General features: G+C 40.7%; 2 protein-coding genes and 3 long non-coding RNA genes across 5 annotated transcripts; 3 read left to right on the forward strand and 2 right to left on the reverse strand.

Annotated features, from left to right (window-relative positions):
* Nucleotides 1–13,595: 13,595 nt before the first annotated feature.
* LOC104227109 (phenylcoumaran benzylic ether reductase TP7-like) lies at nucleotides 13,596–16,138 on the forward strand. Its single transcript, XM_070172350.1, has 3 exons — nucleotides 13,596–13,622; nucleotides 15,033–15,270; nucleotides 15,910–16,138. The coding sequence occupies exons 1-3, from the start codon at nucleotides 13,611–13,613 to the stop codon at nucleotides 16,119–16,121; spliced, it is 462 nt and encodes a 153-aa protein (XP_070028451.1). The 5' UTR covers nucleotides 13,596–13,610; the 3' UTR covers nucleotides 16,122–16,138.
* A 10,495-nt stretch (nucleotides 16,139–26,633) lies between these two features.
* Nucleotides 26,634–29,783, reverse strand: LOC138889183 (uncharacterized). Its single transcript, XR_011406997.1, has 2 exons — nucleotides 29,308–29,783; nucleotides 26,634–26,901 (listed from the first exon to the last, which is right to left on the reverse strand). It is a non-coding gene; the product is annotated as an uncharacterized lncRNA (long non-coding RNA).
* Nucleotides 28,217–29,551, forward strand: LOC138889182 (uncharacterized). The gene is made up of 2 exons (XR_011406996.1): nucleotides 28,217–28,623; nucleotides 29,155–29,551. It is a non-coding gene; the product is annotated as an uncharacterized lncRNA (long non-coding RNA).
* A 6,154-nt stretch (nucleotides 29,784–35,937) lies between the features above and the next one.
* LOC138889184 (phenylcoumaran benzylic ether reductase TP7-like) lies at nucleotides 35,938–38,340 on the forward strand. Its single transcript, XM_070172351.1, has 5 exons — nucleotides 35,938–36,291; nucleotides 36,516–36,650; nucleotides 36,839–37,076; nucleotides 37,715–37,918; nucleotides 38,007–38,340. Exons 1-5 carry the CDS (start codon nucleotides 36,109–36,111, stop codon nucleotides 38,171–38,173), a joined length of 927 nt encoding a protein of 308 aa, XP_070028452.1. The 5' UTR covers nucleotides 35,938–36,108; the 3' UTR covers nucleotides 38,174–38,340.
* Nucleotides 38,341–40,854: 2,514 nt separating this feature from the next.
* Nucleotides 40,855–48,373, reverse strand: LOC138889085 (uncharacterized). Its single transcript, XR_011406649.1, has 2 exons — nucleotides 47,975–48,373; nucleotides 40,855–41,035 (listed from the first exon to the last, which is right to left on the reverse strand). It is a non-coding gene; the product is annotated as an uncharacterized lncRNA (long non-coding RNA).
* Nucleotides 48,374–72,089: the final 23,716 nt, after the last annotated feature.

The following is a 72,089-nucleotide window of genomic DNA, read 5'->3' on the forward strand; positions in this document are numbered from 1 at the left end:
CGCCAAAATAATGGGCTAGGCCAGCCCGTCTAACGTTAAAGCCCGCATGAACTGGGCTGGGCTAGCCCATATTGACAGCTCTAATTAATTAGATAGAAATGAACTAGTATTGTCTTTAACAAAATGTTTCCATTTTAGACTTCAATCACATTAATCCCATTCTTTAGATTTTTTCACACTGTCCCTTCAACTTAATGATACTAGCATGACGACCTCGATTTTGGAAGTTTGGCTAATAGCCACAGCATTTTGCCATCTATTACAAATATAGATTATATGTGAGTAACACAAAATTCCGATTAAAAAGCATGTTATTAAAGCACAATGTCATCAAATAGCACATGAGGATTACCGTAGTTATTTTCACACTAATTTTATGACTTCAAAGGAATCTAGAAGTTAATAAATTAGTGTAATATGTAATAATTTAGATACTATACGCACACACATATATCTTATATCGAATGTAGCTTATACTATACTATACTATACTATACTATACTATACTATACTATACTATATATAGTGTAAATGTAATAATTTAGAAATCAGTTCCGACCGAATTTGGTCGGTGATGTCCAGTCAAACGGTCAAATTATAATTAATAGTACCGACCAAAAAATTTCGATCGACTTTGATCGGAAATTTCTAATTAAGAACAGTCGCAGCGTGGTTCTTCCCCATTTTTCTCTTTACTCTTTCTCTCTTCCTTCTTCCACATCCGAAAATCCTCCCCCAAATCACCTCACCACTCTCTTCTCACCCAAAATCAAATCCCCACTTCGTCTCTCCCGCGCCACCACTATTTTTCCGCTGCCATTGCACCTCCGCCATAGAAGGCCGCCCCACCACTGCTTCAAAATCATACTCCTCTCCTCTCTTTCAAGGTTAGTTATCTATATTTGTTAATTTTAGTTATTTAAGTTCTTTCGATTGTATAAATTAGGATTTACAATTTTGGATTTTGGGATTATTTCAATTGTATGATTACATGGTCATGATTTTTGGGGTAGTACTATATGAAAGTCCAAAATTTTATCAGATTCTTTCTTACATATTTTCAAATGAGTTTAATTTTTATATTCTAACAATGTGAAAAAAATTACAATTCAATGTCACTTTAAATGTAATTCAAAAAGGTAACTTCACATAATCAGTGAAGTTGCTAATGTTAGGTAATTTTTTTTATTAGTGTGTATATCTGTCACGACCCGGATTTCCCACCATCGGGTGTCGTGATGGCGCCTACTATCGGAGCTAGGCAAGCCAAATGTTTAAAACACCTTTCCTTCTTTCTTTCAACAATATAATAAGCGAGAAAAAATCTTAGCGGAAGACTTTAAATTTAAAACAACTGCAAACCAAAAGTGCGGAAGTTTGAACCAAAATGCTACCCAGAGTTTGGTGTCACTAGCTCACGGACTACTACAAAATGCTACAAACAATGTCTAAAAGGAAAATACATCATGTTTGTCTGATACAAGATGTCACGACCCGGATTTCCCAACATCGGGTGTCGTGATGGCGCCTACTATCGGAGCTAGGCAAGCCAAATATATAAAATATTTTTCCTGCTTTCTTCCAAACAATATAATAAACGAGACAAAATTTAAGCGGAAGACTTTAAATCTAAAGAAACTGAGAACCAAAAGTGCGGAAGTTTGAACCAAAATGCTACCCAGAGTCTGGTATCACTAGCTCACGGACTACTATAGAATACTATAATCAATGTCTGAAAGGAAAATACATCATGTTTGTCTAATACAAGATAAACAAACGAAAAACATGGAAAGGGACTTCGGCTTTCGAACGCCAGCTAGGCTACCTCGAGAGTCCCTGGACTGAAGATAGCTCCCAGAAGTCCTACTGCTGCGGTCCGTAAGCTGCTCCCTGATCTATGCACAAAAATGCACAGAGTGTAGCATCAGCACAACCGACCCCATGTGCTGGTAAGTGCCTGGCCTAACCCATGCGAAGTAGTGACGAGGTTAGACAGTACCTACCACAATTAACCTGTACAGATATATATACCACAAGTGCAAGAAAAACAATAACAAGATAATACAAAGAAAAACTGGGAGGAGACACGCTATCGGGGAGTAACAGATAAAAATGAAATATCGGAAATAAACAGAAGAAACTCCGATTTCCATGATATATATATATATAGTGGTCGGCGTGCCACACGATCCCATAATATCATATATAAGTGGACGGCATGCCACACGGTCCCATAATATCATATATAAGTGGACGGCGTGCCACACGATCCCATAATATCATATATAAGTGGATGGCATGCCACACGATCTCATAATATCATATATAAGTGGACGGCATGCCACACGATCCCATAATATCATATATAAGTGGACGGCGTGCCACACGATCCCATAATATCATATATAAGTGGACGGCGTGCCACACGATCCCATAATATCATATATAAGTGGACGGCATGCCACACGATCCCATAATATCATATATAAGTGGACGGCGTGCCACACGATCCCATAATATCATATATAAGTGGACGGCGTGCCACACGATCCCATAATATAGTTCATAATATCTGACTTCATATAGTAGACCCCTTCAGGGGAGAATAACAACTCAATACCTTTAACCCGGCAAGGGTACAACTAACAGCCCAAAATATCCCGACAAGGGAGAATATATATATCAGTCTACACATCCCGGCAAGGGAGTATTCACAACACATTCTCCTTTTAAATCATTCTTCCTCAACCGTTCACATTATATGAAACTTATCAAATAAACAAGGAGCTTGTGTCACATTATTCGAATTAAAAGCAATCAAGACTCACGGTCATGCTAGACTCCGGTGCATAGATAACCGTCACCATGCCTATACACCGTACTCCACATTAGCAAGTAGCAAATATCATCCTAATCCTATTCCCTCAAGCCAAAGTTAGAACAAACACTTACCTCGAATGCTCCAAACTCAACTCACGCTTCTAGTATAGCTTTACCTCTTGATTCCACCACCAATCCGCTCGAATCTAGTCATAAGTTACTTAATCACATTAATAATTACTAAATGAATCATCCCTAATGCATGAAAATAGATTTTTCAAGGTTTTTTCCAAAAAGGTCAAAAATACCTCGGGACCCACGTGGTCGAAACTCGAGGTTCGGACCAAAACCCAGTTACCCATTCTCCCATGAATCCAAATATATGATTTATTTTTAAATCGGACCCCAAATTGAGGTCCAACTTCTCAATTTGTAGAAAACCTAGGTTCTACCCAAAACACCTAATTTTCCCCATGAAAATCTTTGATTTGAAGTTGAAATTATGTTAAAAGATGTTAAGGAATAAAGAAATTAAGTTAGAAATCACTTACCAATCGTTTTGGATAAGAAAAGTTGTTTGGAAAATCGCCTCTTAGGTTTTGGGTTTTTGAAAAGTGAAAAATGACTAAGATTTTCCGAACTTGTATACCTTTCTGAGGACCTGGCACGGACCGCACAAAAATGTGTTGCGGTCGCGCCGAGTGGGAGAAAAATTGGGGCTTCTCTGAACCCTTCCAGCGCGGACCGCACTGTTTTGGTGCGCGGCCGCGCTGGTTAACCTGAAACCCTAGCCCTCAGACTCAGCCACGCGGACCGCACAGAAAGGCATCGCGGCCGCGCGGCTCCAGCGCGGACCGCGCGGAAATGACCGCGGCCGTGCTGGTGTCTGCAACACCTGAACCTGCATTTTCTTAAGTCCAAGACCTTCCGGGACCCATTCAAAACTCACCCGAGCCTTCGGGGCTCCAAACCAAACTTGCACACAACCTTAAAAACATCTTACGGACTTACTCGTGCGATCAAATCGCCAAAATAACATCATATACATAGGATCAAGCTTCAAACACATGATTTTCTTTCTTCAACTTTCATAACTCAAATTCTTCATTTTTAGTCTGAAACACGTCATATGACGTCCGTTTTTAGCCAAACTTTACAGATAGTGCTTAACACATATTTAAGACTTGTACCGGGCGTCAGAACCAAAATACGAGCCCGATACCTATATTTTCTAACTCCTTTTCATTTCAAATTTTCATATCAAATTTCAGAAAAACAATTTCTTTCAAAAATTCATTTCTCGGGCTTGGGACCTCAGAATTTGATTCCGGGCACACGCCCAAGTCCCATATTTTTCCTACGGACCCTCAGGGACCGTCGAATCACAGTTCCGGGTCCGTTTACCCAAAATTTTGACCGAAGTCAACATTATGCATATTAATACCAAAATTCTTCAAAATTTTCACAAAATCCACATATTCTAACATAAAAACTTTCCGGGTACGCGCCCGAACTGCGCATGCAAATCGAGGCGACTAAAAGCGAGGTTTTCAAGGCCTCGGGAGCACGGAACAAGGAAGAATTACGGTAATGACCCCTTGGGTCGTCACATTCTCCACCTCTAAAACAACCGTTCATCCTCGAACGGACAAAAGAAAGAAGTACCTAAGTCGGGAAATAAATGAGGATAACGACTCCGCATATCGGACTCGGACTCCCAGGTCGATGCCTCAGGAGGCTGACCTCTCCACTGAACACGCACCGAAGGAAAACTCTTCGACCTCAACTGTCGAACCTGCCGGTCTATAATAACCATCGGCTCCTCCTCATATGACAGATCCTTGTCCAATTGGACAGTGCTGAAATCTAACACGTGCGATGGATCTCCGCGATACTTTCGGAGCATAGATATATGAAACACGGGATGCACAGCTGACAAGCTAGGTGGCAAGGCCAGTCTATAAGCTACCTCTCCCACACGATCAAGAATCTCAAATGGACCGATGAACCTAGGGCTGAGCTTGCCCTTCTTCCCAAATCTCATCACGCCCTTCATAGGCGATACACGGAGCAATACCCGCTCACCAACCATGAAGGCAACATCTCTGACCTTGCGGTCTGCATAACTCTTCTGTCTGGACTGAGCTGTACGAAGTCTATCCTGAATAATCCTGACCTTGTCCAAGGCCTCCTGAACCAGATCCTTACCCAATAATCGAGCCTCTCCCGGCTCAAACCATCCAATTGGAGACCGATCTCGCCTACCAGACAATGCCTCATACGGAGCCATCTGAATGCTGTACTGGTAGCTGTTGTTGTAGGCGAACTCTGCTAAAGGCAAAAACTGGTCCCACGAGCCTCCAAAATCAATGACACAGGCTCGGAGCATGTCCTCAAGAATCTGAATAGTCCTCTCGGACTGACCGTCCGTCTAGGGATGAAATGTTGTACTCAACTCAACCTGGGTGCCCAACTCTCACTAAACGGCTCTTCAGAAATGCGAGGTAAACTGCGTACACCCGATCCGAAATGATAGATAGCGGCACCCCATGAAGGCGAACAATCTCCCTGATATAGATCTCGGCTAACCTTTCGGACGAATAGGTGGCTGCAACAGGAACAAAATGCGCTGACTTGGTCAGCCTATCAACAATGACCCATATTGCATCAAACTTTTTCCGAGTCATCGGAAGTCCAGTAACGAAATCCATTGTAATCCTCTCCCACTTCCACTCGGGAAGCGCAATCCTCTGAAATAGACCACCGGGTCTTTGATGCTCGTACTTAACCTGCTGACAATTCAAACACCGAGCCACATACGCAACGATGTCTTTCTTTATCTTACACCACCAGTAGTGTTGCCTCAGATCCTGATATATCTTCGCGGTGCCCGGGTGAATAGAATACCGAGAACTTTGTTCCTCCGCTAAGATCAACTCTCGAATCACATCAACATTGGGCACACAAACTCGCCCCTGCAATCTCAATACACCATCATCATCTAAGGTTACTTTTTTGGCACCTCCACGCTGCATCGTGTCTCTCAAGACACACAAATGGGGATCCTCAAACTGCCGCTTGCGGATACGCTCTAATAGTGAGGAACGAGCAACCGTGCAAGCTAACACTCTGCTAGGATCAGAAATATCCAACCTCACAAGACGATTGGCCAAGGCCTGAACATCCAAAGCAAGCGATCTCTGGCTGACTGGAATATAAGCAAGACTACCCATGCTGGCGGACTTCCTGCTCAATGCATCGGCCACCACATTGGCCTTCCCCGGGTGGTATAAGATAGTAACATCATAATCCTTTAGCAACTCTAACCACCTCCTCTGCCTCAAATTCAACTCTTTCTGCTTGAACAGATACTGAAGACTCTTGTGATTAGTGTAAACCTCACACGTCACGCCATATAAGTAATGCCTCCATATCTTCAGGGCATGAACAATGGCTGCCAACTCGAGATCATGAACCAGATAATTCTTCTCGTGGATCTTCAACTGCCTCGAAGCATAAGCAATGACCTTGCCTTCCTGCATCAACACTGCACCAAGCCCAATACGAGACGCATCACAATAGACCGTATATGGCCCTGAACTAGTGGGCAGAACCAATACCGGTGCTGTAGTCAGAGCCGTCTTGAGCTTCTGGAAGCTCGCCTCACACTCGTCCGACCACCTGAACTGGACACCCTTCTTGGTCAATCTGGTCATAGGGACTGCAATGGATGAAAACCCCTCCACGAACCGACGGTAGTAACCTGCTAACCCAGGAAACTCCGAATATCCATAGCTGAAGCTGGTCGAGGCCAGTTCTTGACTGCCTCTATCTTCTTCGGGTCTACCTGAATACCTGCTGCTGATACGACATGACCCAAGAATGCGATCGAACTCAATCAAAACTCGCACTTTGAGAACTTAGCATACAACTGACTATCCTTTACGGTCTAAAGGACCACTCTGAGGTGCTGCTCATCCTCCTCCTGACTGCGGGAGTATATAAGAATATCGTCAATGAAGACTATCACGAACAAGTCCAAATAAGATCTAAACACTCGGTTCATCAACTCCATGAACGCTGCTGGGGCATTAATCAATCCAAATGACATGACCAAAAACTCATAGTGCCCATACCGAGTGCGAAATGTTGTCTCAATTATAGCTTTACATCTTGATTCCACCACCAATCCGCTCGAATCTAGTCATAAGTTACTTAATCACATTAATAATTACTAAATGGATCAATCCCAATGCATGAAAATAATTTTTACAAGGTTTTTTTCAAAAAGGTCAAAAATACCCCCGGACCCACGTGGTCGAAACTCGAGGATCGGACCAAAACCTGGTTATCCATTCTCCCACGAATCCAAATATATGCTTTGTTTTGATTCGGACCCCAAATTGAGGTCCAACTCCTCAATTTGTAGAAAATCTAGGTTCTACCCAAAACACCCAATTTCCCCCATGAAAATCTTTGTTTTGAAGTTGAAATCATGTTAAAAGATGTTAAGAAGTGAAGAAAATGACTTAGAAATCACTTACCAATCGTTTTAAAGAAGAAAAGTTGTTTGGAAAATCGCCTCTTAGGTTTTGGGTTTTTGAAAAGTGGAAAAATGACTGAAAATCCCATATATATATATTTTTGCTGGGGGCTGGCGCGGACCGCGTAGAAATGCACCGCGGCCGCGTGACTGCCAGCGCGAACCGCGCGGAAATGTACCGCGGCCGCGCCGAGGGAGGGAAGAAGTGGGCTCTCTCTGAAACCACGCAGCACGGATCGCACTGATTTGGTGCGCGGTCGTGCTGGTCGACCTGGCTACCCCCTCTGAACCCACCACGCGGACCGCACAGAGAAGTGCCGCGGCCGTGTGGCTGCCAGTGCGGACCGCGCGGAAATGGCCGCGGCCGCGCCGAACCTGCAACACCGGAACCTGCATTTTTTTAAGTTTAAGACCCCCCCGGGCCACACTCGAAACTCACCCGAGCCCTCGGGGCTCCAAACCAAACATGCACACAACCTTAAAACATCTTACGGACTTACTCGTGCGATCAAATCGCCAAGATAACATCATATACATAGAATCAAACCTCAAAACACATGATTTTCTCTCAACTTTCATAAAACTCAAATTCCCCATTTTAAGTCCGAAACACGTCATATGATGTCCGTTTTTAGCCAAACTTTATAGATAGTGCTTAAAACATATTGAAGACTCGTACCGAGCGTCGGAACCAAAATACGAGCCCGATACCACAGCTTTCCGATCAATTTTCTTCTTCATTTTCCTTAATATATTTCAGAAAACAATTTCACACAAAAATTCATTTCTCAGGCTTGGGACCTCGGAATTTAATTCCGGGCACACGCCCAAGTCCCATATTTTCCTACGGACCCTCCGGGATCATCGAATCACAGGTCCGTGTCTGTTTACCCAACATATTGACCGAAGTCAATATTATGCATATTAATATCAAAATCCATTAAAATTTTCACATAATTCACATATTCTAACATAAAAACTTTTCGACTACGCCCCCGAACTGTGCACGCAAAATAATACAATTAAAAGCGAGGTTTTCAAGGCCTCGAAAGCGCGGAACAAGGAAGAACTACGGTGATGACCCTTTGGGTCGTCACAATATTGTAGTTGGATGTATAATAGGGTTTTTGTCTAATTTATTATTTTAGATTTTAATTTATTATTATATTAGTGTTTATTGCTTTAGAAAATTAGGCTTAACTAATTATGCTAGATTAATTGAGTGTGCTAATAAATTATAATTTATTATGTAACTTAATTCTATAAATTAATTTGAATTATGATTAATAAGACATGTAATTTATTTGTTCTTTATGTAGATGGAATATCGTAGTTGGATGTATAATGGAAATATCCTAATCGTCATTTTTTTAGGGAGGAATTTATAGAAGGGGTTAAGAAATTTATTAGGAATATAAAGAGAGATGAACAATTTGGTACTCTTCAAGTTCAGCTAGAAAAGAGGGACGAACAATTTAATCTCCTTCAAGGTCAGCTGGTCAATCTTCTTGCTAGTGGTGCTTTCCCCATTCTCCGGTCTCGTAAGCCTTCCCAAGTGCTAATCCTTCTCGTCGTGATCCTTCGAACCATGCCGACGATGAAAGTTCTAGTAGTGAAGATGGAGATGATGCAATAAAAAACACTCATTGAATGGTGTGTATTGCTAAACATAATATTGAACTTGTCAATATTTAGTTGGGACTAGTTTTGAATGATGATTGTATTATTGACATTATTTTGTTATTGAACATTTGTATAGTTGTTGTTGTGGTTGGCGTTGTTGTTGTTGTTATTAGTGTTATTGTTGTGGTTGTTATTAGCGTTGTTGGTTAATTGTTGTTGTTGTTAGTTAGTTAATTGTTGTTGTTGTTGTTAGTTAATTGTTGTTATTGGTGTTAGTTAATTGTTGTTGTTAGTTAATTGTTGTTATTGGTGTTAGTTAATTGTTCTTGTTGTTAGTTAATTGTTATTGTTATTATTAGTTAATTATTGTTAGCAATGTAATGCTGTGTCACGACCCAAAATACGACCCGTCGTGATGGCGCCTATCGATGATACTAGGCCAGCCGACATTATCAAAATGCTTTCAACAATGACCAGAAATAAAACAAGACTTTCAAAATAAATGAAATCTTTGACATAAAACGGGGTGAACCGCAAAACATAAGCGCGGAAATAAAGCCCGACATTGGGGTATCACTAGTCATGAGTATCTAACATAACCGATTCAAAAGTAACAAGACTAACATAGTCTATAATCCAAATACAGTAAATAAGGAAAGATAGGGAAGAAGAAAGCAGGGCTTCGGACGCCGACAACTACGTCGCAATCTCCAATGACCAGCTATGGGTACTATCAACAATCACCGCATCCAACAACTCCTAGATTTGCTCACGAGGTGCATGGAGTAACGTGAGTACGCCAACTCAGTAAGTAACAATAATAAATAAGGAACTGAAGATAGTGACGAGTTACACAGTTTTAGTTCATTTCAATAATTTTAGAAAGGAAAATAGTCATGCTTCCCAAGTTCCGATAAATTAAATCAAATCAGTTTATTTCAGGCAAGTTCAAGTAAAATCAGATAAAAATATCTTTCAATAGTTTTCAAAATAAAGTTAAAACTTGAATTAAAAAAATAGAAAATAAATTTAAAAATGGTGGGCTGGCCGAGGAGGCCCGTAGCCCGCTGGGTTGGACTGACCATTTTAAAGCCCATCAAAATAGTGGGCCAGGCCAACCCGTCCAACGTCAAAGCCCGCATGGGTTGGGCTAGGCTGGGCTGGGCTAGCCCATATTGACAGCTCTAATTAATTAGATAGAAATGAACTAGCATTGTCTTTAACAAAATGTTTCCATTTTAGACTTCAATCCCACTAATCCCATTCTTTAGATTTTTTCACACTGCCCCTTCAACTTAATGATACTAGCATGACGACCTCGATTTTGGAAGTTTGCCTAATAGCCACAGCATTTTGCCATGTATTACAAATATAGATTATATGTGAGTAACACAAAATTCCGATTAAAAAGCATGTTATTAAAGCACAATGTCATCAAATAGCACATGAGGATTATCGTAGTTATTTTCACACTAATTCTATGACCTCACGGGAATCTAGAAGTTAATAAATTGCTAACGGTAAAAATTTACCCATATTGGAGTAAAAAGAGGGTTTTCTACTAAAGCTTTACGAAGCATTAGGTGAAAGCGGATGGCAACCTTAAAACTTTATAATGTTAGTTATTATAACTATAATATCTTTATATATTTTTTATTTATTAAAAATAAGATTCTTAATTAGTAGACTTTAGTTTGTCATGTCACTACTTGAAAACTGGCAAAATTCTTCCAAACAATACCCACCGAAGTCGATCAATTTTTGTAAACCTTTATATAAATAGTTTTTAAATAAATAATATTTAATACTTAATTGATATATATACATACACGCACACACACATATGTGTGTATGCGTGTGTGAGTGTGTGTGTGTGTGTGTTTTTAAATTATTTTTATATGGACATATATCCTATCTATGTATGTATATATAATATTTAATTTATTTAACATTCAAAATTTTAATATTCAATATTTAATATCGAATATAGATTGCTTATATATATATATATATATAGACACACACACATATATTTTATATCGAATGTAGCTTATATATACTATACTATACTATACTATATATAGTGTAATATGTAATAATTTATACTGATTTCGGTCGGTGATGTCTAGTCAAACGGTCAAATTATAATTAATAGTACCGACCAAAAAATTTTGACCGACTTCGATCGGAAATTTCTAATTAAGAACAGCCGCAGTCGGGTTTTCACCATTTTTCTCTTTACTCTTTCTCTCTTCCTTCTTCCACATCTGAAAATCCTCCCCTAAATCACTTCACCACTCTCTTCTCACCCAAAATCAAATCCCCCACTTCGTCTTTCCTGCGCCACCACTATTTTTCCGCTGCCATAGAAGGCCGCCCCACAACTGCTCCAAAATCATACTCCTCTCTTCTCTTTCAAGGTTAGTTATCTATATTTGTTAATTTTAATTATTTAAGTTCTTTCAATTGTATAAATTAGGATTTACTATTTTGGATTTTGGGATTATTTCAATAGTATGATTACATGGTCATGATTTTTGGAGTAGTACTATATGAAACTCCAAAAATTTATCAGATTCTTTCTTACATATTTTCAAATGAGTTTAATTATTATATTCTAACAATGTGAAAAAAATTACAATTCAATGTCACTTTAAATGTAATTCCAAAAGGTAACTTCACATAATCAGTGAAGTTGCTAATGTTAAGTAATATTTTTTATTAGTGTGTATATCGTAGTTGGATGTATAATAGGGTTTTTGTCAAATTTATTATTTTAGATTTTAATTTATTATTATATTAGTGTTTATTGCTTTAGAAAATTTGGCTTAACTAATTATGCTAGACTAATTGAGTGTGATAATAAATTATAATTTATTATGTAACTTAATTCTATAAATTAATTTGAATTATGATTAATATGACATGTAATTTATTTGTTCTTTATGTAGATGGAATATCGTAGTTGGATGTATAATAGGAATTATCCTAATCGTCTGTTTTTTACGGAGGAATTTATAGAAGGGGTTAAGAAATTTATTAGGAATTTAAAGATAGATGAACAATTTGGTACTCTTCAATTTCAGCTAGAAAAGGGGGACGAACAATTTAATCTCCTTCAAGGTCAGCTGGTCAATCTTCTTGCTAGTGGAGCTTTCCCCATTCTCCGGTCTCGTAAGCCTTCCCCATGTGCTAATCCTTCTCGTCGTGATCCTTCGAACCATGCCGACGATGAAAGCTCTAGTAGTGAAGATGGAGATAATGCAATAAAAACCACTCATTAAATGGTGTGTATTGCTAAACATAATATTGAACTTGTCAATATTTAGTTGGGACTAGTTTTGAATGATGATTGTATTGTTGATATTATTTTGTTATTGAACATTTGTATAGTTGTTGTTGTGGTTAGTGTTGTTGTTGTTGTTGTTGTTGTTATTAGTGTTATTGTTGTGGTTGTTATTAGCATTGTTGGTTAATTGTTGTTGTTGTTAGTTAGTTAATTGTTGTTGTTGTTGTTAGTTAATTGTTGTTATTGGTGTTAGTTAATTGTTGTTGTTAGTTAATTGTTGTTATTGGTGTTAGTTAATTGTTGTTGTTGTTAGTTAATTGTTATTGTTATTATTAGTTAATTATTGTTAGCAATGTAATGCTGTGTCACGACCCAAAATACGACCCGTCATGATGGCGCCTATCGATGATACTAGGTCAGCCGACATTACCAAAACGCTTTCAACAATGACCAGAAATAAAATAAGACTTTCAAAATAAATGAAATCTTTGACATAAAACGGGGTGAACCCCAAAACATAAGCGCAGAAATAAAGCCCGACATTGGGGTATCACTAGTCATGAATATCTAACATAACCGATTCAAAAGTAACAAGACTAACATAGTCTAGAATCCAAATACAGTAAATAAGGAAAGATAGGGAAGAAGAAAGCAGGGTTGCGAACGCCGGCAGCTATGCCGCAATCTCCAATGACCAGCTACGGGTACTATCAACAATCACCGTGTCCAACAAATCCTAGATTTGCACACGAGGTGCGTGGAGTAACGTCAGTACGCCAACTCAGTAAGTAACAATAATAAATAAGGAACTGAAGATAGTGACGAGTTACACAGTTTTAGTTCATTTCAATAATTTTAGAAAGGAAAATAGTCATGCTTCCCAAGTTCCGATAAATTAAATCAAATCAGTTTATTTCAGGCAAGTTCAAGTAAAATCAGATAAAAATATCTTTCAATAGTCTTCAAAATATGGATATAAGGCAATTGTGTACATCAATAATATAAGTATCTCTCAGTCCTCCCAATCACTCCAACCTCACAATCACTCATTCCTCACAATCATTCGACACTTGCACTTAGTAGGTACCTGCGCTCACTGGGGGTGTGCAGACTCCGAAGGGACTCCTTCAGCCCAAGCGCTATAACAAACCAATCATGGTATAAATCAATCAGGCACACAGCCTCACTCAGTCATAAATCAATAAAACATGTTGCGGTGTTCAGACTGATCCCATAAATATCCTCACAATCAGGCCCTCGGCCTCACTCAGTTATTAATCTCTCCAGCCGCTCGGGCTCTCAGAAATCAGAAAAATCAGCCCAAACAACAATAACATGAAGTATCAGGTAGAATATAGAGACTGAGAAATGATATACGAGTAAAAACTATGATTGAGTACAAATAACATTTAATAGACAATTCAACATGTAACGTGACCCCTACGGGACCCAACATTGCCAACATATAGCCTAAACATAGTTTTTAACATGATTTACAGTCAATCTTTCATAACACATAGGCAGCATAGAGCTAACAGCATGTTGTTCAACTTTACAGTTTCTACGGGACGTACCAAGTGACAATCCCTTCGGTGCACGCCCACACGCCCGTCACCTAGAATGTGTGTCACCTCCAAAAATAGTCACACAATGTTCGGGGTTTCATACCCTCAAGATCAGATTTACAACTATTACTTACCTCAATTTGAGCAAACTCCTATTCCGCAATGTCTTTGCCTCTCGAATCAGCCTCCAAACGTCCCGAATCTAGCCAAAAAGTAATACAATACAATTAATATACGCCAAGGAACCAATTTCACAAGAAAAATTACTTAATTAGACACAAATCCCGAAATCGATTCAAACCTGGCATCCGGACCCACGTCTCAAAATCCGACAAAAATTACAAAATAGAAAGCTCATTCACTCACGAGTCTACCCATACCAATTTCATCAAAATCCGACATTATTTGGTCCCTCAATTCTCCAAATTACTCTCTCCAAAATCCCAAGTCTTAACCCCTTATTTCACTTCAAAAATCCTACTAATTAAGTGGGAAATCAATGGAAAAATACCGTAGCTAATGATAATAGAGCTCAAGCAACTTACCTCAGTGAAAACTCTTTAATCCCCTTCAAAAATCACCCCAAAAGCTCCAAGATCTAACTTGAAAATGGTGGAAATGAGCAACAATTCGCGAGGCCTCCTTTTTATACTTTCTACCCAGTGAACTCGCACCTGCGTCCAGATCCCTGCTTCTGCGACGCCGCACCTCCAGAATTCCCATCACGGGTGCGAAAGTCACTTAAAAATCCAGACTCCGCATCCGCGGCAAAATCTCGCACTTGCGATTGCGCACCTGCGCATCTTTGTCCGCTTCTGGGGAACCAACCAACTTCCTTACTTTCGCATCTGCGCCCCAGGTCTCGCAGATGCGCCCGCCTTCTCGCACCTGCGGTTCCAGCTAAAGTCCCATATGGCCGTATCTGCAACTCCTATGTCGCTCATGTGGTCTTGCACCTGTGTCTCCTACTTCGCAGGTGCGGACGACACCAGAAACAGCAGTTGATCAGCTGTATTTCCAAGTTCCAAACTCCCCGTTAGCCATTCAGAATCACCCCGAGCCCCTTGAATTCACTAATTTTTGGATTTATGGGTTCAGAATTTAATACTTGTTGAAAGTTTAGTAGTTCTTTACATTTATATTTAATTACATAATGTTCATGGGGCTAAATAATCTTATTTAAAATTTTCAGAGATCTTTCCCTTCAGAGTTTGGTATGGATGTTGATAAGGCCAATACAGTGGAACCAGTAAAGTCTTTAGTTGATGCAAAAGCCCAAATTCGTAGAGCTACCGAGGCTGAAGGAATTCCTTATACTTATGTCTCCAGCGACTGTTTAGATGGTTTTTTCTTAGCAAATTTGGTCCAACCAGAAGCCACTGCTCCCCCTAGAGACAAAATCATCATTCCTGGAGATGGAAACGTTAAGGGTATGTGGAAAAAAATTCCTTATCCACTATGTTTTGCGGACTCTTTAAATACCGTCGTACTCGTGTCAGATCCTTCAAAAATACATTAATTTTGAAGGATCCCTCACGCGCAGAACCGGATCCAGGATTTAAACTTTATGGGTTTAACTTTTAAGATTTTTAGCATTAAACCTGTTATATTTTTAAGTTATGGGTTCATGTCTACTATTTATTATAATTTCAGTAAGGTTTTACACATAAACTTATGATCTGCACTGAAAGTTATGGGTTCAGTTGAACCCGTACCTGCAATCAGTGGCGTAGCAATATAGAGTGAAGGGTGTTCAACTTCCTTCATCGGAAAATTACACCAAGTATATAAAAAATTATACTATGTATAAAGGTCAAAAATTACTTTTCATAGATATATATATATATTAAACTTTGAACATCCTTTGTAAAAATTCTGGCTTCGCCATTGCCTGCGATTGTACATCCGCCCGTGGTCACGTACTGACTAATATTTTTAGAGAGTTCGAGTAACATAACTTATTCGTGCCCACTACTATTAGGTGGCGACTCTATTGATTTGAAAGAAAACAAGTTCATGGCAAAATGTCTCATTTTTGCATACTTTTCCTTTTTTTTCTTTCTTTGCAGCTGTGTTCAATGAGGAACATGACATTGGCACCTACACTATTAAAGCTGTTGATGACCCGAGAACGTTGAACAAAACCCTCTATATTAAGCCTCCCAAAAACACACTATCGTTCAATGAGTTAGTGGCTATGTGGGAGAAAATGATTGGTAAAACTCTGGAGAAAATCTATATTCCAGAGGAGCAAATTCTCAAAGACATCAATAGTCAGTAATCTTATTCTTTAATCAAGATTTTTTTCCTACTTTTTAAAACACCTTTCCTACTTTTTTTTGAACAATATAATAAGCGAGACAAAATCTAAGCGGAAGACTTTAAATTTAAAATAACTGCAAACCAAAAATGCGGAAGTTTGAACCAAAATGCTACTCAGAGTTTGGTGTCACTAGCTCAGGGACTACTACAGAATGCTACAAACAATGTCTGAAAGGAAAATACATCATGTTTGTCTGATACAAGATAAACAAACGAAAAACATGGAAAGGGACTTCGGCCTACGAACGCCAGCTAGGCTACCTCGAGAGTCCCCGGGCTGAAGATAGCTCCTAAAAGTCCTACTGCTGCGGTCCGAAAGCTTCTCCCTGATCTGTGCACAGAAAAATGCACAGAGTGTAGCATCAGCACAACCGACCCCATGTGTTGGTAAGTGCCTGGCCTAACCCCGGCGAAGTAGTGACGAGGCTAGACAGGACCTACCACAATTAACTTGTACAAATATATATAACGAGTGCAAGAAAACAATAACAAGATAATGTACCGCGACCGCGCCGAGGGAGGGAAGAAGTGGGCTCTCTCAGAACCCACCCAGCGCGGACTGCACTGATTTGGCGCGCGGCCGCGCTGGTCGACCTGGCTACCCCCTCTGAATCCCACCATGCGGGCCCCACTCGAAACTCACCCGAGCCCTCGGGACTCCAACCCAAACATGCACACAACCTTAAAACATCTTACGAACTTTCTCGTGCGATCAAATCGCCAAGATAACATTATATACATAGAATCAAGCCTCAAAACACATAATTTTCTCTCAACTTTCATAAAACTCAAATTCCCATTTTAATTCCGAAACACGTCATATGACGTCCATTTTTAGCCAAACTTTACAGATAGTGCTTAAAACATATTTAAGACTCGTACCGGGCGTCGGAACCAAAATATGAGCCCGATACCATAGTTTTCCGATCAATTTTCTTCTTCATTTTCCTTAATAAATTTCAGAAAACAATTTCACACAAAAATTCATTTCTCAGGCTTGGGACCTCGGAATTTAATTCCGGGCACACGCCCAAATCCCATATTTTCCTATGGACCCTCCGGGACCGTCGAATCACAAGTCCGTGTCCGTTTACCCAACATATTGACCGAAGTCAATATTATGCATATTAATATCAAAATCCATCAAATTTTTCACATAATTCACATATTGTAACATAAAAACTATCCGACTACGCGTCCGAATTGCGCACGCAAAACGAGGCAACTAAAAGCGAGGTTTTCAAGGCCTTAGAAGCACGGAACAAGGAAGAACTACGGTGATGACCATTTGGGCCGTCACATTCTCCACCTCTAAAACAACTGTTCGTCCTTGAACGGACAAAAGAAAGAAGTACCTGAGTCGAAAAATAAATGAGGATAACGGCTCCGCATATTTGACTCGGACTCCCAGGTTGATACCTCAGGAGGCTGACCTCTCCACTGAACACGCACCGAAGGAAAACTCTTCGACCTCAACTGTCGAACCTGCCGGTCTAGAATAGCCACCGGCTCCTCTTCATATGACAGATCTTTGTCCAATTGGACAGTGCTGAAATTTAACACGTGCGATGGATCTTCGCGATACTTCCAGAGCAAAGATACATGAAACACGGGATGTACAACTGACAAGCTAGGTGGCAAGGCAAGTCTATAAGCCACTTCTCCCACAAGATCAAGAATCTCAAATGGACCGATGAACCTAGGGCTGAGCTTGCCCTTCTTCCCAAATCTCATCGCGCCCTTCATATGCGATACACGGAGCAATACCTGCTCCCCAACCATGAAAGCAACATCTCTGACCTTGCGGTCTGCATAACTCTTTTGTCTGGACTGAGCTGTACGAAGTCTATCCTGAATAATCCTGACCTTGTCCAAGGCCTCCTGAACCAGATCCGTACCCAATAATCGAGCCTCTCCCGGCTCAAACCATCCAACTGGAGACCGACATCGCCTACCATACAACGCCTCATAGAGAGCCATCTAAATGCTGGACTAGTAGCTGTTGTTGTAGGAGAACTCTGCTAAAGGCAAAAACTGGTCCCACGAGCCTCCAAAATCAATGACACAGGCTCGGAGCATGTCCTCAAGGATCTGAATAGTCATCTCGGACTGACCGTCCGTCTGGGGATGAAATGTTGTACTCAACTCAACCTGGGTGCCCAACTCTCGCTGAACCTCTCTCTAGAAATGCGAGGTAAACTGCGTACCCCGATCCGAAATGATAGATAGCGGCACCCCATGAAGGTGAACAATCTCCCTGATATAAATCTCGGTTAACCTTTCAGACGAATAGGTGGCTGCAACAGGAACAAAATGCGCTGACTTGGTTAGCCTATCAACAATAACCCAAACCGCATCAAACTTCTTCCGAGTCATCGGAAGTCCAGTAACAAAATCCATAGTAATCATCTCCCACTTCCACTTGGGAAGCTCAATCCTCTGAAATAAACCACTGGGCCTCTGATGCTCGTACTTACAGTTCAAACAACGATCCACATATGCAACAATGTCTTTCTTCATTCTACGCCACAAATAGTGCTGCCTCAAATTCTGATACATCTTCGCGGTGCCCGGGTGAATATAATACCGAGAACTGTGGGCCTCTACTAAGATCAACTCTCGAATCCATCAACATTGGGCACACAAACTCGCCCCTGCAATCTCAATACACCATCATCATCTAAGATCACTTTCTTGGCACCTCCACGCTGCACCGTCTCCCTCAAGACACACAAATGGGGATCATCGAACTGCCGATCACGGATATGCTCCAATAACAAAGAACGAGCGACCATGCAAGCTAATACTCGACTAGGCTCAGAAATGTCCAACCTCACAAACTGATTGGTCAAAGCCTGCACATCCAAAGCAAGCGGTCTCTCACCGACCGGAATATAAGCAAGACTGCCCATACTGGCTGACTTCCTACTCAAGGCATCGACCACCACATTGGCCTTTCCCGGGTGATATAAGATAGTGATGTCATAATCTTTCAACAATTCCAACCACCTCTTCTGCCTCAAATTCAACTCCTTTTGCTTGAACAAATACTGAAGACTCTTATGATCCGTGAACACCTCACACACCACACCATACAGATAGTGTCTCCAAATCTTTAATGCGTGAACAATGGCTGCCAACTCCAAATCATGCACTGGATAGTTCTTCTCATGAACCTTCAACTGCCTCGAAGCATAGGCAATGACCTTGCCATCCTGCATCAACACTGCGCCAAGTCCAATATGAGATGCATCACAATAGACTATATAGGGCCCTGAACCTGTGGGCAAAACCAACACTGGTGCAGTGGTCAGAGCTCTCTTGAGCCTCTGAAAGCTCGCCTCACACTCGTCTAACCATCTAAACTGAGCACCTTTCTGGGTCAATCTAATCATAGGGGCTACAATGGATGAAAACCTTTCCACGAACCGACGGTAGTAACCTGCTAACCCCAGGAAACTCCGAATCTCCGTAGCTAAAGCTGGTCGAGGCCAGTTCTTGACTGCCTCTATCTTCTTCGGGTCTACCTGAATACCTGCTGCTGATACGATATGACCCAGGAAGGCGACCGAACTCAACCAAAACTCGCACTTCGAGAACTTAACATACAACTGACTATCCTTCAGGGTCTGAAGAACCGCTCTGAGGTGCTGCTCATGCTCCTCTTGACTGCGGGAGTATATAAGAATATTGTCAATGAAGACTATCACGAACAAGTCCAAATAAGCTCTGAACACTCGGTTCATCAACTCCATGAGCGCTGCTGGGGCATTAGACAATCCGAATGACATGACCAAAAACTCATAGTGCCTATACCGAGTACGAAATGTTGTCTTAGGGACATCAGACGCCCTAATCCTCAGCTGGTGGTAGCCAAATCTCAAATCTATCTTTGAAAACACCCTCGCACCATGAAGCTGGTCGAATAAGTCGTCGATCCTCGGCAGTGGGTACTTGTTCTTAATCGTCACCTTGTTCAATTGCCGGTAATCAATACACATCCTCATCGAACCATCTTTTTTCTTCACAAATAGCATCGGTGCGCCCCAAGGCGAAACACTGGGTCTAATGAAACCCTTCTCAAGTAAATCCTGAAGCTTATCCTTTAACTCTTTCAATTCTGGCGGCGCCATACGATACGACGGAACGGAAATGGGCTGAGTTCCTGGAGCCAGATCAATACAAAAATAAATATCCCTATCGGGCGGCATTCCCGACAGGTCCGAAGGGAAGTCCTCGGGAAACTCCCGAACAATAGGAACAAAATCAATAGATGGGACCTCAGCGCTGGAGTCGCGAACATAGGCCAGATAAGCTAGGCACCCCTTTTCGACCATGCGTTGAGCCTTCACATAAGAAATAATGTTGTGAGTAGAATGACCAGGAGTCCCTCTCCACTCTAGTCGGGGCAAATCTGGCAACGCCAAGGTCACGGTCTTGGCATGGCAATCCAAGATCGCATGATACGGGGCAATCCATCCCTAATATGACGTCGAAATCCACCATATCTAAGAGCAACAAGTCAACATGGGTTTCAAGACCCCCGAATACCAAAACACAGGAACGATGAACCCGGTCCACCACTATAGAATCCCCCACTGGTGCAGACACGTATACAGTAATACTCAAGGCCTCACTAGGCATAACCAAATAGGGTGCAAAATAGGACGACACATATGAATACGTAGATCCGGGATCAAATAGAACAGAAGCATCCCTATCACAAACCAGAATAGTACTTGTAATCACAGCATCTGATGACTCAACCTCTGGCCTGGCTGGCAACGCATAACAATGGGGATGGGCCCCACCTCCCTGAATCATATCCCTGGGACGATCTGTTGCTGGCTGACCCCTACCTCTAGAGGTCTGAGCTCCACCTCTAAGGCTTCTGCCTCCACCTCTATGTCCTCTACCCCCGCCTCTAGCTGGCTGGGCAGGCTGTGGGGCAACCGGTGCCTGAATCATCGGGTGAGGACCCTGCTGCTGCGAGCTGATGGAAGCTCGAGGGCAATATCTAGCAATGTGACTCACATCGCCGCAAGTATAACAAGCCCTCGGCTGCTGAGAATAATGAAGTGGTGGTGCACTAATAGGTGCTGATGGTGAGCTAAAGAGCTGTTAGTCAGAATACTGCAGCTGAGAACCACGACCACCTGGTGTACCATGAGAAACCTGGAGAGCTGACTAAAAGTGCCTCGAAGGGTGGCCTCTACCATAAGAATCCCTACCTCCAGACGAGGTACCACTGAATCTACCCGAATGATGAGGCCTCTTATCTGACCCATGACCACCTCCCTGAGAAAGTGCCAGCTCTATCCGACGGGCACCATCTGCCGCCTCCTGAAATGTAATCTCACTCCCGGCACTCATGGCCATCTGAACACGGATCGGCTAAACCAACCCATCGACAAACCTCTGCACCCTCTCTCTCTCTCTCTGTGGGGAGTATCACAATGGCATGACGAGCGAGATCAATGAACTGGGTCTCATACTGGGTAATCGTCATAGGACCCTACTAGAGACGCTCAAACTGCCTGCGAAGAGCATCTCGCTGAGTAACTGGAAGAAACTTCCCAGAAATAACTCTGAAAACTGATCCCAGGTCAATGATGGAGACCCTGCTGGCCTGGCTAAACAGAAATCCCTCCACCAAGTCTTGGCGGATCCTGCCAGGAGAAAAATGGCAAAGTCGACCCCATTGGTCTCTACAATGCCTATAGTCCGTAGAACCTCATGACAGCTGAAGATGAAATCGTGAGCATCATCTGAGGGAGTGCCACTATATGTAGTAGTGAAAAGCTTGGTGAAACGATCAAGCCTCCACAAAGCATCCGCGGACATAGTTTCACCATCACTGGACTGATCCGCAATACCTTGCTGGGCTGCCATAGCTGGCTGAACTGCCACGGCTGGCTGAACTGCTAGAACTTGAACCTGAGGAGCTACCGGCTCTGGAGTACGAGTATCGGGAGTCTGAACTCCTCCCCCAGCCTGAGATGTGGCTGGAGATACGGGAAGCAAACCAGCTCTAGAAATGCCCTCCATAAAGCCTACCAGTCGGACCAAAGCGTCCTGAAGCACTGGAGTGGCTATGAAACCCTCTGGGACCTAAGCTGGGCCCACTGGAACAGCAGGAGTTGGAACCCCTTCGTCGTAGTCAACATGAGGCTCCACCTCTAGGACTGCCGCTCGGGGCTGAGCTCTGCCCCGGCCTCGGCCTCGCCCCTGCCCCTGATAGGAGCTGCTGCGCGGTAGAAGAGGAAGCACGTGTCCTCACCATCTGTGAAAGAATAGAGTGGAAAGAAAATCAGTACTTGAGAAACAGAATCGCACGACAAGAATGAACAAGGTGAAGTTTTCCTAACTCAGTAGTCTCTGCGGGATAAATACAGACGTCTCTGTACCGATCCCTCAGACTCTACTGAGCTTGTCCGTGAGTTGTAAGACCTAAGTAACCTAGTGCTCTGATACCAGCTTGTCACGACCCGGATTTCCCACCATCGGGTGTCGTGATGACGCCTACTATCGGAGCTAGGCAAGCCAAATGTTTAAAACACCTTTCCTGCTTTCTTTCAACAATATAATAAGCGAGACAAAATCTAAGCGAAAGACTTTAAATTTATAACAACTGCAAACCAAAAGTGCAGAAGTTTGAACCAAAATGCTACCCAAAGCTTGGTGTCACTAGCTCACGGACTACTACAGAATGCTACAAACAATGTCTGAAAGGAAAATACATCATGTTTGTCTGATACAAAATAAACAAACGAAAAACATGGAAAGGGACTTCGGCCTGCGAACGCCATCTAGGCTACCTCGAGAGTCCCTGGGCTGAAGATAGCTCCCAAAAGTGCTACTGCTACGGTCCGAAAGCTGCTCCCTGATCTGTGCACAAATAAATGCACAGAGTGTAGCATCAGCACAACCGACCCCATGTGCTGGTAAGTGCCTGGCCTAACCCCGGCAAAGTAGTGACGAGGCTAGACAGGACCTACCACAATTAACTTGTACAAATATATATAACGAGTGCAAGAAAACAATAACAAGATAATACAAAGTAAAGTTGGGAGGGGACATGCTATCGGGGAGTAACAGATAAAAATGATATATCGGAAATAAACAGAAGAAACTCCGGTTTCCATAATATATGTATACATTTATATATATAGTGGACGGCGTCCCACACGATCCCATAATATCATATATAAGTGGACGGCGTGCCACACGATCCCATAATATAATATATAAGTAGACGGCATGCCACACGATCCCATAATATCATATATAAGTGGACGGCGTGCCACACGATCCCATAATATCATATATAAGTGGACGGCGTGCCACACGATCCCATAATATCATATATAAGTGGATGGCGTGCCACACGATCCCATAATATCATATATAAGTGGACGGCGTGCCACACGATCCCATAATATAGTTCATAATATCTGACTTCATATAGTAGACCCCTTCAGGGGAGAATAACAACTCAATACCTTTAACCCGGCAAGGGTACAGCTAACAGCCCCCATAATATAGTATGTAATATCTGACTTCATATAGTAAACCCCTTCAGAGGAGGATAACATCTCAATACCTTTAACCCAGCAAGGGTACAGCTAACAACCCAAAATATCCCGACAAGGGAGAGTATATATCAGTCTACACATCCTGGCAAAGGAGTACTCACAACACATTCTCTTTTTAAATCACTTCTTCCTCAACTAACACATTCATGTTTGAGCTAACGCTCCAAAGTACACCAATCACAATTATACCTCAATCGTTCACATTATATGAAACTCATCCAGTAAACCAGGAGATTGTGTCACATTATTCGAATTAAAAGCAATTAAAACTCACGGTCATGCTAGACTCTGGTGCATAGATAACCGTCACCATGCCTATACACCATACTCCACATTAGCAAGTAGCAAATAACATCCTAATCCTATTCCCTCAAGCCAAAGTTAGAACAAACACTTACCTCGATGCCTTGAACATCACTCAAGTCTCAATTATAGCTTTACCTCTTGATTCCACCACCAATCCGCTCGAATCTAGTCATAAGTTACTTAATCACATTAATAATTACTAAATGGATCAATCCCAATGCATGAAAATAATTTTTACAAGGTTTTTCCCAAAAATGTCAAAAATACCCCCGGACCCACGTGGTCGAAACTCGAGGATCGGACCAAAACCCGGTTACCCATTCTCCCACGAATCCAAATATATGCTTTGTTTTGAATCGGACTCCAAATTGAGGTCCAACTCCTCAATTTGTAGAAAACCTAGTTTCTACCCAAAACACCCAATTTCCCCCATGAAAATCTTTGTTTTGAAGTTGAAATCATGTTAAAAGATGTTAAGAAGTGAAGAAAATGACTTAGAAATCACTTACCAATCGTTTTGAAGAAGAAAAGTTGTTTGGAAAATCGCCTCTTAGGTTTTGGGTTTTTGAAAAGTGGAAAAACGACTGAAAATCCCGGATATATATATTTTTGCTGGGGGCTGGAGCGAACCGCGCAGAAATACACCGCGGCCGCGTGACTGGCAGCGCGGACCGCGCGGAAATGTACCACGGTCGCGCGAGGGAGGGAAGAAGTGGGTTCTCTCTGAACCCACCTAGCGCAGACCGCACTGATTTGGTGCGCGGCCACGCTGGTCGACCTGGCTACCCCCTCTGAACCCCACCACGCGGACCGCACAGAGAAGTGCCACGGCCGCGTGGCTGCCAGCGTGGACTGCGCGGAAATGGCCGCGCCGAACCTGCAACACCGGAACCTGCATTTTTTTAAGTTTAAGACCCCCCCCCCCCCCCGGGCCCAACTCGAAACTCACCCGAGCCCTCGAGGCTCCAAACCAAACATGCACACAACCTTAAAACATCTTACGGACTTACTCGTGCGATCAAATCGCTAAGATAATATCATATACATAGAATCAAGCCTCAAAACACATGATTTTCTCCCAACTTTCATAAAACTCAAATTCCCCATTTTAAGTCTGAAACACGTCATATGACGTCTGTTTTTAGCCAAACTTTACAGATAGTGCTTAAAACATATTTAAGACTCGTACTGAGCGTCAGAACCAAAATACGAGCCTGATACCACAGCTTTCCGATCAATTTTCTTCTTCATTTTCCTTAATATATTTCAGAAAACAATTTCACACAAAAATTCATTTCTCAGGCTTGGGACCTCGGAATTTAATTCCAGGCACACGCCCAAGTCCCATATTTTCCTACGGACCCTCCGGGATCGTCGAATCACAGGTCCGTGTCCGTTTACCCAACATGTTGACCGAAGTCAATATTATGCATATTAATATCAAAATCCATCAAAATTTTCACGTAATTCACATATTCTAACATAAAAACTTTCCGACTACGCGCCCGAACTACGCACGCAAAACGAGGTAACTTAATGCGAGGTTTTAAAGGTCTCGGAAGCGTGGAACAAGGAAGAACTACAGTGATGACCCTTTGGGTCGTCACAATATTGTAGTTGGATGTATAATAGGGTTTTTGTCTAATTTATTATTTTAGATTTTAATTTATTATTATATTAGTGTTTATTGCTTTAGAAAATTAGGCTTAACTAATTATTCTAGATTAATTGAGTATGCTAATAAATTATAATTTATTGTGTACCTTAATTCTATAAATTAATTTGAATTATGATTAATAAGACATGTAATTTATTTGTTCTTTATGTAGATGGAATATCGTAGTTGGATGTATAATAGGAATTGTCCTAATCGTCAGTTTTGAGGGAAGAATTTATAGAAGGGGTTAAGGAATTTATTAGGAATTTAAAGAGAGGCGAACAATTTGGTAACCTTCAAGTTCAGCTAGAAAAGAGGGACGAACAATTTAATCTCCTACAAGGTCAGCTGGCCAATCTTCTTGCTAGTGGTGCTTTCCCCATTATCTGGTCTCGTAAGCCTTCCCCATGTGCTAATCCTTCTCATCGTGATCGTTCGAACCATGCCGACGATGAAAGCTCTAGTAGTGAAGATGGAGATGATGAAATAAAAAACACTCATTGAATGGTGTGTAATGCTAAAAATAATATTGAACTTGTCAATATTTAGTTGGGACTAGTTTTGAATGATGATTGTATTGTTGATATTATTTTGTTATTGAACATTTGTATAGTTGTTGTTGTTGTTGTTGTTATTAGCGTTGTTGTTGTGGTTGTTATTAGCGTTGTTGGTTAAATTTTGTTGTTGTTAGTTAGTTAATTGTTGTTGTTGTTAGTTAATTGTTGTTATTGTTGTTAGATAATTGTTGTTGTTGTTAGTTAATTGTTATTGTTATTATTAATTAATTGTTGTTAGCAATGTAATGCTGTGTCACGACCCAAAATACGACCCATCGTGATGGCGCCTATCGATAATACTAGGCCAGCCGACATTGCCAAAACGTTTTCAAAAATAACCAGAAATAAAACAAGACTTTCAAAATAAATGAAATCTTTGACATAAAACGAGGTGAACCCCAAAATATAAGCGAGGTAATAAAGTCCGACATGGGGGTATCACTAGTCATGAGCATCTAACATAACCGATTCAAAAGTAACAAGAATAACATAGTCTAGAATCCAAATACAGTAAATAAGGAAAGATAGGGAAGAAGAAAGCAGGGCTGCGAACGCCGGCAGCTACGTCGCAATCTCCAATGACCAGCTACGGGTACTATCAACAATCACCGCGTCCAAAAACTCCTAGATTTGTACACGAGGTGCATGGAGTAACGTGAGTACGCCAACTCAGTAAGTAACAATAATAAATAAGGAACTGAAGATAGTGACGAGTTACACAGTTTTAGTTCATTTCAATAATTTTAGAAAGGAAAATAGTCATGCTTTCCAAGTTCCGATAAATTAAATCAAATCAGTTTATTTCAGGCAAGTCCAAGTAAAATCAGATAAAAGTATCTTTCAATAGTTTTCAAAATAAAGTTAAAACTTGAATTAAAAAAATAGAAAATAAATTTAAAAATGGTGGGCTGGCCGAGGAGGCCCGTAGCCCGCTGGGTTGGACTGACCATTTTAAAGCCCACCAAAATAGTGGGCCAGGCCAACTCGTCCAACGTCAAAGCCCGCATGGGTTGGGCTAGGCTGGGGTGGGCTAGCCCATATTGACAGCTCTAATTAATTAGATAGAAATGAACTAGTATTGTCTTTAACAAAATGTTTCCATTTTAGACTTCAATCCCATTAATCCCATTCTTTAGATTTTTTCACACTGCCCCTTCAACTTAATGATACTAGCATGACGACCTCGATTTTGGAAGTTTGCCTGATAGCCACAGCATTTTTCCATGTATTACAAATATAGATTATATGTGAGTAACACAAAATTCCGATTAAAAAGCATGTTATTAAAGCACAATGTCATCAAATAGCACATGAGGATTACTGTTGTTATTTTCACACTAATTCTATGACTTCGCGGGAATCTAGAAGTTAATAAATTGCTAACGGTAAAAATTTACCTATATTAGAGCAAAAAGAGGGTTTTCTACTAAAGCTTTACGAAGCATTAGGCGAAAGCGGATGACAACCCTAAAACTTTATAATGTTAGTTATTATAATTATAATATCTTTATATATTTTTTATTTATTAAAAATAAGATTCTTAATTAGTAGACTTTAGTTTGTCATGTCACTACTTGAAAACTGGCAAAATTCTTCAAAATTCTTCCAAATAATACCGATCGAAGTCGATCGATTTTTGTAAACCTTTATATAAATAGTTTTTAAATAAATAATATTTAATACTTAATTGATATATATACATACACACACGCAGACATATGTGTGTGTGCGTGTGTGAGTGTGTGTGTGTTTTTAAATTATTTTTATATGGACACTATATCCTATCTATGTCTGTATATATAATATTTAATTTATTTAGCATTCAAAATTTTAATATTCAAAATTTAATATCGAATATAGCTTGCTAATATATATATATATATATATAGAGAGAGAGAGAGAGAGAGAGACATATATCTTATATCGAATGTAGCTTATATATACTATACTATAATATACTATATTATACTATACTATATATAGTGTAATATGTAATAATTTAGAAATCAGTTCCGACCGATTTTGGTCGGTGATGTCCAGTCAAATGGTCAAATTATAATTAATAGTACCGACCAAAAAATTTTGACCGACTTCGATCAGAAATTTCTAATTAAGAACAGCCGCAGCGGGGTTCTTCCCCATTTTTCTTTTTACTCTTTCTCTCTTCCGTCTTCCACATCTGAAAATCCTCCCCTAAATCACTTCACCACTCTCTTCTCACCCAAAATCAAATCCCCCACTTCGTCTCTCCCGCGCCACCACTATTTTTCCGCTGTCATTGCACCTCCGCCATAGAAGGCCGCCCCACAACTGCTCCAAAATCATACTCCTCTCCTCTCTTTCAAGGTTAGTTATCTATATTTGTTAATTTTAATTATTTAAGTTCTTTCAATTGTATAAATTAGGATTTACAATTTTGAATTTTGGGATTATTTCAATAGTATGATTACATGGTCATGATTTTTGGAGTAGTACTATATGAAACTCCAAAAATTTATCAGATTCTTTCTTACATACTTTCAAATGAGTTTAATTTTTATATTCTAACAATGTGAAAAAAATTACAATTCAATGTCACTTTAAATGTAATTCCAAAAGGTAACTTCACATAATCAGTGAAGTTGCTAATGTTAAGTAATGTTTTTTATTAGTGTGTATATCGTAGTTGGATGTATAATAGGGTTTTTGTCTAATTTATTATTTTAGATTTTAATTTATTATTATATTAGTGTTAATTGCTTTAGAAAATTAGGCTTAACTAATTATGCTAGATTAATTGAGTGTGCTAATAAATTATACTTTATTATGTAACTTAATTCTATAAATTAATTTGAATTATGATTAATAAGACATGTAATTTATTTGTTCTTTATGTAGATGGAATATCGTATTGGATGTATAATAGGAATTATCCTAATCGTCAGTTTTTGAGGGAGGAATTTATAGAAGGGGTTAAGAAATTTATTAGGAATTTAAAGAGAGATGAACAATTTGGTACTCTTCAAGTTCAGCTAGAAAAGAGGGACGAACAATTTAATCTCCTTCAAGGTCAGCTGGTCAATCTTCTTGCTAGTGGTGCTTTCCCCATTCTCCGGTCTCGTAAGCCTTCCCCATGTGCTAATCCTTCTCGTCGTGATCCTTCGAACCATGCCGACGATGAAAGTTCTAGTAGTGAAGATGGAAATGATGCAATAAAAAACACTCATTGAATGGTGTGTATTGCTAAACATAATATTGAACTTGTCAATATTTAGTTGGGACTAGTTTTGAATGATGATTGTATTGTTGATATTATTTTGTTATTGAACATTTGTATAGTTGTTGTTGTGGTTGGCGTTGTTGTTGTTGTTGTTATTAGTGTTATTGTTGTGGTTGTTATTAGCGTTGTTGGTTAATTGTTGTTGTTGTTGTTATTAGTGTTAGTTAATTGTTGTTGTTAGTTAATTGTTGTTATTTAATTGTTGTTGTTGTTATTAGTTAATTGTTGTTATTAGTGTTAGTTAATTGTTGTTATTGGTGTTAGTTAATTGTTATTGTTGTTAGTTAATTGTTGTTGTTATTATTAGTTAATTATTGTTAGCAATGTAATGTTGTGTCACGACCCAAAATACGACCCGTCGTGATGGCACCTATCAATGATACTAGGCCAGCCGACATTACCAAAACGCTTTCAACAATGACCAGAAATAAAACAAGACTTTCAAAATAAATGAAATCTTTGACATAAAACGGGGTGAACCCCAAAACATAAGCGCGGAAATAAAGCCCGACATTGGGGTATCACTAGTCATGAACATCTAACATAACCGATTCAAAAGTAACAAGACTAACATAGTCTAGAATCCAAATACAGTAAATAAGGAAAGATAGGGAAGAAGAAAGCAGGGCTGCGAACGCCGGCAGCTATGTCGCAATCTCCAATGACCAGCTACGGGTACTATCAACAATCACCGTGTCCAACAACTCCTAGATTTGCACACGAGGTGCATGGAGTAACGTGAGTACGCCAACTCAGTAAGTAACAATAATAAATAAGGAACTGAAGATAGAGACGAGTTACACAGTTTTAGTTCATTTCAATAATTTTAGAAAGGAAAATAGTCATGCTTCCCAAGTTCCGATAAATTAAATCAAATCAGTTTATTTCAGGCAAGTTCAAGTAAAATCAGATAAAAATATCTTTCAATAGTTTTCAAAATAAAGTTAAAACTTAAATTAAAAAAATAGAAAATAAATTTAAAAATAGTAGGTTGGCCGAGGAGGCCCGTAGCCCGCTGGGTTGGACTGACCATTTTAAAACCCACCAAAATAGTGGGCCAGGCCAACCCGTCCAACGTCAAAGCCCGCATGGGTTGGGCTAGGCTGGGCTGGGCTAGCCCATATTGACAACTCTAATTAATTAGATAGAAATGAACTAGTATTGTCTTTAACAAAATGTTTCCATTTTAGACTTCAATACCGTTAATCCCATTCTTTAGATTTTTTCACACTGCCCCTTCAACTTAATGATACTAGCATGACGACCTCGATTTTGGAAGTTTGCCTGATAGCCACAGCATTTTTCCATGTATTACAAATATAGATTATATGTGAGTAACACAAAATTCCGATTAAAAAGCATGTTATTAAAGCACAATGTCATCAAATAGCACATGAGGATTACCATTGTTATTTTCACACTAATTCTATGACTTCACGGGAATCTAGAAGTTAATAAATTGCTAACGGTAAAAATTTACACATATTGGAGTAAAAAGAGGGTTTTCTACTAAAGCTTTAGTAAGCATTTGGCGAAAGCGGATGGAAACCCTAAAACTTTATAATGTTAGTTATTATAACTATAATATCTTTATATATTTTTTTATTTATTAAAAATAAGATTCTTAATTAGTAGACTTTAGTTTGTCATGTCACTACTTGAAAACTGGCAACATTCTTCCAAACAATACCGACCGAAGTCGATCGATTTTTGTAAACCTTTATATAAATAGTTTTTAAATAAATAATATTCAATACTCTATTGATATATATACATACACATACGCACACATATGTGTGTGTGCGTGTGTGAGTGTGTGTGTGTGTTTTTTTAAATTATTTTTATATGGACACTATATCCTATCTATGTATGTATATATAATATTTAATTTATTTAACATTCAAAATTTTAATATTCAATATTTAATATCGAATATAGCTTGCATATATATATATATAGACACACATATATCTGATATCGAATGTAGCTTATATATATACTATACTATATTATACTATATTATATATAGTGTAATATGTAATAATTTAGAAATCAGTTCCGACCGATTTCGGTCGGTGATGTCCAGTCAAACGGTCAAATTATAATTAATAGTACCGACCAAAAAATTTTGACCGACTTCGATCGGAAATTTCTAAATAAGAACAGTTGCAGTGGGGTTCTTCCCCATTTTTCTCTTTACTCTTTCTCTCTTCCGTCTTCCACATCTGAAAATCCTCCCCTAAATCACTTCACCACTCTCTTCTCACCCAAAATCAAATCCCCCACTTCGTCTCTCCCGCGCCACCACTATTTTTCCACTGCCATAGAAGGCCGCCCCACAACTGCTCCAAAATCATACTCCTCTCCTCTCTTTTAAGGTTAGTTATCTATATTTGTTAATTTTAATTATTTAAGTTCTTTCAATTGTATAAATTAGGATTTACAATTTTGGATTTTGGGATTATTTCAATAGTATGATTACATGGTCATGATTTTTGGAGTAGTACTATATGAAACTCCAAAAAATTATCAGATTCTTTCTTACATATTTTCAAATGAGTTTAATTTTTATATTCTAACAATGTGAAAAAAATTACAATTCAATGTCACTTTAAATGTAATTCCAAAAGGTAACTTCACATAATCAGTGAAGTTGCTAATGTTAAGTAATATTTTTTATTAGTGTGTATATCGTAGTTGGATGTATAATAGGGTTTTTGTCTAATTTATTATTTTAGATTTTAATTTATTATTATATTAGTGTTTATTGCTTTAGAAAATTAGGTTTAACTAATTATGCTAGATTAATTGAGTGTGCTAATAAATTATACTTTATTATGTAACTTAATTCTATAAATTAATTTGAATTATGATTAATAAGACATGTAATTTATTTGTTCTTTATGTAGATGGAATATCGTATTGGATGTATAATAGGAATTATCCTAATCGTCAGTTTTTGAGGGAGGAATTTATAGAAGGGGTTAAGAAATTTATTAGGAATTTAAAGAGAGATGAACAATTTGGTACTCTTCAAGTTCAGCTAGAAAAGAGGGACGAACAATTTAATCTCCTTCAAGGTCAGCTGGTTAATCTTCTTGCTAGTGGTGCTTTCCCCATTCTCCGGTCTCGTAAGCCTTCCCCATGTGCTAATCCTTCTCGTCGTGATCCTTCGAACCATGTCGACGATGAAAGTTCTAGTAGTGAAAATGGAGATGATGCAATAAAAAACACTCATTGAATGGTGTGTATTCCTAAACATAATATTGAACTTGTCAATATTTAGTTGGGACTAGTTTTGAATGATGATTGTATTGTTGATATTATTTTGTTATTGAACATTTGTATAGTTGTTGTTGTGGTTGGCGTTGTTGTTGTTGTTATTAGTGTTATTGTTATGGTTGTTATTAGCGTTGTTGGTTAATTGTTGTTGTTAGTTAGTTAATTGTTGTTGTTGTTAGTTAATTGTTGTTATTGGTGTTAGTTAATTGTTGTTATTAGTTAATTGTTGTTATTGGTGTTAGTTAATTGTTATTGTTATTATTAGTTAATTATTGTTAGCAATGTAATGCTGTGTCACGACCCAAAATACGACCCGTCGTGATGGCACCTATCGATGATACTAGGCCAGCCGACATTACCAAAACGCTTTCAACAATGACCAGAAATAAAACAAGACTTTCAAAATAAATGAAATCTTTGACATAAAACGGGGTGAACCCCAAAACATAAGCGCGGAAATAAAGCCCGACATTGGAGTATCACTTGTCATGAACATCTAACATAACCGATTCAAAAGTAACAAGACTAACATAGTCTAGAATCCAAATACAGTAAATAAGGAAAGATAGGGAAGAAGAAAGCAGGGTTGCGAACACCGGCAGCTCTGTCGCAATCTCCAATGACCAGCTACGGGTACTATCAACATTCACTGCGTCCAACAACTCCTAGATTTGCACACGAGGTGCATGGAGTAACGTGAGTACGCCAACTCAGTAAGTAACAATAATAAATAAGGAACTGAAGATAGTGACGAGTTACACAGTTTTAGTTCATTTAAATAATTTTAGAAAGGAAAATAGTCATGCTTCCCAAGTTCCGATAAATTAAATCAAATCAGTTTATTTCAGGAAAGTTCAAGTAAAATCAGATAAAAATATCTTTCAATAGTCTTCAAAATATGGATATAAGGCAATTGTGTATATCAATAATATAAGTATCTCTCAGTCCTCCCAATCACTCCAACCTCACAATCAATTATTCCTCACAATCACTCGGCACTCGCACTTAGTAGGTACCTGCGCTCACTGGGGGTGTGCAGACTCCGAAGGGACTCCTTCAGCCCAAGCGCTATAACAAACCAATCATGGCATAAATCAATCAGGGTCACAGCCTCACTCAATCATCAATCAATAAAACATGTTGCGGTGTTCAGACTGATCCCATAAATATCCTCACAATCAGGCCCTCGGCCTCACTCAGTCATTAATCTCTCCAGCCGCTCGGGCTCTCAGAAATCAGAAAAATCAGCCCAAACAACAATAACATGAAGTATCAGATAGAATATAGAGACTGAGAAATGATATACGAGTAAAAACTATGATTGAGTACAAATAGCATTTAATAGACAATTCAACATGTAACGCGGCCCCTACGGGACCCAACAGTGCCAACATATAGCCTAAACATAGTTTTTAACATGATTTACAGTCAATCTTTCATAACACATAGGCAGCATAGAGCTAACAGCATGTTGTTCAACTTTACAGTTTCTACGGGACGTACCAAGTGACAATCCGTTCGGTGCACGCCCACACGCCCGTCACCTAGAATGTGTGTCACCTCCAAAAATAGTCACACAATTCGGGGTGTCATACCCTCAAGACCAGATTTACAACTATTACTTACCTCAATTTGAGCAAAATTCTATTCCGCAATGCCTTTGCCTCTCGAATCAGCCTCCAAACGTCCCGAATCAAGCCAAAAGTAATACAATACAATTAATATACGCCAAGGAACCAATTTCACAAGAAAAATTACTTAATTGGACACAAATCCCGAAATCGATTCAAACCTGGCCTCCGGACCCACGTCTCGAAATCCGACAAAAATTACAAAACTAGAAGCTCATTCACTCACGAGTCTACCCATACCAATTTCATCAAAATTCGACATTATTTGGTCCCTCAATTCTCCAAATTACTCTCTCCAAAATCCCAAGTCTTAACCCCTTATTTCACTTCAAAAATCCTACTAATTAAGTGGGAAATCAATGGAAAAATATCGTAGCTAATGATAATAGAGCTCAAGCAACTTACCTCAGTGAAAACTCTTTAATCCCCTTCAAAAATCACCCCAAAAGCTCCAAGATCCGACTTGAAAATGGTGGAAATGAGCAACAATTCGCGAGGCCTCCTTTTTATACTTTCTACCCAGTGAACTCGCACCTGCGTCCAGATCCCTGCTTCTGCGATGCCGCACCTCCAGAATTCCCATCACGGGTGCGAAAGTCACTTAAAAATCCAGACTCCGCATCTGCGGCAAAATCTCGCACTTGCGATTGCGCACCTGCGCATCTTTGTCCGCTTTTGCGGAACCAACCAACTTCCTTACTTCTGAATCTGCGCCTCAGGTCTCGCAGATGCGCCCGCCTTCTCGCACCTGCGGTTCCAGTTAAAGTCCCATATGGCCGCATCTGCAACTCATATGTCGCTGATGTGGTCTCGCACCTGTGTCTCCTACTTCGCAGGTACGGACGACACTAGAAAAAGCAGTTGATCAGCTGTATTTCCAAGTTCCAACCTCCCCGTTAGCCATTCGGAATCACCCCGAGCCCCTTGGGACCTCAACGAAACATACCAACAAGTCATATAACCCCATATGAACTTAGTCGAACCTTCGAATCACTCAAAACAAAATCAAAACACCAAATTACAGTCAGATTCAAGCCTAAGAACTTATATATTTAAAATTCTGACCGATTTCGGTCGGCATTTGAAAATTAAATAAAAAAATTTAATTAATAATGACTGATTTCGTTCGGTAAATGCAGTTTGGTGTCAGTCAACGCATTGAATAAACCGACAGTTTTCGGTCGGAATTTTTTGACTAATTTCGGTCGCAACACGTTAGCGACCATCATTTTTCCTACTAATTCAAAATATTATGCCACATATGTTGAAACATAGAGAATAGAATTATACGCATACTTTAAAATTTTGAATGCGATTTTCTAGTGGAAATTACATTTTTTTTATATCACAGGTTACCTAAAAAATAACTATAAATAACTTTTACAAAGAGTGAAATTAATAACCTAAGTCGTGAATAATCCACTTACATATAAAAAAAACTTTACACTATCTAAATCGTGAATAATTGCCCCTCAAAGAAAGCAAGACAATTAGTTAGAGGGTTAGTTGGAACACCGAGGTCATTTTGGTACTTACACACACCTAGCTCGGTGCATAAAATGATGTTGCCTCAGCATGCTTTGATGCCACAACCAAATTCTTGAGAAGGCTCATTCAACTTCACTTTTACACCCACTGAAATTAATCTCTACTTTTCAAATGGCTGAGAAAAGCAAAGTTCTGATCATTGGAGGAACTGGATATATTGGAAAATTTGTAGTAGAAGCAAGTGCAAAATCTGGACACCCCACCTTTGCTTTGGTTAGAGAGAGCACACTTTCTGACCCTGTTAAGAGTAAAATTGTTGAGAATTTCAAGAATTTGGGTGTCACTATTCTTCATGTATGTATATATAGTGCATTAATTCTTTCTTTTTATGCAAAACAAAATGTGGAAAACGAATATTTCTAATACAAGGTAGGGGTAAGATTTGTGTATATTCCATCCTCCCCAAACTCCACACATGGGATCACACTGGACTTGTTGTTGTTTGTTGTAAAATGAGGAAAAATAATTGAAATTAAAATTTTACATGCAAGTAATTGTAAATTTCTTGTTTTGAACAGGGTGATTTATATGATCATGAGAGTTTGGTGAAGGCTATAAAGCAAGTGGATGTTGTAATATCAGCAGTAAGTCATATGCAATTGGCTGATCAAGACAAGATCATTGCTGCTATCAAAGAAGCTGGCAATATTAAGGTTGGTTCGCTGCAGGCGGATTCAGAATATAAATTTGATATATTTCGCCTTTTATTATTATTGAATTCACTAATTTTTGGATTTATGGGTTCAGAATTTAATACTTGTTGAAAGTTTAGTAGTTCTTTACATTTATATTTAATTACATAATGTTCATGGGGCTAAATAATCTTATTTAAAATTTTCAGAGATTTTTCCCTTCAGAGTTTGGTATGGATGTTGATAAGGCCAATACAGTGGAACCAGTAAAGTCTTTAGTTGATGCAAAAGCCCAAATTCGTAGAGCTACCGAGGCTGAAGGAATTCCTTATACTTATGTCTCCAGCGACTGTTTAGATGGTTTTTTCTTAGCAAATTTGGTCCAACCAGAAGCCACTGCTCCCCCTAGAGACAAAATCATCATTCCTGGAGATGGAAACGTTAAGGGTATGTGGAAAAAAATTCCTTATCCACTATGTTTTGCGGACTCTTTAAATACCGTCGTACTCGTGTCAGATCCTTCAAAAATACATTAATTTTGAAGGATTCCTCACGCGCAGAACCGGATCCAGGATTTAAACTTTATGGGTTTAACTTTTAAGATTTTTAGCATTAAACCTGTTATATTTTTAAGTTATGGGTTCATGTCTACTATTTATTATAATTTCAGTAAGGTTTTACACATAAACTTATGATCTGCACTGAAAGTTATGGGTTCGGTTGAACCCGTACCTGCAATCAGTGGCGTAGCAATATAGAGTGAAGGGTGTTCAACTTCCTTCATCGGAAAATTACACCAAGTATATAAAAAATTATACTATGTATAAAGGTCAAAAATTACTTTTCATAGATATATATATATATTAAACTTGAACATCCTTTGTAAAAATTCTGGCTTCACCATTGCCTGCGATTGTACATCCGCCCGTGGTCACGTACTGACTAATATTTTTAGAGAGTTCGAGTAACATAACTTATTCGTGCCCACCACTATTAGGTGGCGACTCTATTGATTTGAAAGAAAACAAGTTCATGGCAAAATGTCTCATTTTTGCATACTTTTCCTTTTTTTTCTTTCTTTGCAGCTGTGTTCAATGAGGAACATGACATTGGCACCTACACTATTAAAGCTGTTGATGACCCGAGAACGTTGAACAAAACCCTCTATATTAAGCCTCCCAAAAACACACTATCGTTCAATGAGTTAGTGGCTATGTGGGAGAAAATGATTGGTAAAACTCTGGAGAAAATCTATATTCCAGAGGAGCAAATTCTCAAAGACATCAATAGTCAGTAATCTTATTCTTTAATCAAGATTTTTTTCTCAATTAAGATTTGGTAATTAATTATGACGTTGTATATTGTATACTATTGCAGCATCTCCTTTTCCAAACAATGTCGCTTTGGCGCTTAACCACTTAACATTTGTAAAGGGTGATCTAACTAATTTTGTGATTGAGCCAGCGTTTGGGGTTGAGGCTTCGGAACTTTATCCAAATGTCAAGTACACCACTGCGGAGGAGTACCTTGTTCAATTTGTCTAATATTCACACGTTTGATGTCTCCGATCACTCAAAATCAATAATTATAAGTGTCTGTCACCTATGTTAATAAAGACATGTATTAACTGAGCCATGTAGAATGGTTTTTATCATCCATTGTGAGTACTATAATGAAATTACAGAAAATGATAAAACATTTTTGTCTTTTATGTGATGCTCGCTTATTCAAATTCCTATACTAGTTTGTAAGATCCTGCAATCAGATAAAATATGTGAGTAACGTGTGTTTCCTGTGCTTCATTGACGACCCTAATCTCCACTTTATTTATTTTTTTCTCGTGAAAGATGATATGGTTAGAAAAAAGTGACAAAATAAGATTTATATATTAGTCGTTAAATTTATTTATTTTTAGAATCGAATTTTAATCATTAGGATTCAAATATCTTAATCTATTAACACATTCTAATATTCAGATGTGTATTCCGCTTATATTAATCATAGAGTCGTCAATATGGGCTTGGTTTGATGGGTCATCCCAGCCCGTGATTTAATAAGGTTGGACTAAGATTTTTTGAGCCCATTTAAAAATGAGGCTTTTAAGCCCGGCCCAAGTATGCCCGTGGCCCATGAGGCTTGACCGAGGCTGAGCTGGGGTGCCCCGTGGCTTAATAAACATATTTAATTAAAAATATAAAAATACAGGAAACTAAAAATAACAAGATGAGTAGTCCAGTCTTAAACTTATAATATCTTTTATGTGAATTTAAATATTTTTTGTTCTTAAAATTTTGTTTATTTCTTAATATTTAACTAATTAATTTTGCATATAATTATAGAGTTAGATGAAAATAAAGATGTTAAGACATCTCTGTTTTAGAAGAGGATTCCAATGTACTTGATAAAGATGATTTGTTGGTGTTGGATATGTCATGAGCACCTTGAAAATATTTTTGAGTAGTTAGTTTTAAGAATTGACTTTTAATGAATGAAATATTGTCCTCTTATTTTGTGTTTTATAGTAATCCATTATAACAATATCAAAAGTTTAACAAAATGAACTAGTATTGTCTTTAACAAAATGTTTCCATTTTAGACTTCAATCACATTAATCCCATTCTTTAGATTTTTTCACACTGTCCCTTCAACTTAATAATACTAGCATGACGACCTCGATTTTGGAAGTTTGGCTAATAGCCACAGCATTTTGCCATCTATTACAAATATAGATTATATGTGAGTAACACAAAATTCCGATTAAAAAGCATGTTATTAAAGCACAATGTCATCAAATAGCACACGAGGATTACCGTAGTTATTTTCACACTAATTTTATGACTTCAAAGGAATCTAGAAGTTAATAAATTAGTGTAATATGTAATAATTTAGATACTATACACACACACATATATCTTATATCGAATGTAGCTTATACTATACTATACTATACTATACTATACTATACTATACTATACTATACTATACTATACTATACTATACTATACTATACTATACTATACTATACTATACTATATATAGTGTAAATGTAATAATTTAGAAATCAGTTCCGACCGAATTTGGTCGGTGATGTCCAGTCAAACGGTCAAATTATAATTAATAGTACCGACCAAAAAATTTCGATCGACTTTGATCGGAAATTTCTAATTAAGAACAGTCGCAGCGTGGTTCTTCCCCATTTTTCTCTTTACTCTTTCTCTCTTCCTTCTTCCACATCCGAAAATCCTCCCCCAAATCACCTCACCACTCTCTTCTCACCCAAAATCAAATCCCCACTTCGTCTCTCCCGCGCCACCACTATTTTTCCGCTGCCATTGCACCTCCGCCATAGAAGGCCGCCCCACCACTGCTTCAAAATCATACTCCTCTCCTCTCTTTCAAGTTTAGTTATCTATATTTGTTAATTTTAGTTATTTAAGTTCTTTCGATTGTATAAACTAGGATTTACAATTTTGGATTTTGGGATTATTTCAATTGTATGATTACATGGTCATGATTTTTGGGGTAGTACTATATGAAAGTCCAAAATTTTATCAGATTCTTTCTTACATATTTTCAAATGAGTTTAATTTTTATATTCTAACAATGTGAAAAAAATTACAATTCAATGTCACTTTAAATGTAATTCAAAAAGGTAACTTCACATAATCAGTGAAGTTGCTAATGTTAAGTAATTTTTTTTATTAGTGTGTATATCTGTCACGACCCGGATTTCCCACCATCGGGTGTCGTGATGGCGCCTACTATCGGATCTAGGCAAGCCAAATGTTTAAAACACCTTTCCTTCTTTCTTTCAACAATAATAAGCGAGACAAAATCTTAGCGGAAGACTTTAAATTTAAAACAACTGCAAACCAAAAGTGCGGAAGTTTGAACCAAAATGCTACCCAGAGTTTGGTGTCACTAGCTCACGGACTACTACAAAATGCTACAAACAATGTCTGAAAGGAAAATACATCATGTTTGTCTGATACAAGATGTCACGACCCGGATTTCCCAACATCGGGTGTCGTGATGGCGCCTACTATCGGAGCTAGGCAAGCCAAATATATAAAATATTTTTCCTGCTTTCTTCCAAACAATATAATAAACGAGACAAAATTTAAGCGGAAGACTTTAAATCTAAAGAAACTGAGAACCAAAAGTGCAGAAGTTTGAACCAAAATGCTACCCAGAGTCTGGTATCACTAGCTCACGGACTACTATAGAATACTATAATCAATGTCTGAAAGGAAAATACATCATGTTTGTCTGATACAAGATAAACAAACGAAAAACATGGAAAGGGACTTCGGCTTGCGAATGCCAGCTAGGCTACCTCGAGAGTCCCTGGACTGAAGATAGCTCCCAGAAGTCCTACTGCTGCGGTCCGTAAGCTGCTCCCTGATCTGTGCACAAAAATGCACAGAGTGTAGCATCAGCACAACCGACCCCATGTGCTGGTAAGTGCCTGGCCTAACCCATGCGAAGTAGTGACGAGGTTAGACAGTACCTACCACAATTAACCTGTACAGATATATATACCACAAGTGCAAGAAAAACAATAACAAGATAATACAAAGAAAAACTGGGAGGAGACACGCTATCAGGGAGTAACAGATAAAAATGAAATATCGGAAATAAACAGAAGAAACTCCGATTTCCATCCCATAATATCATATATAAGTGGACGGCGTGCCACACGATCCCATAATATCATATATAAGTGGACGACATGCCACACGATCCCATAATATCATATATAAGTGGACGGCGTGCCACACGATCCCATAATATCATATATAAGTGGACGGCATGCCATACGATCCCATAATATCATATATAAGTGGACGGCATGCCACACGATCCCATAATATCATATATAAGTGGACGGCGTGCCACACGATCCCATAATATCATATATAAGTGGACGGCGTGCCACACGATCCCATAATATCATATATAAGTGGACGGCATGCCACACGATCCCATAATATCATATATAAGTGGACGGCGTGCCACACGATCCCATAATATCATATATAAGTGGACGGCGTGCCACACGATCCCATAATATAGTTCATAATATCTGACTTCATATAGTAGACCCCTTCAGGGGAGAATAACAACTCAATACCTTTAACCCGGCAAGGGTACAACTAACAGCCCAAAATATCCCGACAAGGGAGAATATATATATCAGTCTACACATCCCGGCAAGGGAGTATTCACAACACATTCTCCTTTTAAATCATTCTTCCTCAACCGTTCACATTATATGAAACTTATCAAATAAACAAGGAGCTTGTGTCACATTATTCGAATTAAAAGCAATCAAGACTCACGGTCATGCTAGACTCCGGTGCATAGATAACCGTCACCATGCCTATACACCGTACTCCACATTAGCAAGTAGCAAATATCATCCTAATCCTATTCCCTCAAGCCAAAGTTAGAACAAACACTTACCTCGAATGCTCCAAACTCAACTCACGCTTCTAGTATAGCTTTACCTCTTGATTCCACCACCAATCCGCTCGAATCTAGTCATAAGTTACTTAATCACATTAATAATTACTAAATGAATCATCCCTAATGCATGAAAATAGATTTTCAAGGTTTTTTCCAAAAAGGTCAAAAATACCCCGGGACCCACGTGGTCGAAACTCGAGGTTCGGACCAAAACCCAGTTACCCATTCTCCCATGAATCCAAATATATGATTTATTTTTAAATCGGACCCCAAATTGAGGTCCAACTTCTCAATTTGTAGAAAACCTAGGTTCTACCCAAAACACCCAATTTTCCCCATGAAAATCTTTGAATTGAAGTTGAAATTATGTTAAAAGATGTTAAGAAATAAAGAAATTAAGTTAGAAATCACTTACCAATCGTTTTGGAGAAGAAAAGTTGTTTGGAAAATCGCCTCTTAGGTTTTGGGTTTTTGAAAAGTGAAAAATGACTGAGATTTTCCGAACTTGTATACCTTTCTGAGGACCTGGCGCGGACCGCACAAAAATGTGTTGCGGTCGCGCCGAGTGGGAGAAAAATTGGGGCTTCTCTGAACCCTTCCAGCGCGGACCGCATTGTTTTGGTGCGCGGCCGCGCTGGTTAACCTGAAACCCTAGCCCTCAGACTCAGCCACGCGGACCGCACAGAAAGGCATCGCGGCCGCGCGGCTCCAGCGCAGACCGCGCGGAAATGACCGCAGCCGCGCTGGTGTCTGCAACACCTGAACCTGCATTTTCTTAAGTCCAAGACCTCCCGGGACCCATTCAAAACTCACCCGAGCCTTCGGGGCTCCAAACCAAACTTGCACACAACCTTAAAAACATCTTACGGACTTACTCGTGCGATCAAATCGCCAAAATAACATCATATACATAGGATCAAGCTTCAAACACATGATTTTCTTTCTTCAACTTTCATAACTCAAATTCTTCATTTTTAGTCTGAAACACGTCATATGACGTCCGTTTTTAGCCAAACTTTACAGATAGTGCTTAACACATATTTAAGACTTGTACCGGGCGTCAGAACCAAAATACGAGCCCGATACCTATATTTTCTAACTCCTTTTCATTTCAAATTTTCATATCAAATTTCAGAAAAACAATTTCTTTCAAAAATTCATTTCTCGGGCTTGGGACCTCAGAATTTGATTCCGGGCACACGCCCAAGTCCCATATTTTTCTACGGACCCTCCGGGACCGTCGAATCACAGGTCCGGGTCCGTTTACCCAAAATGTTGACCGAAGTCAACATTATGCATATTAATACCAAAATTCATCAAATGTTTCACATAATTCACATATTCTAACATAAAAACTTTCCGGGTACGCGCCCGAACTGCGCATGCAAATCGAGGCGACTAAAAGCGAGGTTTTCAAGGCCTCGGGAGCACGGAACAAGGAAGAATTACGGTAATGACCCCTTGGGTCGTCACATTCTCCACCTCTAAACCGTTCATCCTCGAACGGACAAAAGAAAGAAGTACCTGAGTCGGGAAATAAATGAGGATAACGGCTCCGCATATCGGACTCGGACTCCCAGGTCGATGCCTCAGGAGGCTGACCTCTCCACTGAACACGCACCGAAGGAAAACTCTTCGACCTCAACTGTCGAACCTGCCGGTCTAGAATAGCCACCGGCTCCTCCTCATATGACAGATCCTTGTCCAATTGGACAGTGCTGAAATCTAACACGTGCGATGGATCTCCGCGATACTTTCGGAGCATAGATACATGAAACACGGGATGCACAGCTAACAAGCTAGGTGGCAAGGCCAGTCTATAAGCTACCTCTCCCACACGATCAAGAATCTCAAATGGACCGATGAACCTAGGGCTGAGCTTGCCCTTCTTCCCAAATCTCATCACGCCCTTCATAGGCGATACACGGAGCAATACCCGCTCACCAACCATGAAGGCAACATCTCTGACCTTGCGGTCTGCATAACTCTTCTGTCTGGACTGAGCTGTACGAAGTCTATCCTGAATAATCCTGACTTTGTCCAAGGCCTCCTGAACCAGATCCGTACCCAATAATCGAGCCTCTCCCGGCTCAAACCATCCAATTGGAGACCGATCTCGCCTACCAGACAATGCCTCATACGGAGCCATCTGAATGCTGTACTGGTAGCTGTTGTTGTAGGCGAACTCTGCTAAAGGCAAAAACTGGTCCCACGAGCCTCCAAAATCAATGACACAGGCTCGGAGCATGTCCTCAAGAATCTGAATAGTCCTCTCGGACTGACCGTCCGTCTAGGGATGAAATGTTGTACTCAACTCAACCTGGGTGCCCAACTCTCACTGAACGGCTCTCCAGAAATGCGAGGTAAACTGTGTACACCCGATCCGAAATGATAGATAGCGGCACCCCATGAAGGCGAACAATCTCCCTGATATAGATCTCGGCTAACCTTTCGGACGAATAGGTGGCTGCAACAGGAACAAAATGCGCTGACTTGGTTAGCCTATCAACAATGAACCATATTGCATCAAACTTTTTCCGAGTCATCGGAAGTCCAGTAACGAAATCCATCGTAATCCTCTACCACTTCCACTCGGGAAGCGCAATCCTCTGAAGTAGACCACCGGGTCTTTGATGCTCGTACTTAACCTGCTGACAATTCAAACACCGAGCCACATACGCAACGATGTCTTTCTTTATCTTACACCGCCAATAGTGTTGCCTCAGATCCTGATACATCTTCGCGGCGCCCGGGTGAATAGAATACCGAGAACTTTGTTCCTCCGCTAAGATTAACTCTCGAATCACATCAACATTGGGCACACAAACTCGCCCCTGCAATCTCAATACACCATCATCATCTAAGGTTACTTTCTTGGCACCTCCACGCTGCATCGTGTCTCTCAAGACACACAAATGGGGATCCTCAAACTGCCGCTTGCGGATACGCTCTAATAGTGAGGAACGAGCAACCGTGCAAGCTAACACTCTGCTAGGCTCAGAAATATCCAACCTCACAAGACGATTGGCCAAGGCCTGAACATCCAAAGCAAGCGATCTCTGGCTGACTGGAATATAAGCAAGACTACCCATGCTGGCGGACTTCCTGCTCAATGCATCGGCCACCACATTGGCCTTCCCCGGGTGGTATAAGATAGTAACATCATAATCCTTTAGCAACTCTAACCACCTCCTCTGCCTCAAATTCAACTCTTTCTGCTTGAACAGATACTGAAGACTCTTGTGATCAGTGTAAACCTCACACGTCACGCCATATAAGTAATGCCTCCATATCTTCAGGGCATGAACAATGGCTGCCAACTCGAGATCATGAACCAGATAATTCTTCTCATGGATCTTCAACTGCCTCGAAGCATAAGCAATGACCTTGCCTTCCTGCATCAACACTGCACCAAGCCCAATACGAGACGCATCACAATAGACCGTATATGGCCCTGAACCAGTGGGCAGAACCAATACCGGTGCTGTAGTCAGAGCCGTCTTGAGCTTCTGGAAGCTCGCCTCACACTCGTCCGACCACCTGAACTGGACACCCTTCTTGGTCAATCTGGTCATAGGGACTGCAATGGATGAAAACCCCTCCACGAACCGACGGTAGTAACCTGCTAACCCAGGAAACTCCGAATATCCATAGCTGAAGCTGGTCGAGGCCAGTTCTTGACTGCCTCTATCTTCTTCGGGTCTACCTGAATACCTGCTGCTGATACGACATGACCCAAGAATGCGACCGAACTCAATCAAAACTCGCACTTTGAGAACTTAGCATACAACTGACTATCCTTTACGGTCTAAAGGACCACTCTGAGGTGCTGCTCATCCTCCTCCTGACTGCGGGAGTATATAAGAATATCGTCAATGAAGACTATCACGAACAAGTCCAAATAAGATCTGAACACTCGGTTCATCAACTCCATGAACGCTGCTGGGGCATTAATTAATCCAAATGACATGACCAAAAACTCATAGTGCCCATACCGAGTGCGAAATGTTGTCTCAATTATAGCTTTACATCTTGATTCCACCACCAATCCGCTCGAATCTAGTCATAAGTTACTTAATCACATTAATAATTACTAAATGGATCAATCCCAATGCATGAAAATAATTTTTACAAGGTTTTTTCCAAAAAGGTCAAAAATACCCCCAGACCCACGTGGTCGAAACTCGAGGATCGGACCAAAACCTGGTTATCCATTCTCCCACGAATCCAAATATATGCTTTGTTTTGATTCGGACCCCAAATTGAGGTCCAACTCCTCAATTTGTAGAAAATCTAGGTTCTACCCAAAACACCCAATTTCCCCCATGAAAATCTTTGTTTTGAAGTTGAAATCATGTTAAAAGATGTTAAGAAGTGAAGAAAATGACTTAGAAATCACTTACCAATCGTTTTAAAGAAGAAAAGTTGTTTGGAAAATCGCCTCTTAGGTTTTGGGTTTTTGAAAAGTGGAAAAATGACTGAAAATCCCGGATATATATATTTTTGCTGGGGGCTGGCGCGGACCGCGTAGAAATGCACCGCGGCCGCGTGACTGCCAGCGCGGACCGCGCGGAAATGTACCGCGGCCGCGCCGAGGGAGGGAAGAAGTGGGCTCTCTCTGAAACCACGCAGCGCGGATCGCACTGATTTGGTGCGCGGTCGTGCTGGTCGACCTGACTACCCCCTCTGAACCCCACCACGCGGACCGCACAGAGAGGTGCCGCGGCCGTGTGGCTGCCAGTGCGGACCGCGCGGAAATGGCCGCGGCCGCGCCGAACCTGCAACACCGGAACCTGCATTTTTTTAAGTTTAAGACCCCCCCGGGCCATACTCGAAACTCACCCGAGCCCTCGGGGCTCCAAACCAAACATGCACACAACCTTAAAACATCTTACGGACTTACTCGTGCGATCAAATCGCCAAGATAACATCATATACATAGAATCAAACCTCAAAACACATGATTTTCTCTCAACTTTCATAAAACTCAAATTCCCCATTTTAAGTCTGAAACACGTCATATGATGTCCGTTTTTAGCCAAACTTTATAGATAGTGCTTAAAACATATTGAAGACTCGTACCGAGCGTCGGAACCAAAATACGAGCCCGATACCACAGCTTTCCGATCAATTTTCTTCTTCATTTTCCTTAATATATTTCAGAAAACAATTTCACACAAAAATTAATTTCTCAGGCTTGGGACCTCGGAATTTAATTCCGGGCACACGCCCAAGTCCCATATTTTCCTACGGACCCTCCGGGATCATAGAATCACAGGTCCGTGTCTGTTTACCCAACATATTGACCGAAGTCAATATTATGCATATTAATATCAAAATCCATTAAAATTTTCACATAATTCACATATTCTAACATAAAAACTTTTCGACTACGCCCCCGAACTGTGCACGCAAAATAATACAATTAAAAGCGAGGTTTTCAAGGCCTCGAAAGCGCGGAACAAGGAAGAACTACGGTGATGACCCTTTGGGTCGTCACAATATTGTAGTTGGATGTATAATAGGGTTTTTGTCTAATTTATTATTTTAGATTTTAATTTATTATTATATTAGTGTTTATTGCTTTAGAAAATTAGGCTTAACTAATTATGCTAGATTAATTGAGTGTGCTAATAAATTATAATTTATTATGTAACTTAATTCTATAAATTAATTTGAATTATGATTAATAAGACATGTAATTTATTTGTTCTTTATGTAGATGGAATATCGTAGTTGGATGTATAATAGGAATTATCCTAATCGTCATTTTTTTAGGGAGGAATTTATAGAAGGGGTTAAGAAATTTATTAGGAATATAAAGAGAGATGAACAATTTGGTACTCTTCAAGTTCAGCTAGAAAAGAGGGACGAACAATTTAATCTCCTTCAAGGTCAGCTGGTCAATCTTCTTGCTAGTGGTGCTTTCCCCATTCTCCGGTCTCGTAAGCCTTCCCAAGTGCTAATCCTTCTCGTCGTGATCCTTCGAACCATGCCGACGATGAAAGTTCTAGTAGTGAAGATGGAGATGATGCAATAAAAAACACTCATTGAATGGTGTGTATTGCTAAACATAATATTGAACTTGTCAATATTTAGTTGGGACTAGTTTTGAATGATGATTGTATTGTTGACATTATTTTGTTATTGAACATTTGTATAGTTGTTGTTGTGGTTGGCGTTGTTGTTGTTGTTATTAGTGTTATTGTTGTGGTTGTTATTAGCGTTGTTGGTTAATTGTTGTTGTTGTTAGTTAGTTAATTGTTGTTGTTGTTATTGTTAGTTAATTGTTGTTATTGGTGTTAGTTAATTATTGTTGTTAGTTAATTGTTGTTATTGGTGTTAGTTAATTGTTCTTGTTGTTAGTTAATTGTTATTGTTATTATTAGTTAATTATTGTTAGCAATGTAATGTTGTGTCACGACCCAAAATACGATCCGTCGTGATGGCGCCTATCGATGATACTAGGCCAGCCGATATTATCAAAATGCTTTCAACAATGACCAGAAATAAAACAAGACTTTCAAAATAAATGAAATCTTTGACATAAAACGGGGTGAACCGCAAAACATAAGCGCGGAAATAAAGCCCGACATTGGGGTATCACTAATCATGAGTATCTAACATAACCGATTCAAAAGTAACAAGACTAACATAGTCTATAATCCAAATATAGTAAATAAGGAAAGATAGGGAAGAAGAAAGCAGGGCTGCGAACGCCGACAGCTACGTCGCAATCTCCAATGACCAGCTATGGGTACTATCAACAATCACCGCATCCAACAACTCCTAGATTTGCACACGAGGTGCATGGAGTAACGTGAGTACGCCAACTCAGTAAGTAACAATAATAAATAAGGAACTGAAGATAGTGACGAGTTACACAGTTTTAGTTCATTTCAATAATTTTAGAAAGGAAAATAGTCATGCTTCCCAAGTTCCGATAAATTAAATCAAATCAGTTTATTTCAGGCAAGTTCAAGTAAAATCAGATAAAAATATCTTTCAATAGTTTTCAAAATAAAGTTAAAACTTGAATTAAAAAAATAGAAAATAAATTTAAAAATGGTGGGCTGGCCGAGGAGGCCCGTAGCCCGCTGGGTTGGACTGACCATTTTAAAGCCCATCAAAATAGTGGGCCAGGCCAACCCGTCCAACGTCAAAGCCCGCATGGGTTGGGCTAGGCTGGGCTGGGCTAGCCCATATTGACAATTGTCACACCTCCTTTTTCCGCACCCGCGAGGGGGCGCAGGGGAGTTTTTCCAATTAAAGGACAATCGAAACGGGGATGGTTTATTAATTTCAGAGTCGCCACTTGGGAGATTTAGGGTGTCCCAAGTCACCAATTTTAATCCCGAATCGAGGAAAATAATGACTCTATATTACAGTCTGCGTACCAGAAATCCGGATAAGGAATTCTGTTAACCCGGGAGAAGGTGTTAGGCATTCCCGAGTTCCGTGGTTCTAGCACGGTCGCTTAACTATCATATTCGGCTTGATTATCTGATTTTATACAAGTGTGAACTTATGTGCAAAATTTAACTTTTAACCGCTTTTATCATTTTACTGTTTTTATCAGGAATTGCAACGTTGTGAAAATGTATCTCGAACCGCGTTACAATCAATGTACCCGTGGTTGTCGACACACTTTGACTCCGTTGAGATTGGGATTTGGGTCACATCAATGCGCACCCGAGTTTAAGGAAATTAAATTACTAAAGACGCGCCTAAAGCGACTAGCGTACTTATTTTGGGTAAGACCGTGGAATTTCACTAAACGGTCCATCCCGAAATCCAAATAATTTTTAAAGCAAATATTTACTGAGGGCCCCGCAATTTGTATTTTTATTTGGCGAGGCTCATCTCGTTCTTTATTTTTTATGAATTTGCAACGTCATGGACATGCATCTCGAACCACGTCACAATCAATGTACCCGTGATTAGAAACACATTTCGGCTCCGTTGAGAATTGGATTTGGGTCACATAAATGCGCACCCGAGTTTAAGAAGGTAAGATTTATTAAGGCGCGTCCTAAAGAGTCTATCGTATTGTTATTTTTAGGAAGGTTGTGAGATTTGCTAAACAACCCGTCCTGGAACCTAAATGCTTCGATAATATACATTTAAACAAGGGCCCCGCATTTGCACGTTTTGTTTATTTTCATCGAGGCTCATCTCGTTCTTATTTTAAAAGGATATCCTATAGCAACTACGTTTCTTATCGCGTTTGTCCTTATCAATTGTAAAACAGTAGATAGTCCTAATTAATTACATGCTTACAAGTTGATTGTAACAACATTCAGAAATGCCTAAATCAGAAACGAGGCTGTCCGAACAAATAATATCGGGCCCAAATCCAGCCCAAGCGTGATTGGCCAGACCTGGGCCACTGCTTGTTCGAAGCAGGCTGGCTTGGCCTGTTTTGGCCTGAACTCGATCTTTGTGAGGTTGAGGCCCTGAGTTTGTGTTCCTGATCTTAAAACATGGTTTTAAGAGTTATATATAGCAATTTATTGGAAAGGAAAGAACTTATTTAGTGTACGAATTTCATGCTTGGCATACATTACATGCTTATACTACACTATTGCACTAAATCTGAGATACAACCTGTTGCCTTAGGCATACTCTTATCACCATCCTATATGCACAATCTAACATTCAAACTACCATTCATTGACAGTTGTCAAACCTGAAGGCTATCTCCAGCATCCAAAACAAGCATAAAATTTCATACATTACATGATATTTCAAGGGACAAACTACGTATATAAACAAAATTCTTCAGGTCTTTCATTTACATTCATGCTCAAATTTCCAGTTACATCTGACAGTGTATTGGGTGTGTACCTGGTATAGAAAGGAAAGGAAGAAAGGGAATAATCAGTCGAGTAGTGTGCCACAATCAACAGCAGCAACAGACACAGCAACAACACAGCAACAAATAAACAGCCGATAATGGTGAAGCTCAGCAAGGAGTCGAGCGACCAATGAACAATCCCAGAAAAAAAAACAGAGCAGGAAACAACAGCCCAGAGTGTTGAATGTAACAGCAACAGAAATCCAATAACCACAAGAAAGCTTGGCAGACAACAGGAAAAGCAAAACCCCACAGAAAGCCTGATCAAACTGGACTCTTGCACAGTTTCTTCTAGACAATACTCATTCACAATGTTCTGAAATTTATTTCTGTTTTTCCTTTTTAGTTTTTCTTACTCCCAGGATCTCTCCAGACTCCAAAAATTGAACCCCCATTCTAATGGAAGGTCTGCCTCTTTTATAGCCTAACCTTAACACTTTACAGTCTTTTTGACAACTCCAAATTCCCCCTCCCTGTTGTTTTTCCACTCACCTCTTTTAAATAAATAAAACTCCCATCAAATTCCTGACAGCCCCTCTCTCTTTTGTTGTTAAAATGTACTAATCACTTGTTTATTTAACAAAAGTATGGGCAGTGGGAATATAATCTGACAGCACATGCTGTCCAGTTATTTTAATTCCTTAAAGCTAACCATACACATGCTGCCCACGGTCCAAACCAAATGGCATCGTGTTTTAAAATCAAAGTCTGAATCTGCCATTATAACCTTTCCCCTAGATGTTCTTTAATTCAATTTGAACAAAATCAATAGGCAATACAATTCAGTTCCTAATGGGATTCAAATACGATCACAGCAAAAATAAACAACATGAATCAAGTTGTTATCATTAATGACTGCAACTAATTGACGACATATATCGACTCGACTATATTAGTCGTAACACATAACAATCAATCGTTCATATAAACAACACGTACAGAGTCCCGAGTGACTTCAGACAACTTTGTTCAATCACTGGGAACCTATATGAATTAACTCGTTTGACGACTAATCTAATCGAACATGTATATCACAGAATACATTCAAATCATACACAGAAAACAATTGACCAAATAAAAGGTCTTTACAAAGACGGAAGAAATTAAGAAGAGTATCAGAAAACACCGAACAAACACAACAGAACATGCTAACATACTTAACTAGCAGTTGAATAAAACAAAAAGGAAAAGAAAACTTACCAAAAATGTCCAAACAAAACTGAACCAAATCTGACTCGACATTGACCCTTTGAGGCCGAACAAACTTTAATCAGGGTGTTCTCACATGAGAACACCTTGATTAAGGTCTATTAGACCTCAAACCCCCGTTAAGGCTAGCCGGATTCCCCATGTGCATGTGTTCTAAAGTCTGGATTTTCAGATCTGGATTTTTGGGAGTTGTGGGTAGATTCGGACCAAACCAAGCTTGGTTTGGTCACGAGGAAGGTCAGGGGGGTGTCTGGTATGAAGATGGGGTGGTTTGGCATAGATCCGGGTTCGACTCAAATCTTCAAATGAAGATTCGAGACGAACGAAAGTGATTCGAGGCTAGGGAGTAACAGATCCATGTTCAGGAGAGTGAGGGGGTCTTAGGGTGTTCGGGAGGTGGCCACCGGCGTTCATGCCGCCGGGTTTTGGTGGAAGGGAAACTAGGGCGGCGTTAGGGTTTGGGGGTTTCAGGGTTCGGGGAAGGAGATGACTGAAGGGGGGGTTCGGATAGGGGGTGCGGGGTAAAGGGCTGAGTTTATATATGGGGAGGTTGATTGGATCTGAGCCGTTAGATCAGATGATCTCAACGGCTGGGATCTGATGCTGAGAAATGAGACGGGGTCGTTTGGTAGTCAAACGGGGTCGTTTGGTTTAAGTGAGGGGTTGGATCGGATTGGTTCCTGGGTCGGGTTTTGAAGCGGGTTACTGATAGAGGTCCTGAGCCGTTGGATCGAGAGTTTGAACGGCTGAGATGGATTGGCCTGAAACGATGTCGTTTCAGGAGGTGTCTGGGCAACCGGATTTGGACTTGGCCTGATCGAATTGGTTTGGGCCTATTTTTGGTTTATTTCCTTGGCCCAAACCGTTTTCTTCATTCTTTTCTCCCTTTCTTTTTTCCTTTTTCTTTTCTTCTTTTTTTTCTAATCTTAAAACTAAAAATAAAATGAAATTCAAACAAACATAATTATCAAAATATTTAAATAGGTTAAATCGCACCCTAGAATATTTTTGTGAATTTTTCTTTTACTGAATGAATTATGGTCTAATTACCAGGACATACACATTTTGTATTTTGTTTAATAATGTAAAAATGGACAAAATGGACAGAACCACACATGACTAGCAGCACACGTTACGGAAAATTGAAAATTGTACAGCGAGGTCCTTTGTTACTATTTCTTTTGGAGTGACTGTCCGTGAAGCAAAAATCACGTGCTTACAGCTGCCCCTCTTTGCACGAAGACACGAAGGGTTTTCGCGCAAAGATAAAGCGAGCGATTTTTGCCCGTCCGAATACTCCGTGTGAAGCATTTTTTGAAAGAGATTTGACCGAACCTTTGCTTCAGAGGTTTCCTACATATCCTGGGCTGAACAGGAATCAGGTCAATGTAGTTCGGGAAATTTTGGTAGCTGGGACTACCGTGTGACTGTATTGCTTGCTGTTGTTGTGCGCTGTTGTATGCTGCTGTAGGATGCTACTGCTCAACCGATCTCCCTATTACATTGCTCTAAAAGGAAAACAAGAAGCTAAGCTAAACTGAGGATCCTGAAATCTCATCCATCTTCAACTTGTTCTTGTTGCCTTGCTTTCTTTGTCGGCTAACGCTTTCCTCTGACGCCTTTATTTTGTGAACTTGGAGATGATGCTGGTCCTTCACCTTTTCTGAATGCCAGTTCTCATCACTTTGCTTGATTTGCTGGGGACACGGCTTTCTTCTTTAGATCTTCCAATGGTTTCTTCAGTGGTATGGCTTTTCATCAGAATTGTTATACTGGGCATGCTACAACGTTCCCAAACTACTTCTTTTGAGACGCGTTCCTTCTTCCCTTTGAATTGTGCGCTTGCCTCTGCAGTTGTCTGCTTCTTGGTGCTGGGATTTTATTGTTTCCCGTTCGGGGCTCTCTGTTGTACCCTTCCGTTTTCGGGTGGGGTGACTGATTCCAAAATCTAGAGCTAAAGGGTATTCCCGCATTATACTGGTGGGCGACCTAGAACTTAAAAGTATTCCCGCATTATACTGGTGGGCGACCTAGAACTTAAATGTATTCCCGCATTATACTGGTGGGCGACCTAGAACTTAAATGTATTCCCGCATTATACTGGTGGGCGACCTAGAACTTAAATGTATTCCCGCATTATACTGGTGGGCGACCTAGAACTTAAAATGTATTCCCGCATTATACTGGTGGGCGACCTAGAACTGAAATGTATTCCCGCATTATACTGGTGGGCGACCTAGAACTTAAATGTATTCCCGCATTATACTGGTGGGCGACCTAGAACTTAAATGTATTCCCGCATTATACTGGTGGGCGACCTAGAACTTAAATGTATTCCCGCATTATACTGGTGGGCGACCTAGAACTTAAAAGTATTCCCGCATTATACTGGTGGGCGACCTAGAACTTAAATGTATTCCCGCATTATACTGGTGGGCGACCTAGAACTTAAAAGTATTCCCGCATTATACTGGTGGGCGACCTAGAACTTAAAAGTATTCCCGCATTATACTGGTGGGCGACCTAGAACTTAAATGTATTCCCGCATTATACTGGTGGGCGACCTAGAACTTAAAAGTATTCCCGCATTATACTGGTGGGCGACCTAGAACTTAAATGTATTCCCGCATTATACTGGTGGGCGACCTAGAACTTAAAAGTATTCCCGCATTATACTGGTGGGCGACCTAGAACTTAAAAGTATTGAAATTGCTTTCCCGTTCTTCCGAGAAAATTTTCGACAATTGGCAGAAAATTTTCTGCCCCGGTTTTTGGTGACTTCCATGGCGGTGCATCTTGCTGCCATCATCAATCCTTTGTTTTCCTGCAGCAGACAAAAGGATTTAATCAGTTTTAATCGTGGTGGTAGAGGGTGCCTTTCTGGCGAGCCGTTTTTCTCCCTTCCCCCTTTATTGCTCTTTGTTCCCATAACTGGTTGGCGGGCAAAGTTGCCTATTGGGGGTCTCTAACCTGCTGGGGATTGGTTTTCAATTTATCCCCTTTTCTGCTTTCTCTTTAAACACATGATGTGGGAGTCTGCTTCTAACTCCCGGAACCACTCCCTTTTGGAGCTTACTTCTTCCAAAAATTTCCGGGCACAATCACTGCATTGCCTGGGACCGGCCCTTAAGACTGTTTGTATTATCCTGCATTGGGATGAATTCCCCTTCGGTTTCTGGTAGTAAGCTTTGAAAAATCCTTTCAAGACACATTTTAGGAAAAGAAATAAAGATATGGAAAAGAGAAAAACTTTCTGAACCAATATTTTGTGGGAGGAGACAATCCAAAGAACTTATCTGGAGGACACAACTGGTCCCCGTGATCATGACGTGCACCATAGATTCCCGACCCAGTCTATTTGTATCAATCGATTTGTCCGACGGTCTGACTTGCTGGGGATGATAAATGGAGTGTCCATTTCGAATGTTGTAGCTTTTGTTGATCTGTCTTGTCGCCTCATAGTGCCCTTCGAGGGGTTTTCACTAATGAGACTCTCTCTTTTCTCTCATCTCCCGGCGCCTTATGGTGCCTGTGAAGGTTTTCACCAATAAGACTCTCTCATTTCATATCCCTCATCTTACATCGCCTCTCGGTGCCTGTGAAGGTTTTCACCGATAAGACTCTCTCATTTTATTTCTTTCGAGGATCCGGGGTGTTGTAGATACGACCCTCTCTTCCGGGGATTCTTTTGACTATCAACTCAATTCCCAGTCTTACGATCCTCTTCTTTGCTGGGGATCAGTGTATTATTCTCGGCCTTATTTGCCGGATTTGGCATCTCTCGAACATTGATCGGGAGGTCTTTTGGATGTTGATGTTGGTTTTGGTGTGGGATTGAAGAAAGGCTATAAAAATGAAAACAACTTGAAGGGTGATGTGCTACAACTTTTGGAATCAAACCTTTGTTGGAACTTAAAACATAACCTCTGCCCCAGTTTTCTTGCTTGGGGAATTTATTTTTTACGCTTATGTTGAGTTACGTGCGTTACGCACATTGTGCTATATTGTGCACACTATGTACATTATGCATCCTATATTTGCTACGATGCATACTATGACCGAGCCGTGAGGCGCCTACGTATCCTCTTTGAGGAATCAGGTCAAACGTAGTTCCCACGGTTTTATATTCCTTGATTTTTCTTTTCTTTCTTTTCATTTTCTTTTCCTTTTCTTTTTCTTTTTCTTTTCTTTTCCTTTCTTTTCTTTTCTTTTTTTCGTATCTTTCCCATTAGTGATTCCAAAAGAGGGGTATTGAAAGAATTTGCTTAAGGCTCAAAGGGGGAAGCGAGGGTTAAAAGTGTTTGGATAGAAGAAAGAATTGCCTCCGTCATCTCATTATTCAACAAATGCCAAATACAAACAAATAAACCAAAATTGCCATAATTTAAAGAAATTACGCATAATATCTCTTGACTGCATCTGAATTGATAGCCATGTCGACACATCTTCCCTCGACATCTGTCAAACACAAAGCACCATTGGCCAAGACTCTGGTCACGATATAAGGCCCTTGCCAATTTGGGGCGAATTTGCCTTTTGCCTCGACCTGATGTGGGAGGATCTTCTTCAATACCTGCTGCCCTACTTCAAACTTCCTGGGGCGCACCTTTTTATTATACGCTCTTGCCATTCTCTTCTGGTACAGCTGACCATGGCACACTGCTGCCAATCTTTTCTCATCTATCAGGCTCAACTGTTCCAAGCGAGCTTTGATCCATTCATCATCATCAATTCCGGCTTCAGCGACAATTCGGAGGGACAGAATTTCGACCTCCGCTGGTATCACGGCCTCAGTTCCATACACCAACAAATAAGGAGTTGTGCCTATGGAAGTCCGGACGGTAGTGCGGTAACCCAACAAAGCAAAGGGTAATTTCTCGTGCCACTGTCTGGACCCTTCCACCATTTTTCGCAGTATCTTCTTGATATTCTTATTGGCTGCTTCGACTGCTCCATTTGCCTTAGGACGATATGGGGTGGAATTGCGGTGTGTAATCTTGAATTGTTGGCATACCTCTCTCATCAAGCTGCTATTAAGATTCGCACCGTTATCCGTGATGATCACTTTTGGGATCCCAAATCTGCAGATGATATGGGAGTGAACAAAGTCCACCACTGCCTTCTTGGTTACTGATTTGAAGGTTTTAGCCTCAACCCATTTGGTGAAGTAATCAATGGTCACTAGAATGAACCTATGACCGTTGGACGCTGCTGGCTCGATGGGCCCAATGACATCCATGCCCCATGCTACAAACGGCCAGGGTGCTGACATCGTATGTAACTCTGTTGGCGGAGAATGAATCAAATCTCCATGTATCTGGCACTGATGGCATTTCCTTACGAAAGTGATACAGTCGTGTTCCATGGTTAGCCAATAACACCCTGTTCGAAGGATCTTTCTTGCCAATACATATCCGCTCATGTGCGGCCCACAAACTCCGGCATGTACTTCCGCCATAACCGTCGTTGCCTGCCCGGCATCTATGCATCTCAACAATCCCAAATCCGGGGTTCTTTTGTACAATACTCCTCCACTGAGGAAGAAACCATTCGACAAACGCCGAAGGGCTCTTTTTTGGTCCCCAGAGGCATGTTCCGGATATATCCCCATCCTGAGGTATTCCTTGATATCATGAAACCAGGGTTCGCCATCTGCTTCTTCTTCTATGGCATTGCAGTAGGCGTGCTGATCACGGACCTGGATGTGTAGAGGGTCAACATACATTTTGTCAGGGTGGTGCAGCATTGATGCTAAGGTGGCTAAGGCATCCGCAACCTCATTGTGAACTCTCGGGATGTGTTTGAACTTTACCGATCGAAATTGCTTGCTCAGATCATGCAAGCATTGTCGGTATGGTATGAGCTTTAGATCTCGTGTTTCCCATTCACCCTGAATTTGATGTACCAAGAGGTCCGAGTCTCCCAAGACCAAGACGTCTTGGACATCCATGTCAGCAGCCAAGCGCAGACCCAGAATGCAAGCCTCATATTCGGCCATATTGTTGGTGCAATAGAAGCGCAGTTAAGATGTACTTCAATGGGTCCAAGCGGGATATGAGATAAGTAGTATATGAAGACAGGTAGTGCTTCAACTTCTGAGCTACCCAAGTCAGGGCGCAGCATGTTTTCTCGAGTTGAGTGTACTTGACCTCATGCACTGTGAATTTCTTGCTAAGATAGTAGATGGCCTGCTCCTTCCTCCCTGTGTCATCATGTTGCCCCAGTACACAACCAAATGAATTTTCCAAGACCGTCAGGTAAAGGATTAGGGGTTTCCCGGGCTTAGGCGGGACCAATACGGGTGGATTAGACAGATACCCTTTGATTTGGTCGAAGGCCTCCTGACACTCTGCTGTCCAACCTACTGCAGCGTCCTTTCTCAGCAGCCGAAATATGGGCTCACAAGTTGCTGTGAGTTGAGCGATGAACCTGCTGATATAATTGAGTCTACCCAGCAAACTCATTACCTCTGTTTTGTTCCTTGGCGGTGGCAAATCTCGGATGGATTCAATTTTGGACGGGTCTAACTCAATTCCCCGTCGACTGACGATGAATCCTAGCAACTTTCCTGATGGAACCCCGAATGCGCATTTGGCCGGGTTAAGCTTGATATCATACCTCCGGAGTCTTTGGAAAAATCTCCTTAGGTCTGCTACATGGTCCTCCTGACGCCAAGATTTGATGATCACATCATCGACGTACACCTCTATTTCTTTGTGTATCATGTCATGAAACACAGCAGTCATTGCTCGCATGTACGTTGCCCCGGCGTTCTTTAACCCGAACGGCATTACCCGATAGCAGTAGGTTCCCCATGGCGTAATAAACGCTGTCTTCTCAGCATCCTCCTCATCCATTAGGATCTGATGATAACCTGCATAGCAATCCACAAAGGATCCGATCTCGCGCCCAGCGCAATTGTCGATCAGGATATGAATGTTGGGCAGCGGGAAATTGTCCTTGGGACTTGCTTTGTTGAGGTTGCGGTAATCAACGCATACCCTGATTTTTCCATCCTTCTTTGGGACTGGTACCACATTGGCCAACCACTCGGGATACCGAGTGACCCGAATGACCTTCGATTGTAATTGCTTAATCACTTCTTCTTTGATCTTTACACTCATTTCTGTTTTAAATTTCCTTAGTTTTTGCTTGACCGGAGGGTATGCCGGGTCAGTGGGCAATTTGTGAACCACTAAATTGGTGCTCAATCCAGGCATATCATCATATGACCATGCAAAAACATCTTTGAATTCCCTGAGAGTTTCGATCAATTCTGCTTTGACATTCGGCTCAATGTGGATGCTAATTTTGGTCTCTTGGATGTTATCAGCGTCTCCTAGGTTCACAGCCTCAGTGTCATTTAGGTTAGGCTTGGGTTTCTCTTCAAATTGGCACAGTTCTCTGTTTATTTCTTCGAAGGCTTCACCTTCGTCACATTCAGATTCATCGTCACAAACGACCTTTTGCATCATTGAGTCGGTTTCAGATTGATTTATTAGACTAGGTCGAAGATCCGCTGTGCATGCCATGTCATTAGAACCAGTAAAAAGAGAACTGTTCAGAAAGAAAAAGAACAAGACAAAAATTAAAATGAGACAAAAGAAAAGAACTTTATTAAATTTGCGGGATAAAAAGGGTTCACACTTTTACAAAACGAAAGTAAAATTTGGATTACACCCTTGAATAATCCGATCAAACAAACAAACAAACAAAACATTAATCAAAGCCTACTACCAAGACTCCCCTCGGACAGGAAGAGGAGTAACCGTCCAATTGTTGGTCTTGGCCTCAGGCCCCACAAATTGTATCTCTGCTCTGCTGGAACCTTCTCCAGCTTCCACCATACTGACATCCGCGAACAGCCTCTCAAAACTCTGATTCAGGTCTTCATTTATACCGATCAAAGGTCCTCGAATCTTTGGGATCGCTGACCCCTTGGCACTTGCTTTAACAAAAGACCTTGAGAGGCGTGGCACTGGTTTAGGCAGAAACCAGACTCTCTTCTTCATTTTTCGCGCTTGCTTCCTGTCTGCTGCGGTTGGTTTGAACCCCAACCCGAAAGTTTCCAGATTCTTAGGAAGGGAGACAGGTTGGACTATCCCTTGAAGTTCAACTCCCAGGCCTTTTCCCGGCACAAACCCATTACCCAGCATTTCTGATACCATCATGACTGTTGCGGCAGCCACCCTAGGGTGCGGGATGATTTCTCCTTCAGAAATTTTGTTGGCCGACCCTGTATCGAGAATCTGGTAGACCCAGGGACCCTTGTCATCAGTGGTCTCTATGAAAGGCACAATGGTTCCGCCCATGGTGCATGTTGTATCCTCGCCGTGCAACACGACCTCTTGTCTTTCCCACTCGAACTTCACTGTCTGATGTAGGGTGGAAGGCACCGCTTTAGCTGCATGAATCCAGGGTCGTCCTAACAGCAAGTTGTAAGATACCGTGGCGTCCAACACCTGGAATTCCATGGTAAATAGGACCGGACCAATGGTTAATTCAAGTACAACATCCCCCACAGTGGCGGTTCCGTTTCCGTCAAACCCCCGGACACAGATGCTATTCTCCCGGATTCTTCCACGGTCAATCTTTAACTGGTCCAGGGTGGATAATGGACAAATATTGGCGCTTGAGCCGTTATCCACCAATACTCGAGTTACCACCGAGTCTTCACATTTGACAGCTAGGTATAGAGCTTTGTTATGCTCCGTACCTTCCACCGGCAGGTCATCATCTGAGAATGTTACCCTGTTCACCTCGAAAATCTTGCTGGCGATGGTTTCCAGGTGGTTTACAGAAATCTCACTGGGTACATGGGCCTCGTTCAATATCTTTAACAGGGCCCGACGATGTTCCTCGGAATGGAGGAGTAATGACAATAGTGAGATCTGGGCAGGTGTTTTTCTCAGCTGCTCAACCACAGAATAGTCTTGTACTTTCATCTTCCTCAGGAAGTCTTCAGCCTCTTCTTCTGACACTGGCTTCTTGGTTGCCACTGGGTTGGTTTTTCTTAACTCCACCGGAGCAAAACATCGACCTGATCGAGTCAGCCCTTGCGCTTCACAACTGACTTCTTCCACCTGTTTTCCTTGGTACGTCACCACTGCTTTTTCATATTTCCAGGGCACAGCCCTGCTGTCAAGCATTGGCAGTTGGACCACCGGCTTTATGGTCACCCGTTCTCCACATACCCCTTTCAACATGACTGCCGGTGTGGGCAGGATCCCTGGTATTACCAACTTGCTTGGCTCGGGTTTGCTTGCTATGACGGACGGGCTCTTCCCCCATATTACTACCGGCTTGACACCTTCTCCCTGCGACTGTACATTTGTTCCTCCACTGGTTAAGACTTCTTTTGGGGCAGCTTGGATCATCATCACTGTTTGTGAGGGTTTTCTTAATTCTCCTCCCTCACACACCAACTCAATCATGTGAGTTTCGTGGTGCGCTGGCAGTGGGTTTTGGTTGATGTTAGGAGCCTCCGGTGTCTGGACCTCGATCTTATTGGTGTCAATAAGATCCTGTATGGCATGCCTTAACTTCCAGCACTTCTCGGTATCGTGCCCGAGCATCCCTGAACAGTATTCACAACTGATTGAACGATCCAAATTCTGAGGCGGGGGATTTGGTTCCCGAGTATGGACAGGACTAACCAAACCCAATTGCCGCAGCTTGTGGAACACAGCGGTGTAGGTTTCTCCCAGTTCGGTGAAGGTTCTTTGCTTCCGCAACCTGTCATTTCTGGCATCTGGATTTCCCCGGAAACCTGCCCCTGAAGGATTTCTATATGCCCTTGGTGGAGGGTAAGTGTTTTGTGGTGGTGCATATATGTTCTGGGGAGCCGGTGCGCGCCATTGTGGGCGAACCGGAGGCTGAGTGTATACCTGGGCTTGGTGTACGGAACAATGTGGTTCTCGAGGTGGATAGAAATTTTGTGGTGGGTTGTATGGGTAGTTTGACCTGTGAGGCCTGGGTTGGTTGTAATGCGGCCTGCCAGCCCTGGACCAACTGCCTGCCTCGATCGTGGCAACCTCTTCTTTCTTTCTTCTTAGCGCACCTCCCGTGCCGCTTTGAATAGCCTGGGTTGTGGCCTTAAGTGCCGAATAGTTTAAGATCTTGTCCGACCTCAAACCTTCTTCTATCATGACCCCTATTTTGACCACCTCGTTGAAAGATTTTCCAACCGTTGTCACCAAGTGACCAAAGTAGGTTGGATCCAATGTCTGCAAAAAGTAGTCTACCATCTCTCCCTCTCTCATGGGAGGATCGACCCTAGCTGCTTGTTCTCTCCAGCGGAACCCGAACTCGCGAAAACTTTCCCCGGGTTTCTTCCCAGTTCTCAATAACGTGAGACGGTCAGGGACTATCTCCAGGTTGTACTGGAAATGACCTGCAAAAGCCTGCGCCAGATCATCCCACGTGTACCACCTGCTGAAATCTTGCCTGGTATACCATTCCAGTGCAGATCCACTCAGACTTTGGCCGAAATAAGCTATCAAAAGCTCATCCTTGCCTCCTGCCCCTCTCATTTTGCTACAGAATCCCCGCAAATGTGCCATGGGATCACCGTGTCCTTCATATAAATCAAACTTGGGCATCTTGAACCCAGCCGGGAGTTGGACATCTGGGAAAGGGCACAGATCTTTGTATGCCACGCTGACTTGATTGCCCAGCCCGTGCAAGTTCCTGAAGGATTGCTCCAGGCTTTTGAACTTTCTTAACACTTCATCCTGTTCAGGGGCCTTAACCGGCTTCTCAACCTCTGCCGGTACTTCCAGATGGGGATTGTAAGCCTGTGGTTCGGGTGCATGGAATGTAGGCTCAGGGGGATAGTATTGTGTATCGTGAGCCTGAAACAATGGCTCACTGGTCGTTCGCTGCAAAGGGGCTGATGCAGGTCCCACAAAAATGGGAATATTGGGTGTTGGGAGAGGTTGATGGGGTGGTGGAGCTTGGGAATCATGAGGGCTTCTTTCTTGATGATAGAGGGGATTTGGGCGGCTTGTGGAAGGGCCAGAGTGAGGGTACTCCGGCATGTGTCCCAGTGTCTCAGGGCTCTTTTGTGTTTTGGCCAGGGCTAGCTGCATTGCATGCATCTCTAGTCCCATCCTTTCAATCTTTTCCATTGCCTCTTTTAGCAACTGGCTCATCGGCCTTTCTTCCTCATTACTATTCTCTGAAGTAGTCATGCTTGTTGCTACCGGTCCTTTGGATCTGGTTTGGTATGAATGTGTTGCCAGAATTCTTTAACAACTAACTGTCTGGTATCAGACAACAACAAATTTTGTTAGTGTTAGAGCTTAACAGATTTGATCATAACACATAGAGGATGCAATGCACCTAGGCAGTTAACCGTTTCTACATGCTTTGCTTCAAACCACATGCGTCATCCCGGCTTGTTCATTCGTCTCTTTTAAAGTATTTTGCGAAACTCTGCGTTTTATTTTATTTACATTTTCTTTTCTTTATTTATTAAAAGCGGTCGAATCTTATGGGGATTGCCTACGTATCACGTCCCCGCGTGAATCAGACCAGGCGTAGTTCTGCCCCAAAGTAAAGACACATAGAAATTCTTCCGGAGTCACTTAATTTCATTATCAAAATTTGCTATTACACATTGCTTCAAACAAAATAGCCACAGTACAGACTCCACGGTTCTTTGACCCTATTTGATTGAAGGAAAAATGGAAAACAATATATGGGAAAACATCAAAGCTCAACTAAAACAAGACTCGACCAGAGGTTAATTTTCCAACTTAGGGACCCGCGAGGCATCGTTCGGCCTTTTCGCGGTTCTAGGTGCGAGATCCCTTTCGAGCTGCTCCAACTCGTGCATGGTCTGTTTGACATAACCCATCACTACTGGGAGAACGGTAACGCAGGTCATGTTTTCACACCGTCGACACCTTCTGATGATGGCATGGGCAATGGCCCTGATCTTGTCTCTGGTTTTTTTCTTCTCTATGAGTAGGTGTCTTATCTGATCACTGCACGTCTTGAATACCTGTGAGTCCTGTATATGCTGATCCCTCAGCTGTCGCACTTCTTCCTTCATTTGGGCCAACAAGTCGTAACAGTATCTACTCTCCGATTGGAAATCCCCGGCCTGCTTAACTGCTTTAAACTCAAGTGTAGCCATCTCCCTCTTTATTTTGGCCACAGTCTTCTCGTGGTCACGTTTCAATTGGTTCAAACATCGGCGATGCTGATCTACTCTTGTTCCCCACCGTGCCTTGAACTCTGTCATGACCTTTTCGGATTCTCCTAACCTGTCTCGCCATTCCGTGATCTCTCTTTTCAAACCCTTTATCAACCGCTGGTCTGATCGACTTCTGGGCTGCTCATCGAGAGACAATCTCAATTTTTGGACTTGGGCCTTAAGCTCTTCATTCTCTTGGATCAATCTATTCTTTTCGCTTCGATCCGCCGCGATTTGTACGCTGTTATCGAATTTCAGACCGTCCATTTGTAGCTTCAAATCGCCAATCTCTGCCCGATAACCCTTCTCTTTTGCTAACCAGTTCCATTGCCCTTGGGATGATTCTACGAAATCTTTGAGATGCGGCCTCTTAGCCGGTCTTTCGTAGGACAGGCTACCTCTAAACCAAGCGTGATATTCTGGGGCGACTTCCCCTTTTGCCGTATCAATCACACAAGTGTTTGCTGTCAGATGTTGGCATTCACTCCAGATTTGGCGAACTTCTTCTTCAGGGAAATGACCGTTCGGACTGATTTCAATCACTTGGGTACTCAAATCTTCATCTTTCGGTACCACTTGGTACCTCCCAAGTTGCCTCAAAACCCGATACGGTGCATAGGGTTGGATACTTTTCAGTCCCATCAACAGAAAGTGAGGCCGGGTTGCCGGCATGTATATGATTTCCTCGATAGGTGACCATCCGAGTGTCCATTGGATTTGGCTGGCAGTGAGAGTTCGGAGAAATGCGGTCCATGATGTGACTCCCTCAGGTAAATTAAGCCCTTTGATTCTCGTGTAGAATTCTCCAATACAAGTTTTCTCTGGCGAACCATAACCCAAAAGTGAGGAGCGATGGCATAAATGATCGGTCATCCACATTTGCAACAGTAGGTTACATCCTTCGAAAAAGTCGCCCCTGGCTCGACAAGCAGTGAGAGCCCGGAAAATGTCAGCCATAATCATAGGCGCCAGAGTACTTTTATCTTGGGTAAGCAAAGTATTGACGACCCCGGTTATCTTTAGATCAATGTTTCCATCTTTCCTAGGGAACACTATAAGACCCAGAAAGGCTGTCATAAAAGCCACTAGCCTGTGTTCGTCCCACTTTTGTCGGTTGCCTCTACTGCATAGTTTGAAATCCGGCTTATTGAACCCGCCCACGTGGCCGTATCTAGCATATATGAGGTGGAGACTGCAGAATCCTTTGGCAAGATCTGGATGGTGGAATGTCCGAGGTATTTTTAGGAAATCCAGAAACCTGTGTACCGTGACAGCTCTAGGTGCAATCAAGTATTTGAACCTAAAAGGGGCTTCATCAATCCCGATGTACCCTGCTATTTCTTCCAACGTCGGGGTGAGCTCGAAGTCCGAAAAATGGAACACGTTGTGTGCGGAATCCCAACAAGTGACCAATGATCTGATGATATCACCCCGAGGCTGAACGTTTAGTAGGTCCGGGAGACCTTTCAGATATTTCCTTACTTTGTCTTGCCCTTCTTTGCCTAAGTCGTTCCACCATAACCGCAATTCAAACGGGATCTTGGTCATTACTGAAAAAGGTTCGTTTTGTACCGTGCTCATCCTGCACATTTATTAGGGTGATTATGCCAAGTGAATAAAAAAATGAAACTTTATTTAGACGTATACTTTTTATAAAACTTTATGAAAAACCCTGCACATTTATTACTGTGCTCATCCTGCACATTTATTACCCTTTTTTTTGAAAATTAAGGGTCTAAAAACTTCCATGACTTTTGGCCAAACAAGTATTTTTGCCACAAATAAAGACATATATTTATATTTATATATATATATATATGTAGAGATATATATATATCAAAAATAAGACTCTTTTCCATCTTCATTTTTGTGACAGGACAAACTATATATATATATATATATATATATATATATATATATATATATATATATATATATATATATATATATGTATTTTTTTATTTTTTATTTTTATAAAAAGTATATAAAAGCAGAACGACGACCCCTTTTTTTTCTCTTCTTTTCTATTTTTCCTTTGCATTTAATAAAACAAAACTAATAAGACATTTTCTTTTCATTTTCTCAAAATTTCGGCAGAGTTTTGACGGTATTTTGGCATTGGCCTTTTTTTTTTCAAAATAAACAATTAACTCCTTAACCGCTATTCCTTCCCTTTTTTTTCTTTTTTTTTTCAATTTCACATTATTCAAACGCTGGTCAGCATGCGGGCTCGAGACAAATAAATGCACGGAAAACAAATGGGATGCATTAGGATGGTCCTTTCATATCAGGTTGCTAGTCCTAGACGGACCCAACCCCTGTGTTGAGTCCCCTAAGTCATATGCAACATGATGCAAATAAGCGTTCCTACTAGGGATCCGGCATGAAGTCACGTTATTCTATGTTCAAAACCTGGGTCAGTGTTCTAGACAGTGTACCCGAGCGGACAACTCGAGCCGAGGAGGGGCAACTTACCGGGAACCAAAAGGCCGTCCGGCTTCGTAACTTATCCGTCCTCTTTCTTATTTCGGGTATTGACACTAACAGAATAGGGAGTCTCGACCAGCGAGCCTTTCCCCGGAGGAAAGAAGAGATGGGTTTCGGCACAGTTTATATACAGTTCAGATAATATCAAAGCGGTAAAAGCAACATTTAGCACATTAGGCTCAAACATGTGAACATCAGATATAACCAAATATAACAATTTATCTAAGCTCGAATTTCTAACCCTGAACCAGTGGTTATGGGTCAAAGATCCCCAGCAGAGTCGCCAGAGCTGTCACACCTCCTTTTTCCGCACCCGCGAGGGGCGCAGGGGAGTTTTTCCAATTAAAGGACAATCGAAACGGGGATGGTTTATTAATTTCAGAGTCGCCACTTGGGAGATTTAGGGTGTCCCAAGTCACCAATTTTAATCCCGAATCGAGGAAAATAATGACTCTATATTACAGTCTGCGTACCAGAAATCCGGATAAGGAATTCTGTTAACCCGGGAGAAGGTGTTAGGCATTCCCGAGTTCCGTGGTTCTAGCACGGTCGCTTAACTATCATATTCGGCTTGATTATCTGATTTTATACAAGTGTGAACTTATGTGCAAAATTTAACTTTTAACCGCTTTTATCATTTTACTGTTTTTATCAGGAATTGCAACGTTGTGAAAATGTATCTCGAACCGCGTTACAATCAATGTACCCGTGGTTGTCGACACACTTTGACTCCGTTGAGATTGGGATTTGGGTCACATCAATGCGCACCCGAGTTTAAGGAAATTAAATTACTAAAGACGCGCCTAAAGCGACTAGCGTACTTATTTTGGGTAAGACCGTGGAATTTCACTAAACGGTCCATCCCGAAATCCAAATAATTTTAAAGCAAATATTTACTGAGGGCCCCGCAATTTGTATTTTTATTTGGCGAGGCTCATCTCGTTCTTTATTTTTTATGAATTTGCAACGTCATGGACATGCATCTCGAACCACGTCACAATCAATGTACCCGTGATTAGAAACACATTTCGGCTCCGTTGAGAATTGGATTTGGGTCACATAAATGCGCACCCGAGTTTAAGAAGGTAAGATTTATTAAGGCGCGTCCTAAAGAGTCTATCGTATTGTTATTTTTAGGAAGGTTGTGAGATTTGCTAAACAACCCGTCCTGGAACCTAAATGCTTCGATAATATACATTTAAACAAGGGCCCCGCATTTGCACGTTTTGTTTATTTTCATCGAGGCTCATCTCGTTCTTATTTTAAAAGGATATCCTATAGCAACTACGTTTCTTATCGCGTTTGTCCTTATCAATTGTAAAACAGTAGATAGTCCTAATTAATTACATGCTTACAAGTTGATTGTAACAACATTCAGAAATGCCTAAATCAGAAACGAGGCTGTCCGAACAAATAATATCGGGCCCAAATCCAGCCCAAGCGTGATTGGCCAGACCTGGGCCACTGCTTGTTCGAAGCAGGCTGGCTTGGCCTGTTTTGGCCTGAACTCGATCTTTGTGAGGTTGAGGCCCTGAGTTTGTGTTCCTGATCTTAAAACATGGTTTTAAGAGTTATATATAGCAATTTATTGGAAAGGAAAGAACTTATTTAGTGTACGAATTTCATGCTTGGCATACATTACATGCTTATACTACACTATTGCACTAAATCTGAGATACAACCTGTTGCCTTAGGCATACTCTTATCACCATCCTATATGCACAATCTAACATTCAAACTACCATTCATTGACAGTTGTCAAACCTGAAGGCTATCTCCAGCATCCAAAACAAGCATAAAATTTCATACATTACATGATATTTCAAGGGACAAACTACGTATATAAACAAAATTCTTCAGGTCTTTCATTTACATTCATGCTCAAATTTCCAGTTACATCTGACAGTGTATTGGGTGTGTACCTGGTATAGAAAGGAAAGGAAGAAAGGGAATAATCAGTCGAGTAGTGTGCCACAATCAACAGCAGCAACAGACACAGCAACAACACAGCAACAAATAAACAGCCGATAATGGTGAAGCTCAGCAAGGAGTCGAGCGACCAATGAACAATCCCAGAAAAAAAAACAGAGCAGGAAACAACAGCCCAGAGTGTTGAATGTAACAGCAACAGAAATCCAATAACCACAAGAAAGCTTGGCAGACAACAGGAAAAGCAAAACCCCACAGAAAGCCTGATCAAACTGGACTCTTGCACAGTTTCTTCTAGACAATACTCATTCACAATGTTCTGAAATTTATTTCTGTTTTTCCTTTTTAGTTTTTCTTACTCCCAGGATCTCTCCAGACTCCAAAAATTGAACCCCCATTCTAATGGAAGGTCTGCCTCTTTTATAGCCTAACCTTAACACTTTACAGTCTTTTTGACAACTCCAAATTCCCCCTCCCTGTTGTTTTTCCACTCACCTCTTTTAAATAAACAAAACTCCCATCAAATTCCTGACAGCCCCTCTCTCTCTTTTGTTGTTAAAATGTACTAATCACTTGTTTATTTAACAAAAGTATGGGCAGTGGGAATATAATCTGACAGCACATGCTGTCCAGTTATTTTAATTCCTTAAAGCTAACCATACACATGCTGCCCACGGTCCAAACCAAATGGCATCGTGTTTTAAAATCAAAGTCTGAATCTGCCATTATAACCTTTCCCCTAGATGTTCTTTAATTCAATTTGAACAAAATCAATAGGCAATACAATTCAGTTCCTAATGGGATTCAAATACGATCACAGCAAAAATAAACAACATGAATCAAGTTGTTATCATTAATGACTGCAACTAATTGACGACATATATCGACTCGACTATATTAGTCGTAACACATAACAATCAATCGTTCATATAAACAACACGTACAGAGTCCCGAGTGACTTCAGACAACTTTGTTCAATCACTGGGAACCTATATGAATTAACTCGTTTGACGACTAATCTAATCGAACATGTATATCACAGAATACATTCAAATCATACACAGAAAACAATTGACCAAATAAAAGGTCTTTACAAAGACGGAAGAAATTAAGAAGAGTATCAGAAAACACCGAACAAACACAACAGAACATGCTAACATACTTAACTAGCAGTTGAATAAAACAAAAAGGAAAAGAAAACTTACCAAAAATGTCCAAACAAAACTGAACCAAATCTGACTCGACATTGACCCTTTGAGGCCGAACAAACTTTAATCAGGGTGTTCTCACATGAGAACACCTTGATTAAGGTCTATTAGACCTCAAACCCCCGTTAAGGCTAGCCGGATTCCCCATGTGCATGTGTTCTAAAGTCTGGATTTTCAGATCTGGATTTTTGGGAGTTGTGGGTAGATTCGGACCAAACCAAGCTTGGTTTGGTCACGAGGAAGGTCAGGGGGGTGTCTGGTATGAAGATGGGGTGGTTTGGCATAGATCCGGGTTCGACTCAAATCTTCAAATGAAGATTCGAGACGAACGAAAGTGATTCGAGGCTAGGGAGTAACAGATCCATGTTCAGGAGAGTGAGGGGGTCTTAGGGTGTTCGGGAGGTGGCCACCGGCGTTCATGCCGCCGGGTTTTGGTGGAAGGGAAACTAGGGCGGCGTTAGGGTTTGGGGGTTTCAGGGTTCGGGGAAGGAGATGACTGAAGGGGGGGGTTCGGATAGGGGGTGCGGGGTAAAGGGCTGAGTTTATATATGGGGAGGTTGATTGGATCTGAGCCGTTAGATCAGATGATCTCAACGGCTGGGATCTGATGCTGAGAAATGAGACGGGGTCGTTTGGTAGTCAAACGGGGTCGTTTGGTTTAAGTGAGGGGTTGGATCGGATTGGTTCCTGGGTCGGGTTTTGAAGCGAGTTACTGATAGAGGTCCTGAGCCGTTGGATCGAGAGTTTGAACGGCTGAGATGGATTGGCCTGAAACGGTGTCGTTTTAGGAGGTGTCTGGGCAACCGGATTTGGACTTGGCCTGATCGAATTGGTTTGGGCCTATTTTTGGTTTATTTCCTTGGCCCAAACCGTTTTCTTCATTCTTTTCTCCCTTTCTTTTTTCCTTTTTCTTTTCTTCTTTTTTTTTCTAATCTTAAAACTAAAAATAAAATGAAATTCAAACAAACATAATTATCAAAATATTTAAATAGGTTAAATCGCACCCTAGAATATTTTTGTGAATTTTTCTTTTACTGAATGAATTATGGTCTAATTACCAGGACATACACATTTTGTATTTTGTTTAATAATGTAAAAATGGACAAAATGGACAGAACCACACATGACTAGCAGCACACGTTACGGAAAATTGAAAATTGTACAGCGAGGTCCTTTGTTACTATTTCTTTTGGAGTGATTGTCCGTGAAGCAAAAATCACGTGCTTACAGCTGCCCCTCTTTGCACGAAGACACGAAGGGTTTTCGCGCAAAGATAAAGCGAGCGATTTTTGCCCGTCCGAATACTCCGTGTGAAGCATTTTTTGAAAAAGATTTGACCGAACCTTTGCTTCAGAGGTTTCCTACATATCCTGGGCTGAACCATGTATTACAAATATAGATTATATGTGAGTAACACAAAATTCCGATTAAAAAGCATGTTATTAAAGCACAGTGTCATCAAATAGCACATGAGGATTATCGTAGTTATTTTCACACTAATTCTATGACTTCACGGGAATCTAGAAGTTAATAAATTGCTAACGGTAAAAATTTACCCATATTGGAGTAAAAAGAGGGTTTTCTACTAAAGCTTTACGAAGCATTAGGTGAAAGCGGATGGCAACCTTAAAACTTTATAATGTTAGTTATTATAACTATAATATCTTTATATATTTTTTATTTATTAAAAATAAGATTCTTAATTAGTAGACTTTAGTTTGTCATGTCACTACTTGAAAACTGGCAAAATTCTTCCAAACAATACCCACCGAAGTCGATCAATTTTTGTAAACCTTTATATAAATAGTTTTTAAATAAAAAATATTTAATACTTAATTGATATATATACATACACGCACAGACACATATGTGTGTGTGCGTGTGTGAGTGTGTGTGTGTGTGTGTTTTTAAATTATTTTTATATGGACATTATATCCTATCTATGTATGTATATATAATATTTAATTTATTTAACATTCAAAATTTTAATATTCAATATTTAATATCGAATATAGATTGCTTATATATATATATATATATAGACACACACACATATAATATAGACACACACACACATATATCTTATATCGAATGTAGCT

This window comes from Nicotiana sylvestris, chromosome 4 (genome assembly GCF_000393655.2).
Source record: "Nicotiana sylvestris chromosome 4, ASM39365v2, whole genome shotgun sequence".
Taxonomy (NCBI): Eukaryota; Viridiplantae; Streptophyta; class Magnoliopsida; order Solanales; family Solanaceae; genus Nicotiana; species Nicotiana sylvestris.

Bases quoted from the DNA above. Each gene is read 5' to 3' on its own strand.
- LOC104227109 (XM_070172350.1), top strand. The intron at 15,271-15,909 runs GTATGTGGAAAA...CTTTCTTTGCAG, and splicing joins TGGAGATGGAAACGTTAAGG to CTGTGTTCAATGAGGAACAT.
- LOC138889184 (XM_070172351.1), top strand. From the start codon at position 36,109: ATGGCTGAGAAAAGCAAAGTTCTGATCATTGGAGGAACTGGATATATT. The intron at 36,292-36,515 runs GTATGTATATAT...TGTTTTGAACAG, and splicing joins TGGGTGTCACTATTCTTCAT to GGTGATTTATATGATCATGA. The intron at 37,919-38,006 runs GTCAGTAATCTT...ATACTATTGCAG, and splicing joins AATTCTCAAAGACATCAATA to CATCTCCTTTTCCAAACAAT.